This window comes from Magnolia sinica, chromosome 2, assembly GCF_029962835.1.
Source record: "Magnolia sinica isolate HGM2019 chromosome 2, MsV1, whole genome shotgun sequence".
Classification (NCBI taxonomy): Eukaryota; Viridiplantae; Streptophyta; class Magnoliopsida; order Magnoliales; family Magnoliaceae; genus Magnolia; species Magnolia sinica.
This window is the reverse complement of record NC_080574.1, coordinates 95708436-95780524: the sequence shown is the minus strand read 5'-3', so window position 1 is coordinate 95780524 and position 72089 is coordinate 95708436. Positions and strand designations below refer to the sequence as shown.

Sequence of the window (72089 nt, the reverse complement as noted above, 5' to 3'; positions counted from 1 at the left end):
CTGGGAGCTAAGAATGGGGTACTACGGAGGCTGTCAGCACTGGGTTTGGCAATCGAAAATTCTATGAGCCCAGTTTCCGGATTTGGGACGTGACACATTCATATATATTGATTGCGCATGCTGATACCTCTCGTAGTAGTGGAGTACGTGACATATCAGAATCCTCACCTTACCTTATGAATCTCTTGAATTATTGTTAATCTTAAAGGATAACCATCACTATGAATAGGGCGTTGACCTTCTCTAACCATACAGATGATGCAGGTGACATACAAATTGAAGATCCAGAGGACCATCTCCCAATGAAAGATTATGCTGAATGAATAAGAAAATAGTTTTTGATTTAGTTTTATACATATTTCCTTTACAAATTCGATAATGTAATAAGCTCTCATTGTGAGAGCATCAAAGTTTTAAATTTATATTTTACCTTTATGGAATAATGAAACTAGTTAATTTTCATTCTCATGAGTACCCATCTTTATGAATGAGGAATGCCATTTGGTTATAAATCAAACGGTCTAATTAAAGGGTACAAAAGAATTAACACCTGGGATCTCCGTGCCAAGCATAGACTCGGGTCACGAAAATTTCGAGATGTTACAAATTTTGCACCGAATTTGGACTATAAATTTCCACACTTTTGTTACACTTTGGTCGCACCGAAGTCGAATCAGGTCTAGTTGAATATTCATTCGGCTATAGCCGAATTTCTCTAAAATGTTTGAAGTCTCTATCTCCTCTAAGTCGCACCAAACATATCTTTGGTGGCACCAAGTATCACTTTGGTGGCACCCAACATTCGAACTAAATTAAGTTTGAAAATCATTGTTTTTTACTGGACTATTTTTGGCATTTTTGGTTGGACAAAACCAACCTTAGGTGGAATGAAATAGTCTACTATTTCTATTATTAGACTGTGTGATTTTTTAAACTTTTCCTCATCTTTAGTACTTGGTTTTCTTGAATATTTGACACTTGAAATCTTCAACTTTTAATATCCAAATCTCCAATCCTTCATTATCTTTGAGCTTAGTCTCTTTTGAGCTTTAAATCATTCATTTAAGCACATATTCAACTTTAAATCTAAATCACCTCATGTGTAGAAAATATATCGAATTAGATTGATTAATCAATTAAATATAACCGAAACTAGTGCAATTGAGGGGATAAATATGCAATATTTAGGCTTGATCATTCCCCCAACCAACATTTTTCTAGTCCCAAGCAAAACATGTGAAAGATATTTCAAAACTAAATGAATGGATTCCTATAAATTCAAGCAATTCTAAAAATAATCCAGATTATAAAAATCCAAGGTACATTAATGAAGAGCATAACTTTCACCTAAACTCTAGCACTTTGTAAATATCCTAACCAAGTTTAATGTGTTAATACTATAATTTGAAAATTTCTAAACATTGAGTTCTATGGGTGCACAACAAAATCTAGACTTAACACAACCAAAGGTTTAGCTCTCTACTTTCATGATAACATTGATAATCACATGAGTATTCAGGATAACCAAAGCCTAAACCAAAACTTTCCTTACAGTTCAACACTTTACTCTTCCATCTTTTGATTTTTTTTTTTCATCGATAACCTTCACACTATTATCAATATTTTCTTCTTTTTTGTTCATTCGAATAATCTTTTTCTTGTTTCTTGTTTTCTTGATTTCATAGACACTTCAATAGGGTAGACCTTTTCGATTAATAACTTTGAACTCAACTTTGAATTCTATTAAATAACTAGAATCCAGGCTTCAAAAATCCCCATCATTGGTGTCTTATCGTTCTAATCTCTGGATTATCTTCAAAATCACTTAAATTCATGAAAAAAAATAATTTTTTTTTTTTAGCCTAACGTTCAATAATTCAGCATAAATTGAAGAATTTCCAAAGGAAACCATACCCCCAACCTACATGATACATTATCCCCAATGTATAAATATATGCGATAAAAGAAAAAACGAGAGCAACGAAACAAAGAGGAGTAGGTGAAAGGTACTTGAAAGGCGACAAACATATAAGTTCTAGTGCAAACATCTTTTTAGTTAATGTTTCAACAACTAAACTAATCCTTTAAGAAAGTAAAAAAACTTCTAACTCTAAACTGATCAATCCTGAAAAAACAGAATCAACCCAAGGCATGGGTTCCTCCTTCGGAAAGTATCTTGGTAAATTTCTTAATAAACTTTTCAACTATATCATCCATAACCCTACTTTATAGTAGGTTTGGATGTCTTGGAACATCAACGTCCAGAAAAATCTGTGAACCTCATTAAAAAAATTTCTTTTTGTTGTCATAAGGTGTCTAAAGAGTATAAAATTTACCGGTAGCAGATTTTTTTTTTTTGTCAGTACACCATGATGAATAAGACACTACAAATAATTGAAAATTAGTAAACTTATCCTTAATTAATCTCCATGAAATTCAAAGTTTCAGTCTTCGTGTCAAATTTCAGCTCCTCTAACTTTAATGATAACCATTCAGGATCATTGGAAGGAGGCTTTTCAGAATAATTTTCTTCCCAGTCAGTGTCAGGCACCGGGGTACAATCCCACAAGGCATTCCTATATCTCTAACCTTGAGATCATCTGAATTTGCAAAGTGTTCCAAGCATACTTTTAGAGGTTCAGAAAATTCAGTTGGGAGAGGCTCATCTTCTATAGATGTATTAATCAAATTAACCTCTTGGATCACATTCTTATCCTCTTGTGGCTTGTGCAAATTAAACACATTCAACTTTAAAATCATATTCCCAAAAGATATCTTCATAATTCCATTCCAACAATTGATTATAACATTAGCGGTATTTAGGAATGGTTGGCCTAGAATAATAGGGATTCGAGTGCTCGCATTCGTAACTAGGTGCGTATCAAAGACGATTAAATCTACCAGGTAGTAGAACTTATCAACTCGGGCCAACACATCTTCAATCACTCATCTCGGTATTCTAGTCGTGTGGTTAGCCAATTGTAATGTTGTCTTGGTGGGTTTCAACTCTCCAAGGCCCAATTGCTTATATACCGAGTATGGTATCAGGTTAACGCTTGCCCCAAGGTCTAGAAGTGATTTTTTAACCCAGAAGTTTCCTATTATACATGATATCGTAGGACTTCCAGGATCCTTATATTTTGGGAGAGTGTTTTGATTAATAATTGCACTCACCTATTCTGTCAAGAAGGCTTTCTTATGTATGTTTAACTTACACTTTACCGCACATAGATCCTTCAAGAATTTAACATAAGATGAAATTTATTTAATTGCATCCAACAAGGGGATGTTGATCTTAACTTGTTGGAAAACCTCTAAAATGTCATAATTTTCACTTGGTCATTTTAATAAGGTAAGACGTAGGGGAAATGGGGCTAGAGGCTTAGGCCCATCCTCTGGCTCTTTATCAAGTGGAGCATTGCTAGATTCACCATCATCCTTATAATTTTTAGATTCCTTAGGTTTCTTAATCTTCTTAGGAGTTTCCTTGTTAATCACTTTGTCACTTCTCAAGGTGGTGTTGGATTTAATATGTCCATTTATTGGGCTAAAGAACTGGGATCACTTCTCTCAAATTGTCCCTTGGGGTTAGGCTAAGGTTGGGCCAAAAAGGTCCCATTCTCCCCAACACTTAGGTGTGTCTCATATCTTGTAATCGAAGTTTTAATTTTATTTATGGCTTACATAATACTATGATTGCATTGCATTTGCGAATGCATGAATGCATTCAATGTGTCCTCAAGGGTTCTCTTTGGTGGGGTTACTTGTAGTGTACTAGTAGATGGCCCTTGGAAATTATTGTTTGCATTCGCAGTTGGTCTATCCTCCAACTAAGATTTAGATGATTTTACCATTCGGGAGTATACTTGTTAGAATTTGGTGCACTAAAGGAGTGTTGATAAGTGTTCATAGTATTCACTTGAGCATGCAATACCTCTTGAAAAGCCAAGATTGTAGGACAATCCTTAGTTAGGTGAGCATTGCTTTCGTGAATACCACATACGATTTCAACAACCTCAATGGATTGGACCGCATCCTTCCTAAGTTTCATGGCCTCAACCTTGTGAGATCCTCCAACCTTGCACTAACATTGTCCCCCTCTTAAAGCACATGTATTCCCTTCTCTCATGACACTACCTTGGGATTACTAGCTTGGTTGGATGTGTCTCATGATTGGGCATTTTTTGCTAGCACCTCACAGTAATCCCAGGACTCTTTAGGATCCTTGCTCATAAATTTGCCATTATACATTATCTCTACGAATTGGCACATGTTCCAGATTAGTCCATCATTAAAAAAAAAAAGAAAAAAAGAAGCTAATTACACACCAAATCTCGTAGCCATGGTATGAGCAAGCGAGAAGTAAGTCTTTAAACCGTTCCCAATATTGGAAAAAAGTCTTATCTCCCTTTTAGGAGAAGCTCATAATTTCACGCCTGAAAGTGTTGGTTTTATGAATTGGGAAGAACCTTTTAAGGAACTTCCGACTCATCTCGACCCATGTGCTAATACATCTCAGCCTTAAGTAATGGAGCCATGACTTGACTCTCTCCTTTAGAGAGAAAAGAAATAGTTTCAGTTTAATTACATCAGTAGGAACGTCGTTAAAGTGTATGGTGGCGACAATCTTGTCGAACTCTTTCAGGTGCAAGTATGGACTTTTAGAATCAAGTCCATGGAATTTAGGGAGTAATTGGATGACCCTTGATTTAAAATCCATGTTTCCCCCATTGGTTGGGAAAATCATGAAGGAAGGAATACTTGTTCTCGTCGATTGTAAATAATCACGTGCAATTCGAACTGGTGGAACTTGGTGTACTTCATTCTCATCACGCATCTTCCTAACTGGTGGTGTGTTCCACCCAGGATTCTCATTAAAATTTTATTTACTTTCATCCATGATTCTAGATAATTTTCATGAGTATTTAGGTGTTTTCTAACTCGTCAATGGATTGTGAGCCTGTTGACCAAACCTCCTTTACCTTGAAGTCTTAACGTGCGATCATTTACTCAATTGGGCATGAACTACACATACAACAAATAGAGTAAAAACCTAACCTAAAAAATCAGAATTCTACACCATATGGAAAGGAATTAAGAAGAGAGGGGATCAGTGTTACCAAAAGAGGGGAGCTACTTGCAGATCCTACAAAATATAAAAACAAGTAGCTGGTGTTAGTAATGTTAAAAAATATAAAATAAAACAAAGCCTACGAAAAAAAATTGAAATTAAAAAACCTAAAATAAAAAATAAAAAATCTTAGGTTAGAAAAATTCAGATAAATAAAAAAATCTAACCTAAAAGAGAAATCAAACCTTCAAAATCTAAACCTATTTTGTTCAAAGCCATTCCCCAGCAACAATGCCAAAACTTTCAAACTCAAGGGTTGACAACCCCAAGTGTAAAGTTGTGATGCAGTAATAACTCCATGAGACCAAAGTCGATCCATAGGGAATGTGAAACACAACTAGAACTAGTCTAAAGGTAAACAACTTGCATGAGTTTTTAATCCAATGAAGTAGAGAGGGTTTAAAACAAATAATAAAAATGACTAAGGACCCAAGAATCCACTTATAACAATTACACTATCTAATTTATTGATTCAATTATGATAACTCAATTAGAATCAAAATTCTATCCTATCTAATCAGATAATAATTCTACTAAAGTAGTCATAAACACCAATCAAAACATAAATTCAATTAAATGATTCTCTCATAAAGCACTTGGATCTCAATTGTAGGGAATTCTGTCATCTATTGTGCCTGAAGTCTAAAATAGATCAATGAATTGTATAAATTGATTCATTCTCTAATCAAACTAAATAATTTCTAAATCAAAGCATTCATTGTAACCATAGTTTAGAACAAATTAAGAAATAAACAACTCAAAAGATTTAAAGTAAAAACCAAATCAATTCAATCTATTATCATCATTGGAACTGTTATTGTTGAATTAAATAAATTAAATACTATAATTAACTACAAGCTTCATCCCTTAGCCTTAGCTAAGAGATTAGCCTAACATGATTAACATCCTAAAATAAAATATGAAAAATAAACTAGAACTAAAGGATCGAAGAAGAAGGATGACTTTGTGTAAGCTCCACCGCCCCTTGCTCTCTCTCAAGCCCTAATTCGTCCTTAGAATAGTCTAAAGCACCCATTTAAATAGGAAAATTCCACACTTACTTTCGACCGACTTTAAATTTCCACATTTTTGTTACGCTTCGATCGCACCAAAGTGGGCCTTCGATCGCACCAAAGTCGAACTAAGTTCGGCCAAACATTCATTCAGATATAGTTGAATTTCTCCAAAATATATTTGAAGTCTCTGTCTCCTCTAGGTCGCACCGAACATATCTTTAGTGGCATTGAACATCACTTCAGTGACACCTAACATTCAAACTAAATTAAGTCTGAAAATCATTGTTTCTTGCTTGACAATTGGTACTTTCGGTCGGTTCGAACCAACCTTAGGTAGAATCGAATAATTTTTTATTTCTTTTATTAAAGTATGTGATTTTTTAGACTTTTCCTCATCTTCGGTACTTGGTTTTCGTGGATCTTTGACACTTAAAATCTTTAACTTTTGATCTCCAAATCTCCAATCCTTCATTGCCTTTGAGCTTTGTCTATTTTTTAGCTTTAAATAATCAATTTAAGCATGTATCAACTTTAAATCCAAAATCACCTAACTTGTAAGAAGCATATCTAATTAAATAGATTAATTAATTAAATGCAGCTGAAATTAGTGCAATTGAGGAGATAAATATGCAAGTCCTTGTGTACATCTCCGACAGGAGTGTACGTTTGTTAATTCCTTATGAAGGCCTCCGATAGGAGTGTACTTGTATAAGTCTATGTGGGAGGCTCTAGTGGGAATGTATGCTTGTAAAGGGTAGGGGTGAACCTATTGAAAACTTCTAAGATAGTGAAAGCCAGTACACTTGAGGAGAGTGTATCTGCTGAGAGTGGACTAGGCAAGTAGCCGAACCACTATACATTCTTGTGTTTGCGATTGTTTATATGGTTGCAAGTCTATTTATACTCATAGATGATTTAAGTATATGAATGCATGAAATAGATTGTATGCTAGGAACTTAACTTAGAGTTTACACAATTGGTATTTTCACATATCACCATATGGACTAGTTGCTTATAATATTGCATCTCTTGTAGTCTGTATTATTGAACCCAATTGGCTTGGAAGCCTAAGTGTTAATTGATTCTAATTGGAGTTCATGAACCCCAAGTGCATGGATATGAAGTAGTAATAACTCGGTGAGACCGATGTCGTACCCACAGGGACTTGCAATTTGTGTAGTTTTTGAACTACGTTAGAACTAGAACTAGAATTTAAACTACTTAATTCTAATTTTTAAGAAGTAATTGTGGAAGAAACTATCAGAAATAAAATATTAGACCACCAAGGCTCCACTTATGACCATATTTTAACATCAAATTACTTGATTCAATTAGATTACTCAACTGGAATTGAAGTCATATTGTATTCAACCGGATAATAGAGCGGTTAGATCATCATCCATGCATCAAAACAAATTTGAACTTTCATTGAATTGGTTCCCTCATAAATCGCTAAAGTATTGATCGCAGGGAATTCAAAGCATCTATCGTTCCCGTAGTCAATGATGAATCAATGGATTTTACAGATCAATCTATTGCAAAACATGTAAGATACTATTCATAGTCTTCCTAAGCATCCAAAATGCCCAGATTAGACAATGGATCAAAATAAACTAGAAATACTTCTTCATTTAAACCAAATATCAATGAATTATTCAACTTAGAAACCAAATAACTTGAATCAAAGTAAACATTAAGAAAAACTACAAGCTTCACCTCTTAGCTCTAGCTAAGAGATTAGCCAACCATAGACATATTGAACTAAAACTCAAACAGAAAAAAAAAAAAAAAAAAAACTAAAATCGAAGGTTTGGAGAAGAGATGTCACGCCCCAAACTTGAGAATCCGGCTCACAAAATTTTCGATCACTAAATCCAGCGCCGACAACCTCCGTAGTACTCCATTTTCGGCTCCCAACACCCATATACTGGATTCCGATCCTGGGATCCTATAAGGAGGATTTTCAGTGTGAATTTTTTTTAACGGTTAATCTGTTTAGGTAGTTACACATTTTGTACATGGTATTAACGCATATCGAAGAGACAAACCTGTTTGACATGTCACACATAATATTGTGCTCCAGCTCAATAATAATGAAGGAAACAATAGCAAACTCCAACAGCTCTTGTATGCATCCTGAAAAAGTGTAACTCATACGTATGAGCAAACCACAACTCATGAGTCTACTACGTGCTGGGAGTAAAATACGTCTTATCAGGGCGCTCCCGTAAAGACATCCAAAACAACCATAGACATGTTATCAACCAGTCATGTTATCATAGGTGAGTAGGTTATCAATCAATCATATCATACAACTACACAGGTTATCATGAACATGACATCAATAATAGGCATGTCACTAAACAAGCGACCATGAATCATTAAAATAGCCAATCATCATGAACAAGATAATCAAATTCCATTTTCTATTATATGGCATACGATGGAAGGGCAATGGTAGAGTTAGCGTGTGGAGTCGGGATGATAGTACGTGGTTTTGCAAGCTGTGGTGTCCATCACAAGAGACTTCTATCCAAACTAGACCTATGCCTAAATTTAGATAACTAAACTCAATGTGGTAAACTCCTAATCTCAGGTTGGTCGCGTACCCAACCGAAATCATAGCTATAGTGAAGTTTCACATAATGATTTAGTTACTCACCACCAGCCCGAGTGGAGAGTGAATGAATGAATGAATGAGTCAGATACTGAGTACGCAACTCCTACTCAGTAAGTCCACATATAACCACTACAACACTTCCAATATGGGACAAGGTTCTGCCCCACTGTATGCACAGTAGCCTGCCAACCATTGGTAGCTCACCCAAGCCCTTAGGCCCCTCCCACAACAGCGTCCGCCCACGTGTGCCTGCCCACATGTGCAACAGTAACAGGGCGTCACAATGTCAGTACCTTACATGAATACTATCAGTCGTGCTAAGGCTATGTGATGCAAGGCCTACCTAGTTAAATGTCATATACAAGATGCAACTCAAGCATGCAAGTCCTCATCTGAATCCACATATTAGTCCAGTTTCTCTTTGGATAATCACCGGGATCTAATACACTATACATTAGATCGCTGCCCCATCTGGACGCACAACCATGCAAGTGGAAGAGACCTCATTACCTGTTTGGCCAGTAGTCTGCCAATATCTACCCGGTACGTCGGTAGTGAACCCATTTACGAGCTGGTCAAACTCAACCTAGCTTAAAGCCCCCTCACTGGGGCGAATAAGGCCACACCCCCTTCCAACCAACTACGACACAGTGGGAGACTCGGCCTACTAGTATACGGCCCTCATGCACTCATGCATCCACTCGATCTTGACGTTGGAACATCCTCTTGGTACCATAAGTGTTTATGGACTTTTACCCTGGGACATCTATGACGTCCCATGTCTCAAACCAAAACATTTCCAGTGTCCAATTCTGTCATCCATGATATGCCTGTGGAGGTTACAGCCCTAATGTTGCTAGGGCATACAGTGATCATGTCACACAAAATGCGAGATGTATGAGTCATACTATCCAATCATGCATCAAACTTACGCGTACTGAGCGCTCATGTAAGGCAACTCCATCTTTCAGGGAGTCCTATAAACAACCAGCCCAATGGCACATGTTATGATCAATCACTCCTCATAACAAGCATGCAAATGATGTATATGGGCATGTATCATGATGTTATACTAAGAATATTCTCAGTGTGTCCTACTAGACTAGGTACACTAGCATGACTATCAGATATAAATAATAATCGACCCAAACACAAGAATAACCATTGTGACGTTAGGGTCCATATATTTAAGTGTCTTTAATGGCACACTGAGGCCCTATACCTCTTGTGAATACTTAACAAATGGCCACCAGGGCTCGCATAACATGTACATACATAAGGTGCATAGGTTATGGTGGTACACAAGTTCTCGCATGCATCATCGTTATCATAAATATCATTCAACATCAAATTCATCGTCACAACCCACATCATGCAAGAATGTGCATGGAGTACACATCATGTAAGGATTCACATGCATTGTCAATATCATGGCCACAGCCATCACTATCATACATGCCCTAGACATTAGTTGTCTATCATGCATAAAGTTATCCTTACGTTCACCAACATCATATATTTATCATCATTTATACATCAAGGAAAACATAGTTATCTTGTTCACAATATCATCATGACAATCAATACGTGCATTATTATTACTTGGATATCAAGCATGGTGGTCAACTAGCACATTTTGTCATCATGCATATAAATATATAATATCATCATCATTACCATGAGAATCATTTTCACTTCATGATTAACATAAGAAATGTCATAAGTACTATAAATAATTACTCATTCATCATCAATGCATATGTTATAATTCACCATCCATTAAATCAAATCTATCATTTCAACCAACAACTCATAATCATCATAATCATGTTGCCATACATGTATCATCATCTCACCTATCACTAGGTGCATCCTACCTAGTGTGACTTCCACACTAGAATTGAATTACATGCAAGGCATGGGGTCGTCTAGGTCAAGTGTGAGTCCCACTTGGTGAACCAATAGGCCAACCCAAGGGCATAAATGTCCAACCACAACACTTTCAATGGTGTGAATCTAATTCCACAACTAAGTAGGCCCCACACATTCTACTAAGTAAAAACAATGCACAATCTCAAACATAAAGGATAACATGCTAACATCTTTCATGTTATATATCATATTAGGCCCACTAGCCACATACACAACAAACCAAGAAAAGACCAATTATCTAGTTTATGCATTGTAAAATAGGTCTCTCTAAGTGTGGCCCACTTGACTAGAGGTAGTATGAAAGGCACACTGCTCCAGTAGGCAATGGGCCTGCCCAACAGGCTCAAGGAAGGTTACCATTGTGGGTTTCTCATTTCCCCCAACGATTTTTCTTTGTGTTGGGCCCACTTGGGCCTTAGGGTTGCATCATTTAGATGGGCCCAAGATCACCTATGTCTTAAGAGAACATTTGGACAACAAGATCTGTCTACTAAATATTTTACAAGTTATACAACACCCATTTACAAAACATGTCAGGTGGACCTCATTACATGAAAGGAAGGCCCATACAAGATAACCCATACTAGATTGCCCACTTAAGGTTTTTAAGCCTAACAATATTTGGGAGTTATTTTTCAGAATTTAGATGCTGCATTAAATGCTTTGGGAAGGTGGTGGACCCCACTAACGTGGCCCCACATAAATTTTACATCAAACAGATTTTTGGGGCAAAGTTGGTTCTGGGCCATTTTCAATTCATATTTATGATCATATGAAACCCACATTTGGTAAAAGGAAGGATTCATCTGGTAGATCTACGTGTGGGCTTTAAAAGATATAAGGTGGGCCTCATTTGTTGGGTGTTTACAATTTATGGCAATGTCCCAAACATGGGTACTTCGAGGAAATGTGCAGGAAACATAGTGCAGAATTAGTTTTGACCCGATTTTGAGTACGTCCCATGATCACAGGGGACCACCTTTTAATGTCTCATCAGGTGCCTTTGGTTGTACTATATATGTACTTCAAAAACTATAAGTTGGGACCAACTGGCTGTGCACACATAATATTTGGTATAGGGCCAAACATATGTACTTTGATTTTCTGCACAATTCTGCCTGACCACATTTTGGGATTTACTCCCTAATCATGTGGGGTCTGATTCAGCCCAAGTACAATATTATTTATATATTCATTGGTATAGGTTAACGGTTCCAAGTGGTGGCCTACTCATATCTCCAGCGTGTGGCCCACTACATATTCCCAAAGTTGGTACAAAACACAAATAATTAGACAATTTTCAGAAATGGGGTCTGTCACAAATTAGGGCCCAATTTCTAAATACTTAGGGATCATTTCTGACAAAAAGGTGGGACATCCCAGCTCACTTATATAAGGACTAAACATCTCCTAAAGTGGGACCCTTAACTATGAGTGTGGGGCCCACTACAAGGTGTCAAAGAGGCCTACATGCAATACAGGTCAGCAAATAGAAAGTGCAAAGGAAATTAAATAGATCCAATGGCAAGTGGGGCCCACATGCTAGCAAACCATAAATAAGAGACACAAAAATATACATGGGTTTCCAGATTGGATGAACTAATAAAATGCATAAATCACAAGTGATCCCACACCCAAGTGGGTCGATAAGAGGATGAATATTATGTACAACATATATCCAACATACAAATCTAGTGGCACATGAAATATATTGATCAAACCTCTATGATCAGATTCTCTGTTAGAAAATCCGATCCAATGGATGGTTTGGGAATACATCATTCAGGCCGTTTATAGGTTTCCAACCATACAGAGCCTTGGATCCATCAGGACCACACATAAAAATTCAAGATTTGTCTTATGGAAGTATCCTTATGGAAGTATCTGACGGTCCAGAATTTTCTAAATTCTATCATGAAAGAATCTAACCATAGGGACCGTACATATGATCAATAACTATCTTTAGTTAAGAGCAAACATCAAATACATCTGACCGTTGGAATTACGGATATGGCCCACATAAGAATGGTCATAACAAGTTCCCAAATACATCTTTCGTATAAGGCCAAGATCTTAGCCGTCTGAACTTCAATTGAGGCTTATTACATACCATTAGAAAGCTGGTTCGATTTTCTACGAATCTAACGGATCATATATTTTTAATGCATTCATTAAAGGAGTTAAAAATGGGTTTGTTTTAGGCAAATCGGAATCTTGCATGTGCTACTGGACAACAGCCAAGTAAACATGATGTTACGGATGATTGGATCGTTGGATGGCTACGAAATTTGGTCCAGAGTTAGTTCATATTGTGGTTTATATTATTCCCAAGTTTTAACTCTGATCTTAGCATAATTGATTTTATATGATTTTTAGAACTTGTTGTCTAGATACTAAAAAAAAAAAAAGGGGGGGGATTACATGTGAAGGGTGTGGATACGATGTTCATCATGGTGGACCAAACTGACATGGGCCACTTTGCTGACCACCATAGGCATAAATACATGCACACAAGAACTCCACACCGGTGGGGTCCATACATATCAAGAAAATAAAAAAGAGGAAGAAAGAGAAGGACGAGGAGGATGGGAGGAGTGTAGACTCACCTCAATGGATGGATGGGTGGATGATGATGTGTGGTCCACTCCCTCTTGTTCAATGGTGGGCCACACCTTGGCCCCACACTCTCTTAAAATCTCAGAATTTTTTTTAGTATAGGAAAAGAATAAGTGCAAAAGAAATCTTACTCTTATATAGGGAATTGGGGGTTAAGGTGGCAAGATGATGTGGCAAGTTTATGAGATTTTATTGGTCCTAAAAGTGAGGTGGAAGGTGATATATGGTATGGGTAGTGAATGAATGAGGTGGATGGTGATGTATGGTATGGGTAGTGGATGGATGAGGTGGATGGTGCTAAGCATGTAGTGGCCAAGATGAAAGAAATCTAGATATGCATTACCTAATGGATGGATAAGGGTTATGGGTTGTAGATGATGCATGGTGTACGATGAAGCAGAGTGTTGCAATTGGTTGTTTGAAGTGATGCGACACAAATCAAGACATGCATTGGATGCATGTATATGATGAGGTGGACATGAGCCATGATTAGTTTCTAAGGCATGGGGAGAGAGCTAATGATGAGTTTTGGGATAGAATCTAATTTTTTGTTATATGTGCTAGCTTCTTATTTTGTCATGTAGCAATTATCCTATTTATTGGTAATTTTCATGTTCTAAAAGTGGGCTTTAGGCCCACATGAGCTCAAGTCCAATGGGCCTAGCATAATAAAGATTGCTTGTGTTACTAGATACATAATTTGGGCCTTACATTCGATGAATCATATCTCACTAACGGAGTATCAAATTGATGCGTGGTGTTCACCATTGCGATCGCAACGACGACGCGGTCCACGTGATAGAGGTCTTAAGATCATTTGGAACAAATCGCTTGGGTAAGTTTTCTAGGTGCACTAGGGTGCAGTGTATGGTCTATCAATGGTGAGAGTTGGGACACGTGTGCATACGAGCGATGTTGCAAAAGATCGGGATCCCACAAGAGAGGACTCCTTAAAGGCTCCACAACTCATTGCTCTATTCCTTCTACCCTTATAAGATGATTTGAGACTTCCTAGGAACCCCAATTTATAGTTTTGGAACTCCATCTTTCACACCATCTTGGAAAAATTGGAAACTGACCTTGAATTTACAAGAGAGCACTCCTTAAAGGCTCCACAACTCATTGCTCTATTCCTTCTACCCTTAGAAGATGATTTGAGACTTCCTAAGAACCCCAATTTATAGTTTTGGAACTCCATCTTTCACACCATCTCGGAAAAATTGGAAATCGACTTTAAATTTACGCAATTGTGCACACCATCGATGGCATCGAAGAATGTGTCTAGCAATTAACTGAGAAAATTCATGATTTTCTCGATAGGATTGAAGAGGGTTCGATGGGATCGAAGTTACCTTTGATGGCATCGAAGGGCTATTTTTGCAGTTTTTTGTGATTTTGTCTTTCTAATCTAGAAATTTCATAATATGATTTTTCTAGCCTTGAATTTTCAGGATTCCTTTTCTATAGTTTCTTTACTTCAAACCTTTGATTTCCTTTATTCCTCACTTGGTTTTCTTGAATATTTGGTACTTGAATTCTTCAATATTATCATCCATAGATCCAATCCTTCACTTGGTTATTCTTTGGACATTAAATCATCATTTTAAATATCCTTTTCACTTTAACTATCCAAATCACATCGCAAGTAAAAACATAAGTAATTAGATTGATTAAGCGCATCTATGTTTATAAAATCAATACATAACAAGGGAGAAATATACAATATTTCTCACTCAACAATTGGCGTATAATTTTTAAGTGGTTTTTTCATCCCCCTCTAGAACTTAGCCATAATTCTAAGCTCCACTAAGCTTCCACATACAGTGGTAGATAATCCACACAATTTCACACATGAATAGAAAATTTCTAACTCTAAGCATACACATAAAAAATCAAGGCATTACATGGGGGGGAAACCGCAATCCATTTATAAAGGACGCCTTATTAGTCTTTGAATGATATAGTGCGTGGACTAGACTCATTAGGACACCAATGATATATATATATATATATATATATATATATATATATATATATATATATATATATATAGGTGTGTGCGGATGGTTGAAGTTGAGGTGGTTAGGATTCAACCAATGATTGAACCAAAGGATTGACAACCCTAAGTGCAGGGCTGCGATGTATTAATAACTTCATGAGACTGAGGTCAATCCACAAGGAGTTTAGTGAGAACATAATTAAAACTAATCAGGTTGTCTAGATTTTTAATCCAGCTAATTAGAAAGGATTTAAAATAACTAATAAAAATGCCTAAGGATGAATGAATCCCCAATCAATAGAACTTTAACTTAATTTGTCTTTTTGAATTGATAACTCAATTAGAACTAGATTCCAATCTGTTCTACTTTGAAGATAACGCTATAAAATCAATCATAAACATCCAACATAGATTAGAATTACGATAGGTTTGATCTTTGATGAATATCTAAGCAATCAATCACAGGGAGTCAAAAGCATCTAATGTACCTAAAAGCGACAATAGATCAATCAATTTTATAGATTGATTCCTTTTCTAATTTAGGAATTCAATCACATCTAATAACAACTCAACACACTGCTAAAACAACAAAACAATGACGAACCAAGTTCGTCGTAAATGCAATTAGCAACGGACTTCATCCATCATGTGGTCCATTGAATTTTGCTCTTGTAAATCGTAAACGATGGATAAGGTCCATCGAAAGGAAAAAAAATGATGGATCATATCCGCTAAAAGTCCGTGATATTTCAAACCTTATGATCTCATCGACGTATATGATCCACCGTTACTCTTTGGATAGGCGACAAAAATCGAAATCCATTGATATTTCAAACCTTCTGAAATCATCGACAAATTTAGTCCGTCGTTAAAATTTTTGCTAGACAAAAAATGCATATGCATTCATCATTTTTTGAATCTTTACGCTTAATAGCGTATCTATACGTATCAAAATCATAACATGAAAGCATATATGACCATTCAAATGCGTGGATTAAACATTACAACATAAAAGGCTTTTAACCTCGGTTCAAAAATGTAAATAAAATGGATAAAAACCAAGACTAAAGCTTTTAACATCAGTTACCAAAACCGAGGCTACAACCCATGTGGCTAAAGGCTTTAGCCCTAATTTTAGCAATAGAGGCTAAAAAGGCTTTTATAGTCTTAGTTCTTCATCTGAAGCTAAAAAAAAAAAAAAACCTTTTTAGCTTCAGTTGCCTCGAAATGAGGCTAAATCAAGTTTTTAGCCTCCATTGTTTTTAATGGAGACTAAATCCAAATTTTAGCCTCGGTTGCCTCCAAACGAAGCTAAATCTATTTTTAACCTCAGTTCTTTACAACTAAAGCTAAAGCCTCTAGCCACAGGAGTTGCAGTCTCAATTTAGGTAACAGAGGCAAAACCAAAGCTAAAGATGGATTTAGTCTCTTTTGGCATCAATCGAGGCTAAATTGAGTTTTTAACCTCATTTCTCAACAACTGAGGCTAAATCTAATTTTTCACCTTAGTTGACACCAACCGAGACTGAATACATCTTTAGCTCTGGTTTTTATCAACTGAAGCTAACAATATCATAATCAACCAATGATTAAACCTGTGCATGTTTCACCCATTTAACATTCATCAAGACAAAACAATCAACACAATACCAACATAAGAATTAATGGTCTATTTAAAGTTTTCAAAATAAACTACAAATGCACAAGAACCGCCACAGCCTTCCACACAGTCACATTGCCTTCCACACAGCCAACAATTTTGTGTTGGTACAATCGGATTCTTTTTCAATCTTGAATGCATGCATCCCATATTAGATCACAGATATCCTGCACAGTCATTTTCTCAAAGACCCCATCAGTTGCAGCCACCAGGTATCTATCATTGCCAGTTAGAGGCTGTCAATCCGTCACCTTTGGTACAAATATAAAACCATAACTGCCAACAACAAAGACAAAAACAAAAAAAACAAAAAAACAAAAAAACCAAAAACAAAACCAGAGTGGGAATAATATGAGACTGGCTAGTTTCATGAAAAAAAAAAAAAACTTAAAAACTCTAATAGGAATGCTAAAAGTAAAAACTGGTACTGAAACAACAACAATAACCCAATAACTAGCATTCATTTGAAGGGGTTAGGTGCGAGTGCGAGGTATTAATGGGAATATTCTTGGCAAGTTACTAGAAATACATTTTCAAACTGAAGCATGTCCTCCACATCAGATTCCTTAAACAGAAGCAGCCTTTCAATTTTGTGGGCCCATTGTTCCATGAACCAAACTGTCTCAAGCTCCACCTGTGTCTGAAAGATCGTGTTGTGAGGCTAAAGAACCTTTAGATGCACTACCCAACAAAAGGTGTTTCAGCACAGATTGCTTCTTAACAAACTATGGTTGCTTGGTTTACTGAAATGGAGTGACCAGAGAAAAATTCTGATCATTCTTCAGTAATTAAACGTGCATTTGGCGGCACCAAGTATCATGAAATTTTAAGATATTTTGCACTGAATTAGATGATTAATCATGAAATTTCATGATATTTGGAGCAAGCAAAAGCAGCCTGAAATATTCTATTGCCTTGCTTAATTGTTTTTCTACTGAACTTACAGTTGTTGTGCTCCTTTCCATCTTGGGTACAAGTGCAGCATCTATAAAAGAAGGAACATGTAGAACTATAAGCATGGAGGTAGAGATACTATTCAGGAGAATATACATGGAAGAGATAAGATGCTTTAACCTGACAGTGGATGAATCTCCTTCAACCTGCTTCCCTATCTCATTCAACTACAGTCAGAACAAGGTTGACCTGCAAACCACTCATAACCATCTCCAACCATTACACAAATGCTCTTAAGTATTTAGTGACAACTTGGAAAATTTTCTTTCTAGCTACAGGATAAAGTGAGATCCATCGATAATGATTTTCTTTTCTTTTTAATGCAAGGCAAGATATAGCTGTGGTTGCATTTGGATGCACTAATGAATTGAATTGCAATAACTACAATAATGTGAAAGGACCATCTTGCAATTGTCTTTGATAACATTTCAAATTATGCGATTAAGGTCCAAAAGAATGGAACTTTGGTTTGAGGGCTACTTGCACATTATGAATGCAAAGGTGAGCACAACCCGGCTATATCCTCTTTACTTAACTTTATTGCAGTTGAATTCAATTGTGCATCCAAATGCAGCACGCGGAAACAGAAACATATCTGCCATAACAATTAAAGACCAAGACATACTTGGCACAACAGTCAGCCAGCTTTCTCTAAAACAAATAGGTTGGCAAGTATGTCTCAGGTAGGATGAAAGAATATGAAAAAAATGATTGGTAAGATGCTGAGAATCAAATTAGGAATTTTTTAGGACTTGTCAAGTACTTCAGAGGACCACCTTAACCTAAATTACCGGCAAGTATTATAGGACATGACCTGAACCCAATTTGTTGACAACCTGATTAACTCTAGCATGTTAACTTTCAAGTTTTGATCACAGATTGTTAGAATCCGTATTCATTTGGCCTTTTCTACAGACCCTTTTTGATCAGCAATGGGGTCAGGGCACCATGGATGGTTTCCCTTTAAAGCTGGATGCCCCTGAGAAACTAAAATATCACAATATTCACTGAAAAAAAAAAAAAAAACAAAAGAGTAAAAATAAATAAATTTGTGTTACAAGTACATATTAAAAATTTTAATTTATTTATTAATTTACAATAAATATTTTCAAATATTTTTATTTTTGGTGATGCATCCATATAATACCCTGAGAAGAAACTTCAAATTTTGAAAGTCTCCCAAGAAATTGTCTAGAACAAGATTTGTTACTATGCTACCATAGGTAGTAAGGATGCTTCTATCAACTAGCTGGTGTAGATATCAATTTGCTTTTGGGTGTGTTTGGGGACATGAAAAATCCTAGAAATAAAATTAGTTTATGAAGAAAATTCACATTTTTTCTTTGTTTAGAAAAGGAGGTGTTGGTTTGTTTAAGGTGAGGGATTTAGGGATGAGATCGGTGAAATTCATGGATCTCACAAAAATCGTTCAATTTATGAAATACCTCTTTGTTTGAAAATTTGTTGGAGTCCGGTTGCGAGGTCAGTTTTTTCCTCTTTCATGATGGTAAATCTTTCTCAGAACATGGAGTGTAAATCAAACTCATGTTTGAATTGAAACTGAGATACTGATGCAAATCTACCTTATTTGTTTTTTGTGGGGATGGATTTCTTAAATCCACTTCTCTATAAATCCATGGATTTGTGTAAATCCAAATTGCACAAAAAGTAATTCCTTACAATAAATGTTCTACCATAATCAGTATTCTGCAAATCAAAAGATTGGTAGTTTGATTCCAAACAGTGATTTAAAATTTATTAAATCAAAATCCAATACAAAGCATGAATTTGACAAGTTTATGAATTTACCTAATTCACATACTCATTTCCCAAAACTGAAACAAGGCCTTAGAAACCGAAATCCATTTCCTAGTGATACCTCAAAAAGTTTGAACATTCATTTTCTTAAAATAGATGTAAAACAATTCCCTAGTTATTATGAAAAACAAGTTTGATTTGTACTTGTTTATTGGTTTTTCACATTCCCCCAACTGATTAGGAGGAAGAGGTTTCAATGTGTCTATACTGACTATTTTGGATTCAGCTCCTGGAACAAGGGTTTCCTGTAGAACCATAATGGTGAATTCCTCTCTTTAGATTTTCCAAAGAGACAATTCCACAAGATTCCGTCAAACCATATACCTGTCAAGAAGCCAAATGTTAGACAAGGACTTCCTTTTGTGTTTATTGTAAACTCACTGGCCACGAGAGCCAAAACTTCATTCTAGCCATATATTGTGGCAGTAAAATACATTAACAAAAACATTTCCTATGGTGAAATTATGTTTACTATTCAATATCTAATGTAGAATTTGATCTTATAGCCTATGAGATTAAGCTCTCATGTGGTTGGGGTAGTGGTAGCTGCAACCAGAAATGTTTACTCTGTTGAAGCATATGACAAAATACGAACACATTAAATGTCAAAGGATAAGGAAACATGTCAAAGGATCTGAATCAACAATGGATTGTACTTCAAATCTATTTACTAAAGAGCCAAAGAGAGGTGTGAAAATGTCCCTGCATTAATCACTCCCAGTAAGGAGTCTCGAACACGAGACCTCCTGCTCTGATACCACTTTGATGTAGGACAATCAACCACTTGCTCTAAAAGCTCGAACTGTTAAAGCATGGTGAATCAATACCTTTATCTTATAACCCAGGCCCAACATCTCATGGGTTAGGACCTTGGTTGAACCCCCCTCATGGGCCCCAAATCACATGGGTACCGCCTCACACGGGCCACCCATCTCACACGGGCCGCCCACCCTGAGTGTGCCCCTGCATCCCACAGGCAACCTCACTCGAGCCCGGTGTGAAAATGCCCGTACATTAGTTAATCATTGAGTACTGACATTGAATTTGAACTGCTGAAATTGTCTTTTCTTTTTCTTTTTCTTGAACTTCTTCTTTTAACAGCCCATTTGATGGCTAGCAATTGGTTGGTTCTGATATTTTGTCCATCTGCCTTTTTCTTTTTCTTAACTCCATCTTGCACTGATATTTTGTCCTTGCACGATGCATCCCTAGCCTTTTCCTCCAAGAGATGACTCTCAACTCCATCCTGCAGTTTTCCTAAAGAACCCATTGCCTGAGTTGTCTCAATCCTATCTTGCTTAGGCACTTTATCTCTAGAAGAACTGTAGCTTTTTGTGCATAAAGATCCAATTTTCATCAATCACGAAGCTCTATTAGTTTATAAAAATATTATCCATAACTTCAACGCAAAAGCATTTGCATGAGATTAGCCGACCTGATTTTGAAGTCTCAAGAGCAAGTGCTATAAAAGGTCAAGAAATTTCAAGAATGACAAAATGGGACTTACACAAGGCAACAACGTGAGTAGTTTAGAAAGGACAACACATCAATTTTGTATCCTTTACCATCTAAGTTTGAAAGGAAATGTCAGTGATCACGTTACGGAAAAGGGGGTTTGTACATGGATGACTTTTTTTCCTGGTGGGGCCCACCTGATGAATGGGTTGGATGCCATATAAACAACGTGGTGGCATGCATTCCTGTTCCAAGTTCTCCCCATAGTACATCCCACCTAGACGTTTGGCTGATGAGTACCCCAGCAACAGCCAGCTATCTGGTGTCAAAGCTTTGTGGGCCCCACCATGATCTATGTGTTTTATCCACGTCGTCCATCCAATTTTCTGGCTCATTTATGGCATGACCCTACAACTGAGGCAGATCCAAACCTCAGGTGGACCGCATCATAAGAAACAGTGGAGATTGAACACTTACTGTTGAAAACTTATTGGGGGTGACAAAAGTTTTGGAACAAGCTGATATTTCTTCTTTCGTGTAGCATCCTACCAAAATACAACAAGAAAGGAAATCAAACTCAGCGCCATTTCAATGCTCCCAGCTAAAAAATCCCTCTCCTTTCTTTCCTCTTCAACTCATGACAACAAAGTTCAAAAAAATAAAAATAATAATAATAATAATAAATCCAGCAAAACAGATTCAAAGAAATAAAAGAAAAATCAGAGCTCTTTCATAAAACCCTTCGAAGATCCAAAGAAAAGAAGAGAGAAAAGCCCATCACCCATTGACCGATGCCGTAATGTTTTAGACTTTTTAAAGTCTTTTATGTCATTGTCCGTTCATTATTTAGCGCGGGCAAGGAATTTGCAACCAGAACAACCCGCAAAAAAACACTTGTGCTTCCTACAAAAATAGTTAGTTTATGTTACAAAAGGTACACCGTAAATAAGTTTAGATGCTTTTGAAATTGCGCCAGATGGGTTGCAACGCGTTATATGCAGAAGTATGGCGGAGCTATAGAATGTAGGCTGTCCTAGATGGGGGGTGATTAGGACCTATTTAAATACTTAATTGCCTAACTTAAACTAATTATCAATTAGACTAAGTAAGCCAACATAACTCTACGGCTTCCAAGCCAATAGAGGGTCCAATCACATAGACTACAAAGATGTGCAAATAAGCAACTAGTCTATAAATCATAGTGAACATGTGTGTGTGGGATGTGATACCAATCAACTTAAGCATTCATCTAATCATGCATTCATAATTAAGCATTCAACACATTAGCATAATTAAACAAGATGCGCAAATGACAATCCCAAACACAAGCATGTATAGTGGTTCAACTACTTGCCTACTCCACTCCCGGTGGACGCACTCAACCCATGAGTATACCGGATTTCACTTCGAATGTTTTAAATTAAGTTCACCTCTAACCTTTACAGCTCTACACGAGAATTCTAAAGTTTATGCCCTACACGAGCAATGTTCCTACCAAAGCACCCAACTCATTTAGGAGCCAAGGTCCTATACAAGAACTAGATGATTTAGGCCCTATATAAGAGCCAAGATCCTATACGAAAGAACCTAGGTGAGTTTGAACACAATGCTCCCCCGATCATGTTGCTGCTGCTTTGCCAAAGCTTCAGCTCCATGATCAATCACCTTGCTTATGATGCTTCCTCTGAGGTGCCCAAGGTGATGGGAGGTGGTTGAATATCCACAACTAATGAGAAGTTGTTTATCCTAGGGAATTCAATTAGATGGGTCTCATAGAAGATCTGGACAATGATTTACCAAGATTCTTAAGTCCAATCTCTAGGAAATGAAGGAGTTCAAGCGCATCTCAATGTTGAGGTTGGAATTCTCATTAAAGTTGTAATCTCAAAGGAGATGGCTAACAACTCAATGGAATAGAAGCTTAGGATGAGGGATTTGCATATGGGATCACCTTACCTTCTATTGCTCCAAAAAACAATAAAAAAGACCAAGAATAGAATACCCTTTATAAACAGTTGGAGCCCCAACGGTCAAAAAATGGGTAGAAAATGGTCCTGTCGATGCCATCAAAGGCTCCTTAATGCCATCGAGATTTCCAGCCAAAAATCATATTTGCTTGCTAGACAATTCTTAACCCATTTTGATTGCATCAATATGATCTTCGATTGCATTTATTGTTCGATGCCATCGAGAGAGTCAAGGAAAAAATCCCAAAACCCTGCTGGACAATTTTAGATATCAATCGATGCTATCGAGGGGACTTTGATGTCATCGAACTTAATTTTTGATGCCATTGAAGACACCTTGATGCCATCAAGAATTCTAGCCATAAATCTAGTTTGGTTGTTGGACATTCCTGACTTTCCATCGTTGCCGGCCAAGTCTTCGATGCCATCGAACATGGCCTGGAATATGCTGGTTTGGGCTATCTTCTACACAACAGATTCGCACCACTTCTAGCCTTCTTTATCATGTTTTTCTTGGTCTCCTAAGGCTAAGGGATGATTAAATTAATATTCCTAATTGGAATAAGATCATCTAGAGGTTATAGGGTTGTTTTGGTTAAGGTTTGGGTCAACGAGGCATCTCTTTTACCTGTACATACTCCTTGATGCTTTTGCTCCGCTTGTGTCTTCGGTCTTCATTTTCCAAAGGCTTAACCGACTATGGACACAACGGCTCACGTGATTGACAAACCAAGGTGCAAAAATGAGAGCACTAACAATCTCTCCCTTTATCAATTACCTAACCTAAGACAATGTCATGGTCCATACCAATGACATATCAAAACAACTAACAAAATTACATGTCAAATAAAAATTTACAACTCGAAACACCAAGACATGTAATGCAGCAATGCTCCCCCTGAATTGCTTCCCCGATCAAACCTGCAATACGAAAAACAAACCCTACACAAGAGAATGCATTGTTTTGGTGGATTTGATCTTTCTTCCCATTTTTGTTAGTATTTGACAAATGTTTAGTTCAAAGAAAAATATACCAATAAAAATCACACATGAACCAACTCTATAAGTCAAAGATATACCAATTAAAAGACTTATACTAACAAGGGTTAGGGATGCATATTAACATGAAAACCATGGAGCATGCAAATTATACCATTAAAGCACAAAATGAGGCTAGAATCCTTTGATTTACCTATATATTCAAGTATGAGGTTGAAATTCTCAAATTCAATAATAGAGCTCATATTAGGAGGCATGGTCCTCTAATTTACCAATTCAGCTCAAATAGACTATTAACATCACCTCCTTGTGGACTTATGATCTCCCAAATTCCTTGGGAGGGATGGTGAGATATGAGCCGATAATATGGACATGCGGCTCGAGTCTTCCTCACTAGAAGAGTCACTTTGAATAGATTCGAACTCCTCTGTATCATCCCATGTTGCTGCCATTGCCTTGCCTTTGGATTTTGATTTGTTATGGCAATTAGGGGCAAGATGTTCATAATCTCCACAACCGTAACATTGGATCTGTTTAGATAGTTTAGTGGATTTTCTTTTACGCTTATCCACCTTCTTGTCCTTCTTGTCACAACTCTTCCCTTTAGGGCCTGTTTGGTTTTCTGGCTCAAGTCTAATTACCTTGTAAATGAGTAATTATTATTTACCAAGGTAATTACCTGCATCTTTCCTAATGCTGACTTGACCAGTTACTTTTTAAGCACTTAAATCGAGAAATTTGTAAAATAAATATGGGGCCCACCATAATGTGTGTGGCTTATCCACACCGCCCATTCATTATGCCAAATGAATTTTAAGGCATGAGCCCAAAAATTAGGCAAAATCCAAAGGTCAAGTGGACCACACCACACGAAATTATGAGAATTGAATGCCTACCATTAAAAACTTGTTGACGCCCTTAGAAATTTTAGATCAAGCTTATATTTATATTTTTCACTTATCCATGTCCATGTGACCCTATGAATGGGTTAGATGGTGAATAAACCTCAATGTGGGCCTAATAAAAGAATCAACTTTCAACAGTGGACAAATTAAGTCCATTGTTTCCTTTCATGTGAGCCAATTGAACATTAGATTTTCCTAATTTTTTCGGATCACGGCTCAAAATATTCTAATAAAACAGATGGACAACATGAATATATTATATACATTATGGTGGGGCCCACAGATTTAAGTCAACATTTTTGGACCGGTTTTCTAGGTGAAATTACTCACTCATTTCCAAACAAGTGAAAAAATGTAATAATTACTTCTTTACAGTGATTTACAGCGATTTACCTGGATTCTGGAAAACCAAACAAGCCCTTAGTAAATTTGAGGCATTTCTTACATGTATTAGCTAATTCCTCTTCGTCCACATCATCACTATCACTTTCTGATTTAGCTTTTTTATGTTTGTGTGAATGCCTATATGATGATTTTATGATGGCTAATTTCTTACCTTGAGAGAGAGAGAGAGAGAGGGGGGGGTGTTGTTCAAATGTATGTAGGGAACCTATAAGTTCTTCTACTTTCATCTCATCTATATTCATACACTCTTTTATAAAAGTTTTCTTGGAAGCGAACCTATCCGGCAAAGATCTAAAAGTTTTCCTACAAATGCGTCCTTTCAGAATCCTCTCTCATAAACCCCACATGGAATTGCAAATGTCATTCAGTTTAGAATAGAATTTCATGAAAGTTTCAGACTCTTCCATCTTAATGTTTTCAAATTGGGTGACTAAGGGTTGAAGCTTCGATCTTTTTACTTTGCCTATTCCTTCGTGAGTGATTTCCAAGATGTCTCATGCTTCCTTCCCTATTGTACAAGTGCATATGCATTTAAATTCGTTGGGGGAAACTACATAATAAATAACATTGAGAGCTAACATTATAGGTATACCCAGCTCTTTTAGTGGCACTCCATTAAGATTTATGTTTGGGAGCGCTCACGGTTCTACCATCAACCACAACATCTTTCATGGAAATTGTCCATCCTTCATTGACAACATCCCAAACTGAATGGTTTAAGGACATTAGGAATATCCTCATCCTAGCCTTCTAATGGGCATAGTTAGACCCGTCAAAGTACGATGGTCGTGAGACAGCATTACCCTCTTGGTTAGACAACATTCTTAAGCTCCTAGGATCAACTCCAGGCAGTTACGCCTTTCAAGAGATACCCGCTCTGATACCAATTGAAATTGCGCTAGATGGGTCGCAATGCGTTATGTGCGGAAGTATGGCGGAGCTACAAAATGTAGGCTAAGTCCTAGAGAGGGGGTGATTAAGACCTATTTAAATACTTAATTGCCTAACGTAAACTAATTATCAATTAGATTAAGGAAATATAACTCTAAGGCTTCTAAGCCAATAGAGGGTCCAATCACAGGCTACAAAGATATCCAAATAAACAACTAGTCTATAAAATTATAGTGAATATATGTGTGTGGGATGTGATACCTATCAACTTAAGCATTCATCTAATTATGCATTCATAATTAAGCATTCAACACATTAGCATAATTAAACAAGATGCGCAAATGACAATCCCAAACACAAGCATGTATAGTGGTTCGGCTACTTGCCTACTTCAATCTCGGCTGAGTGTACTGGATTTTACTATTGGAGGTTTTAAATCAGGTTCACTTCTAACCTTTATAGCCGTACACAAGGACTCTAAAGTTTATGCCCTACACAAGAGCAAGGGTCCGACCAAAGCACCCAACTCATTTAGGCCCTACACAAGAGCCAAGGTCTTACACAATAACCAAGGTCCTATACGAAAGAACCTAGGTGAATTTGAACACAAACTTTAAAATTCCAACATACAAAAGGAAGTAGTACAAACATGGACTCTTACACATGACACTTACTTGTCGGATTGATTCCCTTTTGATGCTCCTCTTGGGTTACTTGAGTTTCACTCTCCTGTGCTCCATTCAGCTCCCTGATGCTCCCCCGATCATGTTGCAGTTGTTTCGCCAAAGCTTCAACTCCATGATCAATCACCTTGCTTGTGATGCTTCCTCCGAGGTGCCCAATGTGATGGGAGGTGGTCGAATCTCCTACAACTAATAGGAAGTTGTTTATCATGGGGGATTCAACTAGACGGGTCTCGTAGAAGATCTAGATAATGATTTACCAAGATGCTTAAGTCCAATTTCTAGGAAATGGAGGAGTTCAAACACATCTCAATGTTGTGATTGGAATCCTCATTAAAGTTGTAATATCAAAGGAGATGGCTTACAACTCAATGGAATAGAAGCTTAGGATGAGAGATTTGCATATGAGATCACCTTACCTTCTATTGCTCCAAAAACTCATCAAAAAGCCCAAGAACTGAATGCCCTTTATAAACAGTTCGAGCTCCAACGGTTAAAAAACAGGCAAAAAACGGTCATGTCAATGCCATCGAAGGGTCTTCGATGCCATCGAGGATTCCTTCGATGTCATAGAAGGCTCCTTAATGCCATCGAGATTTCAAGCCAAAAATAATGCTTACTTGCTAGACAATTCTAGACCCATTTCGATTGCATCGATACGATCTTCAATAGCATCGAAGTGGCTTTGATGCCATCGAGAGAGTCAGGGGAAAAATCCCAAAACCTTGCTGGACAATTTCATATCTCAATCGATGCCATGGAGGGGACTTCGATGTCATCAAAACTTAAATTTCAATGTCATCGAAGACACCTTGATGCCATCGAGAATTCCAGCCATAAATCTAGTTTAGTTGCTGGACATTCCCGACTGTCAATCGTTGCCATCGGCCAAGTCTTCGATGTGATCGAACATAGCCTAGAATCTGCTGATTTGGGCTATCTTCTACACAACAGATTCACACCTTTTATGGCCTTCTTTATCGTATTTTTCTTGGTCTCCTAAGGTTAAGGGATGATCAAATTAGTATTCCTAATTGGGACAAGATCATCTAGAGGTTACAAGGTTGTTTTGGTCAAGGGTTAGGGTCACCAAGGAATATCTTTTACATGTACATGCTCCTTGATGCTTCTTCTCCACTTGTGTCTTCGATCTTCACTTTCTAAAGGCTCAACCAACTACAAGCACAATGGCTCATATGATTGACAAACCAGGGTACAAAAATGAGTGCACTAACAACTTCCACGTTCATATTGACTCAATGTGCATACTTCTACAAATATGCAAGTATGTTGGATGTGGATTTCCTATATATCTAGTTCAAATGTCTTAACTCTCGTGGCTTATTTATTTGCATATTTTGCCTATGTATACGTGCAAGAATCTTACTCTATCTTTTCTTTTTGCCTGTAGTTGGAGGCAACTATCATGAAACTGTGAATGGAAAAAATAATAATAAAAATAAAAATAAAATTTTTTTTTTAAAAAAAGAAAGAAGTCAAACCACTTTTAGATGTGTGCTTTTATGGGTTTGATAAAAGAATACCCACCCATTTAGAAGAGTCTTCTCATGAATAATGCGAACACCTGGAAGAAGGTTACCGCCATAGAAGTTGCTTTTCTGAGGTAGCCTTTCCTAAAAAATGGCTACAGAGGTGCTTTTTTTTTTCCCCCCTTTCAGTTATAGGCTCAATTCTTTTTCCAAAATTTCAAATATAAGATTTATAATGTTATACAAATCTCTTATTGAACAAGAAAATGCCACTCAAATTTGAAAGTTAAAAGCTTTGATGTTGAACATGAGAAAATGCCACTCTTCATCTTCTAAATTTGAAAGTTAAAAGCTTTGCTGTTGAAGTGTGGCAGCATTGCCATCTTACCATGAAGATGGTCTTCCAATGAGAACCTCCACCATGAATGAATGCATTGTACTTCCTACAAGTCACATACCATAGAATGTAAATAACCTTTTTTTTTTCTTTACATTAAGCCATCTATGAAAGAATATAAATGAACAATTCCATATTCAATCGCAATAAACATGCATAATCACAAAATCTCATTTTAAAAAAGTGAAAAAGGAAAAAAGAAAATCACAATTTCATCAATTCTGATTGACCAGATGAATGCAGCAAACACAGAAAAACTACAATTCTTGGATGCAAATATTATAAAATTAGAAATAAGAATCTGTGAGGGAAAAAAATGAACCAGTGAAACTTCAATTACATGAAAGGAACCTTGTACCTCTGCAATTGAAGGCCGAACAATAAGTGTTTTCCTATAAATGACAGATGATACAATCTGACTTATCCATTAACGTTTAAAAGGAAAAAATAAATAAAAATAAAAATCTGCCTTGTGCACTCCATTGCTCTAATTCACCTAACCCAGATTGCACATATTCTCCATTGCTAAAGGTGCAACTAATGCACAAGCTCTAGATAATGTGGTAAAGCCTCAGACATGCTCATTGTCCACTGAAGCCTTGCCCACAAACATGCAACCACAAATGCCAAAATGGCACAGATGTGACCACCTCAATTGGTCGTAGGTATGCACGTCATTCGCCAATGAGTTTAAGGTGAAAAACTCATTAAGTCAATGTATGGCATGCTTGCAATTTCCTAGCACCGGAATATCAACCATCATACCATGCCAGGGTATATCCTTCTAAGGTGATCATTCCAAATCTCAGTCCTAAGACAAATCCTGCCTTCTCTAAGGAAATTCAACAAATAGCTAATGTACAAACCCTACCCCCAATTTTCAACTGAACTAGAAGAGAAGATGGACGGATTTACCTGCAAGAACCTGACCCTCGAGATGATGGAGGGGTTGTGCAAAAACCGTATCGCCTGATTCTCCCGAAATCAGCAAATCTACCCCGTATCCACTACCAGATCGACAATGGAGATGAGTGCAGCGGCAACGGTTGCAGCGAGTTCCTGCCGGCGACAATGGGGCAGAAACGGTAGGGTTTGGACGACGCTGAAATGTTTTGATTGGAGATGGGTTACGGCCGGCACTGCTCAGAGAGGTGGAGAGGTGGAGAGAGAGAGAGAGAGAGAGAGAGGTTTCAGAAATGCCTCTTTCAAAATGAGTTTTTTGGGTTAATAAGATGTGAGTTTAACACCAAATTATACAATAAACTAATTTTTCGGATATATATATATATATATATATATATATATATATATATATAAGGGCCCATTGCCCAGATGGTTAAGATTGTATAATATGGATATAAGGTAAATATTAACCATCTACAAGAGGACCCACTGTTTGGCTGGTCTGGATAACTTTACATCATTGCAACTAGTGAATGCACAAATCACCACCATTTTACATTGGACCTAAAACTAACACCATATCGCGCACAGCGGGAGCTTTTACACGCTGTAAGTGTGTTTGTTTTTATCGTTATAGGTAGAGCCCATGGTTCCAAAATCTAGGCCGTTGATTACTTTATTCCACATATGTGTTGGTCATGTATAAAGAATTCCATCAGTAGAATGATCTTGACATTTACATTTGTGACCTGTAATAGACAACTAAAAGCCAAATAGAGCAAAATATCCTAAGATTGGAAGGTAGAATCTTCATAAATTCAGGACCATGGTTCGGTGATCCAAACCGTTGATCTGATGAGAGGCACGGTTGATGATGGCTGCCTCCAAAATATTTCATATTTGAAAGAACTTACCTTTGGATAAATGGGCCTGAATAGATGATGAAAAAGATTGTCTATATATGAAGGAGAATGATGGCCTACTGATTGAAGGGTTGAAATATTTCATTCTGATATTTTGGTAGTCCCTCATCCATGGCGAGCACATCATTGAAACGGCTTGGATTGTTAAAATGTCTCAAATGTAAGGTATTCAATCACGCACGTGTTACTTATTTGCAAATATGACCTAGGAAGTTTTTAACGGTGGGCATTCAATCACCACTGTTTCCTGTTGTGTGATCCACCTGATAATTGGATCTACTTCATTTCTTAGATCGTGCCATAAAATGATATTGCAAAACATATGGATGGCATGGATATACAATTCATACATCAAGGTGGGCTCTACTGTCATTTTTTCCAGATTCTTAATTTTAAAAAAAATTATAAATTTTTTAAATTCTCAATTTTCTTTTTCAAAATGTGTAACTTTTTGTCAAATTTTAAACTTTTTTTTTTCAAAACTTCGACCTTTTCAAACTTCCCCATTTTTTTTTCAAAATGTCAACCTTTTTCTAGTGGACCCCACCACCACATAAAATAGTCGGACAATGACACCCATGGTTGAAACCTTTTTAGGGCCACCATAATGTTTGTTCTATATCTCATCTTTTCGTAAGTTAACAAAGATATGGATGATGGGAAAACAATAATATTAGTTTGATCAAAGCTCTCTTGTGGCTATGCAGGCTGTAAGAAAATTTTAATGGGAGGTGTTTAATTTTTATGAGGTAGCAAGTTGCAATTTTTCTTGATCAAAGTTTGATCCCCACTTGATTTTTCTTGATTTTTATGAGGTAGCAAGTTGCAATTTTTCTTGGTTTTCATGAGATTAGCAAGTTGTGGTACAATTTTGACCTAAAAATTTGTTCTAATTTGAAAATATGATCTAGTCACTCTATTGTACTCGTTAAGAGCTTGGATTTGACTAGTCTTGGTTTCAAATGAGAAAGATATTGGACAGATAAGATTGATCAACAATATGATAGGCCATGTCTTATGATCCAACAGTCAAATCTAATGAAATTTAATATAAAGATCTAAAGTCATTTACTCTTCAATCTGGACCGATTAGATTATCCAACATCTGTCTCGATCTAGACAAACTGATTGTGTCCATTTAAAAAGTGTTTTGGATGAATCCGAGGTTATGTTAGGTTGAATTTATTCTCTGTCCTAATTAGCATGTTCCAAACATATCTACCGTTCAGATCAACTTTAGGATGGCTTGACCATAGAATTTGATTAATCTCATCATTATAAATTATTCTTGCAATTACAATTCATTATACTTGGGCATCATTTTTTGTACAAGTGAACTTGTGTGCATGCATAAATGGTTGGACGTTCAATTAGTGGATGCCCCTAGTAATTTAAACCTTCCAATAAATGTCCACCAATGAATTTGGTCCACTCATTTCAAATTTCTCAATTTTTTTCAATCTCACGATTTTATTTTTAAATCTCATTTTTTATTAAACTTTTCCATTTTTTTTAAATCTCAATTTTTATTTAAAATGTCATTTTTTAAAATCAAACTTCTCATTTCTTTCAAACTTATCAACTTTTGTCCAAAATAAAAAATCTAAAAAACATGAAATTTAAATTTATTTTTCCAAATCTCCATTTCTTTTTTCAATATCTCAATTTTTTTTCAAAATCTATTTTATTCAAACTTCTCCATTTTTTCTGGATGCCGCATTTTTTTGTTCAAAATAACAAATTTTTTCATCTTCTTAATTTTCTTTTTTAAAATGTCAATATTTTGTCAACATCTCAATTTTTTTTAATATTAATTTATTTTTCAAAATCTCAATTTTTCTTAACATTGTCATTTTTTTTTTTCAAAATCACCTTCTTTTTTTTTTTAACTTTTTAATTTTCTTTTTAAATTTTCATTTTTTTTGTCAAAATCGAGATTATTTTAATCTCATTTTTTTAAAATTCTATATTTTTTCAAACTTCCTCATTTTTTTTTTCCAAAATGTCATTTTTTAGTTCTCTTATTTTTTTTTTTTTGAAAAATCACAAATTTTTTAACAATTTCATTTTTATGAAACATTTCAATTTTTTTTTTAAAATACAAAATCTCAATTTCTTTTTAAAAATCTCAGACTTTTTCAATATCTAATTATTTTCAAACTTATCATTTTTTTTCAAAGTGCCAAATTTTTTGTTTAAAATGTCAATTTTTTGAAATATTAGTTTTTTCTGAAATCTCAATTTTCACATTGTTATTATTATTATTATTTTACTTTTGAACTTTTTATTTTTAAATCACAACCTTTTTTAAACTTCTCAATTTTATTTCATTTTTTCTTCGAATTTCTCCATTTTCTTTTTCAAAATGTTTTTCTCCAAGCTTCTCAATTTGTTTTTTCTTTTCAAATTCTTTTTTTTTTTTTTTCAAAATCTAATTTTTATTATCGAACTTTTGAATGTTTTTTTTCAAAATATAGAATCTATCTCTCAATTTTCAAAATCTATTTTCTTTTTCATACATGTCAATCTATTCAAACATCTCATTTTTTTTTCAACTTATAATATTTTTAAAGTGATAATTTTTTATTTTTTTTTACAAATGTCAATTTTTTTCAACATTTCAGTTACTTTTTAATATCAATTCTTTTCAATTTTTTTGTTCTCTAACATTGTTATTTATTTATTTATTTATTTTTGAAACTTTGAAACTTTGTTTTTTATAATTATAAAAAATTTAAACTTTTTAAAATTTGTCAATTTTTACCAAAATCTTTTTTTTTTTTTCAAAATTATCAACTTTATTTAAAATGCGCTTTTTTTTGAAAATGTCATTTTTTTTTTCAAAATTCAATTTGTATTAAATTAAAATTATTTTCAAAATCTCAATTTTTCTCAAACATTGTAATTTTTTTCTTAAACTTCTCAATATTTTGTTTCAAAATACTTTAGTTTTTTTAACTTCTAAAATTTCTTTTTCAAGATGATAATTTTTTGTCAAAATTTTAATTTATTTTTAATCTCAATTTTTTTTTTTTCAAATTTACTTCCTTTTTTAAAATATTCATTTAAAAAAAATTAGTTTTTAGTTTTTTACAAAACCAACAACTTAATGGATTTTTCATGTGATATTACCAAGCATTGAAAACCAATTTTCATGCAAAAATAAACATAAATTCTACTCAATTGAGAAAAGCAAGAAAAATATATTATTGATGCATTCAATCAATTCATTTAAAAAAATTATATCGAAGTTAGGACAAACGTTGCTAATTATATTAAAAATACTTTCTTTGATTATAATAAAGTGCAAATTTCATTAAATTCTACACCAAAAAAGAATAACTAAGTTTGGGCAAACCTTTGAAATTTGGAAAGATTTGAGATAGACTGCGATCTATCGCATATGATGAAAAGTGTCGAAAACGTGGAAGAGGCAATTTTTCAAATGGAAATTATCTGATGAAAAACATATTTTGCGACGGACCCAATCTGTCACAAAATAATAAATTGCGATGCATTCTACATAGTCGAAAAGTTCCTGACCAAAATTTTACACAGGACTTCCATGAATTAGCGATGGACTTTTCCTTTTAGGAAGGACATAATCAGTCGTAAAATTTGTCGACGGACAAGATCCGTTGTTAAACCAAAATAAAACAAGCATTTGTCTTGTTTATATATATATATATATATATATACACCTAGAACTTTCATTGAGAATGAATTAAATATAAAAAATTCATCAAAAGGTTCATCCCTTAGCCTTAGCTAAGAGATTAGCCAAACATGACTAACATCTTAAATAAAAACAAAAGAAAAACATGAAAAATAAACTAGAATCAAAGGATTTAAGGACTCTCTAGAAGCTCTACTGCCTCTTGGTCTCTCTCCTAAGCCCTAATTTGCACTTAAAATATCCTAAAACACCCCTTTAAATAAGAAAATTCTGCACTGACTTTGGACTGACTTTAAATTTACGCACTTTTGTTATGTTTTGATTGCACAGATAATCATCTTCAATAGCACTAAAGTCACACCGAATCTAGCTGAAACTTCTTCCGGTTGCAACCGAATTTCTTCAAAACATGTCTCAACTCTCCGTCTCCTTTGTCTCACCGAACCTACCTTTGGTGTCATTGAGGATCACTCCACATCTAACAGTTGAACTTTTACTCTGAAAACCACTGTTTATTGTTGTACTGTCTTAGACACTTTTGGTCAGACCAAACATATCTCAAGTGGGACCAAACTATCTGTTATTTCTGTTAATTGACTGTGTGATTTTTCATCTTCAATATTTAGTTTCGGCTGCGTTCACCACCTCACTACTTGATTTCTTTATGTCTTTAGCACTTCAAATCTTCATTCAATTCATCTAAGTCCTCCGTTCTTCATCATAACCTCCTTTGAGATTTAATTAATCATTCTTAAACATGATTTCATCTTTGATTTTTAACTTTAATGCAATTGAGAGGATAAATATGCAATATTTAGGCTTGATTGACCAACTTTGATTATGTGTAGTTCGTGCCAAGGCATGATTACACACCGTGTCACGCGTCTCATGATGGAATTCGGTCGTCTTCACGAAGGTCCAAAATGGAGATTTTAACACCGTCTCCCTTTACATTCAGGGCATGCACAAGCCTTGTTAGGTGCCAGTGCCTAAGAATTTTGATAGCATCTCCCTTGTATAGGAGACATGCACGAGCCTCATCGAGCATTAGCACCCAAACACGACATTCGATCATCGGTAGAACATGCATAGCGTTGGAGATGGTGAAATCGCAAAAAACTAATGCGAACCAAGCAAAGATCGGGCCTGGAACTTAAACTTGGGGTGCACAATGTGTGCATGAGGGGCAAACCAGGGTGGGCATTGACACTTAGGGCTGGGTGCTTGTCATGCCCTAGATCGGAAACCGGGCTCACAGAATTCCCGATCGCTGAATTCGGTAGCGACAGTCTCCGTAGTACCTCATTCTCAGCCCCTGGCACCCATTCACCAGGTTCCAATCCTGGGATCATAGAAAGAAGATTTCTATAACATAAGTCTGATTCATAATGAGCATATCTAAGATCATAACATCATAACTACAGATAATAACTACAGGAACACCATTACAAAATCCACTAAGAATTTAAAACTTTTTACAAGTACAAGGCTTAAGGAGAAATACAAAGTCTATATAAAGGAAACTCCAAAAGGATCAACGGCATGCTCCAGCTCCTGCTCCGATCTCTGGCCTAGAATCACCTGTACACATCAATCGTGCATAAGCTTATAGAAAGCTTAGAGAGCGGTGTAAGTGTGTACAGGACAAGTACCATGAATGCGATATTAGCGTATGCGAAAAAATGCAGTAAGACTATGAATACCACTAGCCGTCATAAGGCTAAACAATGCAAGGCAGGAATACTATCTGCCAATCAAAGGCTATACAATGTGGGGCTATACAGCCAAGTGGCATATGCAATATGCAATGCTATCATGCTCATCCTCATATCAAGTCCACAAATCAGTACAGTTCCTTTCTAGGAATTATCACCGGGGTCAAATACACTACATGCTGACTGCAACTCTCCAAGCCGCACAACCCAACGAGCATAAGGGACTTCACTACCCACCTGTGGACATCTAATCACCAATAAGGCTCGACAGTAGTAGACCCATTTACGAGCTGGTCAAACTCAGCCTAACTATTGCCCCCTCACTCAGGTGGGTAAGGCGACACCCCCTCCTAATCGACCACGATACAGTGGGAGACACGACCTAATGGTAAAGGCACCGACGCTCATGTTTTTCACTCGGTCTCAGCGTTGGAGCATCTCCTGGTACTATGAAGGTTCTGGGACTTTCACCCAAGGACATCCTACGTGCCTTAAGTGCTCAAACAAACATTTTCGGTGTCTAAATTTGACCATCCATAATATACCTGTGTAGGCTACAACCATGATGAAGCAAGGGCGAATATCAACGTGTTATGCAATGTCAGATGCATGAGTCACACCAATCAACCATGCATCCAATCCTGCACATCCAGCACGCTCAAGTGGGACAACTCCATCACCCTGGGAGTCCCATAACAGCCTGCCTAACGGCATAATACCATGACCAATCAACCATCTATCAAGCACACAAATGATGCCCATGAGTCATGAAAATGACTAAGTGTGCCATGAAATGATGTACTCACCCCGGGTCTAGATACTTAGACAAATTTTCCCATGGATAGGAAGGAACACAACCACTAGTGGGGGCCCAATAGCTTGGGGTAGCCCACGAGACTAAGTAGACAATGCCATGGGCCTAAATGATGAGATTGGGCCCAACAAGAGTCTATGGTGGACATTTAACCACCTATAGACAAGAAAGGCCTATCAAATGGGCCTAAAGGGGTCCGTAATGGAGACATTTAACTACCATTATCCCCCAAAGGTAGCCCAACCATAATCTATCTAGAAGCAAGGCCCAGGGCCCAAATCCACTATAAGAATAAAAGGGTTGGCCATATACAGATATTCCACATAATAGGCTTTAAGCAAATGGCCCAACCTACATACAACAACATGGGCCAAAAGAGGCGAATCATGGCCCAAGTCTCAATGGCAACCGAATCCATGCATTATGTTGGTCTTAGTGGGCAACCCATAAGCCCAAATACATAGACAAAAATCATGTCAAAGTTGGGTCAAACGGGCTTTGCAACATCAGCCCAAAAACTGGTAATTTTGTTGGGCAATCAAGGACCCAATCATATTTATAATTCAGCCCACAAGTCCAGCATAATGGTGGAAACAGCCCATACATACAACTGGGCCAAGCTTAGACGTCCCGGCCCAATCTGGGCTTGCTGGATGTCCTAAAAATCTGGTTCATCTAAGGTCCTCATAATTCAACTAAAGTAGGCCTCTAAGAGCACTAAATAAGCCCAAAAATTTAAGAATAAAAGCATGAAACATAAACACAAGTCTCTCAATATGGTGGGCCCCACACCTTTTAAAATTTCAGCCACATACAATGTATTTTTAAGGCCCCTTGTTGGACTTTCAGCCCACCTAACTTCCTGGGCCTGTTGAGGTCCGAAAATTGGTAAAATTAAATGAATGTTAATTCCATGGTGGCCAGCAATATACACAGGGGGCCCCACCAGATGGAGAGTGGATATGCATCACATAAATCAAATGGGCCTACCGCTGGACTGCAAGTCCAACAGCAGTCCAAGGCAATGGGCGTCCCACATAGGGGTGGAGGGTCCAAGGCTTGGACGGCCATCCAAAAACACATCAAGGTGGGCTCCACAGGGGGACGTCCCACCAAGGGAAGGTCCATACTTTAGTGGACCACACAAGGGAGGAAGATGAGGGAAGAACACATACATTAAGGTGGTCCACAAAAGGGGTGGATGGCCAGCCCATGGCTGGACGTCCAACATGGGGCTGCCATCCCAGCCCAAAAATCCCCAAAATCTATGATTTAGGTGGCCCACATGCACTTGAAGTGGGTCCCCTCAAGTGGGCCACAAAATGGGGGAAAAAGTAGGGCCATAAACACTCCCAAACAATTTTAATCCAAATGGGCAGCAATGTTGCAAAAATTCTGCTGCAGAAAATAATGTTGCTGGCCCCATCTTATGCACCCAATGGGGTGGGCCTAGGCCTGCCAAAACAAAGGAGAAATAGGTGGATTGTATGCACTCATAAATGGACAACATGTGGGGTCCACTAGAGTGGCTCATCATCTCCAAAACTAGGCCAATACAGGGACATTTTCAACATACAGGATTGCTGGATAGTCCAGAAAAATGTGGACCGTCCAACCCTCTTGGGCCCACTCCATGGGTCTCAAATCAAGGTTGGAAGGTGTGGGCTTCATCCTACATCAAGGTAGGGTCCACACCTCAGAGAATGCTAAAAAAAATCAGGAAGAAAAGCCTTGTAAACAGGCATTGAAACAATGTCCAAAACCATACATCAATTAGGCCTGAAATCTGGACAACAACATATGTTGTCCATTTTCAGCCCATAGAAAAATAATTAGAGGGATTAAAGCTCAGATTAAACAAGTGGGGTCCACCTAGATGGGCCACAAATATTCCAGACCCACTCCCCTTACAAAAACATCTAAGAAACCTGGCCATAATGGCCATCCAACCCCAACAATCAACATGGGCCTGGACGTTCAGCATAGTGGGCCTGAACGTCCTAGAAATCTGATGGGTCTGGGATGTTTTGGTCACATCAGGTGGGCCACCATCATCAGGGACAAAGAGGGAAAGAGATAAAGAGTGAGAATCGCGGCCATGGGAGGACTCTGCCACTATGAGTCCTCCAACAATCCAAACCGTACATCATGGGTCCATGCATACATGGATCTCTACATCCAAAGAAAATCTAAGGTGGGGATATCATCCCCACCATGCAATCTCAGGTCTAAATGACCCAACGACCATTGATCAAAAGGATATCATCATGATGGGTCCATGGAGAATGGCCCATCATGGCAACATGCATGCATGAAGTGGGCTACTAGCCACACATATAGAGTCATGTAGGATCTCCACCATTGATTGGTGGGTTCTACGAGCTCCCAAAAATAAAAATCCAGATTACAAGAAGAAGAAAATCAGAAAAACTACTCCTAGATATACGCTCACCTCAAGATCTCCCTTCTTCTTCAAGCTTTAGGCTCCATAACTCCAAATGGTAGGGAGCTTCTCCCATGGACATCCAAGGTAGAGAAGAGGAGAGAATGAGAGAAAGAGAGAGAAAGAGAAAAAAAAAAAAGGGAGGGAAATGGTTGCTAGAGATGGGAATGATGAGAAATGATGGGTTTTGAGGAGAGAGAGAGCATGCTTGTCATCATGAAGCAAAGCATGCTCTAGGGGACATCATGCTAGAGTTCTAGGCATGACATCATGCCTAGGGTGTAGCTGGCATGGGAAATGACACACTAAAGTGGGCCCACATGGAAAAACGTGTACATGGGGTAAAGTGGGTCCCACAACATGATTAAGGGCCCAAAAATGGTGCGGGCCACAACTTTAGATCTACTCGGATTGACGCACGAGACGTGGCGTTGGAACCGCGGCATTGATGCGGTCACAACGGTATAGGTTTTGGGTCAATCCTAGTCGGGTTTACATGACGGGTTTTAAGAATGATCGCAAATGAAGTCCACAGGTCACGGGTCACCGGAATTCGACCGGTAGGACCGCGGGACCTAACGGAATAAAACAGTTACAAAGGTTAGGGGTCTTACAGTGCTGACGTACTGGCAGCCAAGTTAGAGTTGTGTCAACTTAGGTTTGAATTGGATCCAACACTTAGGTAACAATGTGCAACTTCATAAATTTGTCATATATCCCTTGTTACAGCTCAGATTTGGCTGATTTCAGATGTGTTGGAAAGATAACTCAAAGGGCTATCAAACCATCCCAAAATGAGGGCCTTTGGACCCCACATGCTGTGAACCTCTTCATCTCTTCAATTGAGTTTGTATGCTTGTGAAGAGGAAGCCATAACTTCTTAGTTTCGAGTTGGATTGAGCTGATCTTATGCTTTTCCAAAAAAGTATTTGGATGACCTTCAAACCCTCGGAATAACATCTTTGGTTCTAGACCTGTATCTCAAAGCCCTGGGCTTATCTTCCTTGAGTATATGACAAGGTTCCTAGGCAACCTAGGAAATTGTACAATTCCAAAGATTCTATCCGCATTTGGTTTATCTGAACTTAGAATGAAGTAATCCTAGGGTCGTTGGAAGGTAATCTTAACAACTTTTCCAATGGATCCAACCTTTTGATTGCATTCGACTTTCTGTTTGTTAGTTTAAAGTCAGGTTTAATTCGAAGAAGGCTTTTGTGTTAACAACGTTGGCTAGCAATGGAGTAAGACAAAACTAAACTAAGTGTATCCATGAGAGATGAGGGATAAGCAAAATCGTACTATATAGAGGAGTTGTCTTGGATAGTTGTGGGCCCAGAGTTTTTCGCTCTTAACTTTATTTATAAACATGTAAGGTAGTTGCTAGAGACTTGTATTTGGAATCAATTTCCATAATCTCTTTTTAATAAATTGGCTAATTAACAGATGTGGCCCATTATGCTGGTATCTTAAGGATGGCTCCCCATGATCTTTATGCTCCCAGTCATTTATTAAAAGCATAGTCAATCGCATTTCACCATTTCTCATGTATCTTGGAGCATGTAACTGCCAACTAGTCATTTGATTGTGTACACTCTCTTAAGCCATTATGTAAACTATTGCCTCTCTTAAGCCAATCGTTTGATTGTTGTGTGGGCATGGTGTCCTTTATTGTTCGACATGTATCCTCTAGCGACGACCATCTTGCTATCCCAGGCCTTCATTCTATCAATCGTACTGGCTACATGGATATTATCTTGATCTTCCATATGGCAATGTTGCTAGGTATTGGCATTCTTGCCATAGGGTCTGACCATGTTTGGTAGGGTATAAATAATTATATTTATATATTAATATTTTCCACGGGCCAAGTTTGCAAAAATGAAATTTATTTGATTTTAAAACTAAATAAGTGTACACCATGATTGAAAATTAGGATTTGTGTGTATACATATATGGAATCAAACTTACTTGATTGAATTTGATCAGATCAACTGTCTAGGACAATCGATTTGAAATTGGGACGAGTTTCTGGTCCACTCGTGAACTTGGGATTGACATCCGGGATTTCACATAGCTGGAATTCGTTATGATCGGATGTTCCTAATCGTTCGGTGATTAGGTTTTCTGGTTCTATAATTTGGAAAGCTGTGCACCATCCATTTTCAGCGGATTCTTAATCCAACGGTTAGCATCCTCCTACTGTACAGTTACGTTTTTGTCATGTGGAAACCCAACTTGAGGAATATCTGATCGACAACCCAAATCAATCAAGGTGGGGCCGACTGCTTAGATGCTGTATTTTTATATTTAAATGGGTCGAGCGAAGTATTCAAAGGGTGACGTCTTTGGTGGGCCCCATCTTCTCCTACGCCCGCTACTCAACAAATACAAAGGTTTGGGTTTTGTTCTAACGGTTCACTTTCATGGCCGACGTTTCCTATGTCGTTTCTCGTTTGTCTAATGCTTCCAACTTATTCTAAAATTTCATTTAAGTCAATGGAACTTTGAATTCCTTCACTCTTACCGCTAAAACAACAGGACCGATATCCTATACAGCACCTGTATATGAAAACACCTAAGCCTGTGGAGCTCACCATGTTCTATATGTAAGATCTACTCTGTCCATCAGGTTCTTTTCTCGATTCTAAGGCCAGGAGGAAAAAATCATTGAGATCCATGACTCAAGTGGTCCACACTACAGGGGATAATGGGGATGGGATGCTAGACATAGGCTTGTGTGGGAGGTCACCATGGTGTGTATCTTTAGTCAAACCCATTAATCAGGTGCAACTCACAAGGTTGAAGTAAAATTACCAAAAATCGGCCTAACATATCAGATGGGCCAGGCTATGTGAACTTAGCGGTTTTAGTAGCAAATTTACATTATTGCCATTGGTATGGCCCATAAGAATTCTTTTTTGGTTGATCTTTTGTATGTACGGTTCAGATAGGAATTATTAGCTGGTGGACAGTGGATTTAAATATAAAGTAAGGTGGACTCACCAGAGCTTGGCGGCATAAAATGGGTGCTATATACGATTTAGTCCACAACAACAACGTAACATATATATAAATTTTTAATTCTAGATTGCTAGTCCTACTAGTTTCGTTACCGCTGAAGTAAATATCAGATGAAAGGAACTTCTCGAGGGATGATTGTCATGGTTTGAAATTGGCGTTATTGGTGTACTGATTTGCGTGACTGTTAGCGACTGTCGACGGTCAATTTGATCCATCCAATAGTTAAAATATTGTATATGTGCAACCTAAATGTTGGCTCAGGGTTTGTTTTTGGCCATGTGTGGTGTGTGCGGGTAGAGCTGTACACAAACTGAGTCAACTCGATTAACTCGCTTAACTTGATCCAATAAAGCTCAACTTGACTTGGCTCGAAATTGGGTACTAGCTGAGTCAAGCTAATTTTTGGGAGCTTGAAAGAATTCGAGCTGAGTTTGAGCTGGACTGCGCTCGACCTGGCTCGGCCCGGCCCTTGGCTTGAACCCGAATCGGTTAGACTCAAATCAGGTTTGACTCGTTTGACTGGGTTATAAATACTAGGTCAGTAGTCCACAACCCAAATTTCCCTCAGCCCTTTCTCCTCTCTGTCCAATACCTGTCCAAAACCCGCCACCCTTTCTCCTCTCTCTCCAGCACCTGGTCAGACCCTATAACCCACCATCCCACCCATTTCTCCCTTCCTCTCTTTGTTCGAAGCTTTGGCCAATCCATCCGATTCGGCGAGCACCAAGCCCAAGCCCTCCTCCGGTACTCTCTCTCTCTCTCTCTCTCTCTCTCTCTCTCTCTCTTTCTCTCTATTTGCCCCTACCTCTTGATCAAACCCAAACTTGACTCGAAAGCACAAACTCGAACTCAACCTGAAAGCTAGAGCTCGAACTCGGCTCGGGCTAGCCTGAGCTGCTGACTAAACCGGGCTGAGCTAGATAGTTAGGCTCGAGGACCGAGCCAATCCGAGTTCGAGCTGGGGTTGGTTGCTATTCGAGCCGAGCCAAGCTATGGTAAGCTTGACTCGGTTTGACTCGTGTACAACTCTATATGCGGGTATACCATAACCGATTGTGTGGCTTGATTCAAACCAAATAACTTTGACCTCAAGTTTCAAGATAGATAGTTACGTCGAATGCGATCATATATGATCAAGACTTGAGAAAATCGGTCACCTAGTCAACCACTCGCACAAGATTGTTATGAGACGATTAAGATACTATTAGAGGGTGGGGTTTTTCCTTTGAAGATGGTTTGCACACTGCCTTCCGTATGAAATGATTTTTGGTATACCGGTCAATTAGAAACAATCACAAAAAAAAAAAAGAAAAAAAAATATTCACAATTGATTGCGGGGCGGGACTGCAAGGAGCCTTCTTGAATTAAGAATAGTTTGTAGTAAAATGGAAATAGTCTAGCGTATGAGTGCAGACTTAGATTACAGCTAGAGATTATTATTAAATATTATTGCTACTCCTAACATAGAGCTAAAACTATGATAAGAAAAGATAATTCGATTAGATTTTTTTTTTTTTTGGTATGAGACGATTTATTCTGTTAATTTCTCCTTTTATTTATAAGTTTATCTTATTATGCAGATACTCTACATCTGTTTCCATCCTTTACTTCAACAGTTACAATAGTTGAATCGTTGCCACATTAATTTCTCAGATCCTTCTGCCTCTTTGTATTCTTCTAACCGTTACTCTTCTCTCAACCACTTTCTGTCCCTTGAGCTTCTCAGTTGTGCCCTGTCATCAGATGACGTGTACAATCTAGCTCAACACTAGTCGTACTTCCATAAAAAAGTACTCCAAGTATCTTCAACTATCTTTTTGCATGCAATATCCTTTTTGTTCAACAACACGTATCATTCCCTGATTAGCTTTTAATAGGGTACAACATTGCCTCCCACATTGCTTTGCCTTTGGGTAAAACGGTGAAAGTGACGTTCGCTCGTTATCCTATGCAATAAATGTGCTCAACCGCTCATTCTATGCGGCAACTCCTTATTGATTTTGCCTGACCGATATGAAAATTGAATGGCGATTTTACATCTGCCTTACGGATCTTATCATGACATGCAACACATAATCGTATTGTACAAAGAGTTATGATTATCCTCATTAGTGCACACGTCTTTGACCAATATATATGCTATTGCAAACTAATTTTTGCTTTTTTACATGACTCTTACTCTTCTTCTTCCTAAGCTCTTTCCGACCGAGATTGCTAGTGCCATAGTTACTTCCTCTTCATCTGGCCCTGCAACCTTCCATCAAGAAGCTCTTTCGTCTGAAATATAGGATGGTATTATATTCTCCATCCCTATCGATGTAGATAGAACATTCCTTATGCTCGACCTAGATTTCATTATGAAATCTCCCTCGGTTGACTATAATTGTTGGATGAATTATTCCCCTGCTATTTGGATAAACAACTCCTTATTCAATCTGACTCTCTTCTAAACCCTATAAATACCTTCAAGACCTCGAGATCCTGGTTGAGAGTATTAAAAGGATGGCTAGAATGGTTTGCCCATCTATCCCAACAATATGGGGATACATGGAGACAGATTGGCATGTATGAATATATCAACCTTTCACCGCATGAATATGTAGCAGACACATCTCTTCTTACTACGACTTCATCCTTCTACAACTAATCGACCAACACTTTTCATTTTGGATGTATTCTCATGAGTTCCACAATCATGGATATTTGTGCCCTCACCCACCTTCTTCCTATTGGCGACCCAATCTACCCCATCTTTGTTCTGGGTAAGTAACATTACTTCTCCCTTCTAGACAAGAGTGGTAAGACTTATTATAATTTCATGTCCTCCATTGCAAAACACATGCCATTGTTGATAATCAAGAACATACGTCATTTCTATTGATGTGAATATGCTATTATCTACTCTTCGTGAGTGTTGTGTAAATTACAAAAGAGTATGTTCATCTAGCCGAGGCACTCGCCCAGGGTCGACAGCTAGCCCTTGCCCTATTCGTACTTGGCCACCTCTAGCGCAGTATGTTCAAGGAACTGCCAAAGGTTTTTACCATAGCAGAGGGCCTTTGTGGCTCCTTTAAATGTGACTTTTTGAATATTTTATATTTGACTTTGTAAATCTTATCCCTTCTCTAAATTCTTTCACTTCTTTTAGCCATTAAAATATCTTTTTCCCTAGATCTACCCATTCTTTTGCTAAAAACATGAGTTACTTTCTCTCTCTCTCAACCTAGAAAAATCCAATCGTTCTTACTGCCCTTTTAACAATAAAGAGTTTGATCCAGCCTAGTTCATAAAAGACTATGATACAAGCAATGTCGAGATGACCAAGCTTAGAGACAAAGCTTAGGAGAGTTATCTCATCTGCAGAGATCTCTCTTATGGCGGCACCTTAGAGACATGTATGAATGCTAAAGCTAGGGTCAAGTATTACTGTCCCAATCTCGTTGTTTACCAATTTAGATGAACCCAATGCATTTCATGCCCCTTCATTCACAAAACATGTAATCAACCTCCGAACAATGCTCGATTTTAAATTTGGTTGGCACCTTCCATATCCTCCACAATAATTTTGAAGAAATATGTGCTACTTACAATGCCCCCTTCTTCTCCAGCTGTCTTGCTAGATGCGTTCTTTTTGCAACTGGTGGAAGAAGTATTTTACGAGATTAGTTACTGGGTTCACTGATCTTACCATCGCTCGAATCTTCCCTTCAACTTCCAAGACAGAGAAACCTAAGGTTGAGAAGAAGAAATCGACTTAAGACAATAAAAAACCATTAGCATCAAAATCAACCTCATCTCCAAGTCATAGAAAGACTTGGTCTCAAAGAATGTCCTCGATTGCTTTGACCGTCCCTCTAGCAATAATAAAGACAGTCTATCCAGCTTCCCCCGTAACCAAAGTACCGAAAGGTCACAACTGTTGGCCCTATTAGGTCAGGCACAACTCCTCAATCAGCCCAAGCACTAGTAGCACCACTTGTTTTTAAGAAGATTGCCGATCTTGGACTTCTTACAGGTCCTCCTCCTATAGTACCTGCAATTCCTGCTATCATGGTCGTGCCAATAAGCGTTGTTCTAGTAGCATAGACTGATCGAGCTACAAGAAAAATCATAAGCATTTCTCCTACAACTGAGGTTGTTTCTACTTTTGAAACATACTACAAAAGCAATTTTTAGCTGGGACTCTCTCTTAGATTATTCATGGGAGATGAAAGAGGCTAATAAGAGAAATGACGAAGCTCATTTCAATAAATGGAAAAAAGAAATGGAGAGGTTGAACGATCTCAACCTTCATTTCGATCGGTACTTACACCTTATCGGCCTAATCCTCCACCTTTTCCTTCCGTTGCTTGTCCCTTCGCAATAGCTATTGGTGATACCACTAAAATCCAATTAATGATTGACCAATACTCCATTGTTGCTGTTCACTCTGATTTAGGTTGATGTTTTTCCTTTTTCTTTTTAATTACTTGATTGCTTGATAATTCCTTATTTAATCTAATATATTTCATCCATGCAGGGACTAAGGAGCTCTCGGTCGCAAAAAAACACTCTACATAGCCTGAGTCAATCCCTATTGTTGTTGCAGTCTTCAAGACTCGAACTTCTATAGAAAACCTCAATGACTCAAATTTTGAAGAAACCATGAGCGATATCCCTCGGCTAGAAGACTAAACTCGAGAGAAGATGAAAATTGTACAACAAGTAGAACCTCTCCTTGTCACTGTTCATTTTGAGACCTCGACCATCGATCTTGATGAAGATGAGCCTCTTTTTGTGACCCCATAGAATTCCTACAAGGCCATGTCTTCTCACTCTACACCATCATTGGTAAGCCAACTTGCATCTCCCATGGATCAAACTGAATAAAAAGTTCTTGGTTCGTCCAACAGGGATAGAGCACTTATTTTGGAAGATGATGAAGAAGAAGAAATTCCTCAGCTAGCTACAGTTTCTCTTGGCTGAGTAACAGTTATTGAGGTTTTATCAACTAATGACACTGGTGATGTTGTTGCACCTGTCGAGATGTCAACCGCTCCCCCATTAAATGCTCAAGGAAACACTCTTTGTTGAAGGCATACTTTCCTCCCTTGTCCAAGTGTAACGCCCCGAATTTCAAGGGTTGAGCAAAGGCTCAACTCCCGAGATCCATCGCATCACTTATGCAACATAGAAAATGATGATTACATGTTGTCCGCATTAGTGCATTAAACATGAATGAGATTATACTAAATCAGCATATCATACTCCAGATATGATTAAATTTAGCAAGCAGAAGACTGTGATAAATATATAAGGTGTATAAATGGATATGAACCCCAGAGTATGATTATATCACCAGGTTAAATAATTACATGTATAATTTCAAAATTTACAAATGATATGGTGTAATGTTCAACTAGTGCAATCCCTACGACGCAACTCAAGGTCTACATAGACCCGCTAGAGAGTTACATGAAGGAGAACTCGTCGTCGTCGTAGAAGGCCGACTCCAACTCGTAGGTTGCAACATCATCTGCAACTACAACAGAGTTTGGTTGGTGTTTTAAAACACCGTCCCAGGGTGGGAGTGAGTGATCAACTTAGTGGAGCTATTAGGTAAAGGTTAAAATGTTATCAATTCAGTCAAGCAGTAATGATAAAGCAGTATAACAATCATATCCTAACTATTCTGATTAATGTAAGAATGATATGCAATAATGACGCATGCCCTCGCTTGCACTCCTTCCGCGACATCATTTCACGGTCGTGCATGCTAAACTCCCACTGTGCTTAACTCCCACGCCAAAGGCATATACAATACGGTGCATGGTTGTGTTAGCCAAGTTCTTAATTAGACCTATTCATATAGTAGATTTGGAAAGCTAAGGTACCTCTCTTTATATCATTTTCTCAAACAATGATCCATCTAGGGTCGTCAATCCTAGTTAATCACATACAATAGGCAAGTTATAGGGCAACATCACCCCTGATTTGAAAGTAGTGGATAGGTAAGTTTAGGTCACTATGAAGAGGCTCATCACCTCAACTTAGGCCGTAGTTTATACTCAAGGTCACTATGGAAAGGCTCGTCACCTTAGCATAGGCCGATAGCTTGAATACGGTGTCCCATACACCACCATATTCGGCTCACGAGTTTGTATTGCTCACTAGTTACTACGAGGTGGCTTGTCACCCCAGCATAGGCCAACAACTCGACCACGATGTCCCATACACCACCATGCTCAGCTTATGAGTCTTAGCGGATCGTGGTACCAAGGTTAAACGGACCTTGCATTGGTAAGTGGTACCTTAGATTCAAGCAGTAGCGTCCATCCATGGTAAACACACATTAGGCCAATCGGGTTACTTGACAGGCTTCATTGGTATGAGCACACGCTAACTTAATCGACATGGAGTGTATACGCACTCCTTGTGGCCTAACCACTGTCGATAATCACCGTACGACTCAGATTCATCAAACGTGTCCATGGTGGCAAAACTAATTCTGCCACTCGATCAGAAATTGTTACCGATTACCTAGACTATGCGATAGTCCCAATCATACTTAGTCACAATAGGCATTCATATGTGACAGTCAAACAACATTTAACAACCAAATCATATATAAATCTCATTCAAGCATTTTAACAAACACATAGTGCACATGTTATCACACATAGGCATTTCATACATGAATCACGTAGTCGAATGTAAATTACATGAAGGAATCTATTCATATAGCTAAGGTAGTTGAGAATCTCATCTCAACACCTTTAATAAATGCATTTCATCAAAAAATCACCCATTCAGACATTTTATCAAACACTTAGACTACACATTTCAAACATACATGTAATTAATTAATTATAGCATATATTATGTCAAATCCTTTCACAAAGGAGTTGTCACGCATACAACGATCATGTATTCTCTAATAATAATCATGGCAAGCACAAATCAAAATTCTATATTCATTCAAACATTTCAACAAACACATGGAATACATAGTTAATAAGCATAGTTCATACACATGTAATATATGGAAAACATCGTATCTAAGGGTATATGGTGGCAATCAAGTCAGTCACAAACCATTATTGACATTGAAAGCCTTGAAAACCATAACCTAAATGTTTATAGTTCGCACCTTCCATTGGTAAACTTGTATCGAAGTCAGTTCGAACACTACGCCTTTGTCTACGGCACAACGACTACCTAAATCACGGAATAGGTTAGCTATTTCGTCGATTCATCTATTTGGACTTCCAAAATGAGATTAGGGTTAGGATTCCTTACCCAAATCACAGTCAAAACAAATTGAGTAGCGTAGCCAAGAGGCGATCTAGTGCTTGTAGTCGCACGAGAGAAACACCGCCTCGATCTCCTTGACTTTCACTCTTCTCCTCACACTTTTCTCTTCTTTTCTCTCTTCTCTCTCCTAGGATTTTAGGAAATTCGTATGTAATAAGAGAGGGGTGGGTTTAGGGCTTTATATAGGCCCGAAAGTGAAGTCAATGACCCCAGGGCCATGGTATACTTAGGTTATAGCCAAAAAGCGGCTGTTTCAAGCCAACGGAGTTCATCTGGAGGTCCATTTTCTGCACACGGTCCATGAAAAGTTTCCTGACAATGGATCTATCTCAGGTTAAGATTTTGGTTTGATTGGATTTGTGTATTGACCGCGGAGGACCAGTTTCAGTTCAACGGCTATCGTCACTCGATCAGGGCCACAAATACGCTGACTTGTGTAAGGAGATTTTCCTGATCCAAGGGTGTAGTTGGGTCAGAATCTGACTGTCTGAAACCTTAAATTTGGCCTACAAGCAAACGGCCCAAATCACTTAAGTTTGAATTCATTTTCTAAGGATATTCGCGTTTTTCACACACTTCGCTCCAGGCTCAAGTTATGTGTTTTTGGATATTATCTGGACTCGATTCCCGCGATGGTTGTCAAGCCTAGTAAGGCGGTCATAACCATATAGTTTCGTGTTCATCGGACTTTCGACGTGCAGTCCAGGTCTGATACGGAGTTTCAGTGTGCTCCCGAGAGTAACTGGGTTTTGAGATTAATCCTAGGTTTTTAGGTGATGTAGAGTTAGCGATTCTCATCGAGTCAGGCTTGGCGTTGCCTGGGGCCAATTCCCATATCAATTTATTCAGTTTAGTACTGTAACGCCCCGTACCTTTCAGTACTCGGGTGTTACCAGGTAACCTAACTTAGCATAAATACAAACCCATCTTAGTCAACACCTATGTTCATTCTAATCTGAGTCCAACCGTTGGAAGCAATTAACTCCCACATGGCTATATTTTTAGGATTCCAATTCCACTCGTGGACGAGCTAACCAACTAGCTTGGGTATAGCACCCTGAATCATGAGGTCCACTATTCAACAACCACTAGGTTCTATAGAGCGACCAATCACTTGACGCACTAATCAGATAATTTAGGGATTAAATCAGGCAATTTAAAAGTCCACTTATATAGAACTTAGGACTGCTAGGACTCCTAATAAAGGATTTTAAATTAATCCAACCGTGGATTTATGATGTAAACATTGTAGTTGAGCATATAACTACAAAGATGCACGTTCGCTCAAAGGATAACTTAATCGGATGATTGGATGGAAATATACACTATATTTGTGAATTAGATTACTTGAGAATCATGTGGAATCACTCATATTAACACCTGGAGCCAATCCGACCATTAGGTTGGTGGGAATCATTAGCTGGCCATGAGATTACTAAATATGGCCACTTATGATTTAAATGATTTAATCTTTCTGACAAAAGCCCCCTAGGGGATGAGTGAGTAAATAGATGGTGCTGATTAGGATGGGACCCATGTAAATAACTTAGAGGAAGATAATAGTAATAATGATAAGAATAATAATAATGATAATGGAAAAAATGATATTAATATTAGCATATGGTTGGTATTATGTAAAAAGGGTCCTACCAATGATCCACCAGGATCTTTTGGACCATTGACGCTCTGGTTAAGGTTGATTCGACCATTGAACCTATGTAGGCGCCCTTAAAGAACGTAAATGAATTCATATGGCCCACCTAAGCCGTGGATCCACCCGATCTTTGACCAAATTCCTTTATATAGGGCCTTCCAAGATGACTAGACGGGATGGATTAGTCACAAAACATCACAGTGGGCCCCACAACCATTTTGTGTGCACCATAGGTGGTACACTTGAGGTGCACCAGACCACCAAGCCCGGTCAACACGGGTCTGACCCGCTGTTTCCATAAACAGAGAGATGCCGCTCTCCCGCTGCAACTTCATTTGAAACGGACGTCGTCCGTGTGATTTGCAAATGGCCCACCATCATGGATCCCACGAAGGATCCAAACCGTCCATCGTGTGCACGACGTGGACCTGACCAGAACCAAGTCACTCGTGTAGGTCCTTGCACACGTGCGTTGCACAACAACCAACACAAACAAGCCCCACAAAACCATTGTTTCCAAAAATGGAAACCTGCTGCTTTGTCGACTCAGCAATCTGTGTGCGTCGAGAATCCGTCGATCTCGGCCGTTCATACGAGGAAGATCCTAGCCGCCCACGTAGTTGCGTGGTTTAGGGCTTTCAAACAGCTGGTTTTAGTCGCGCCAACAGTTTGCAATACCTCCCACCAGCAGGATGTATCCGGATCGTTAAATCCTCATCCAACGGCCTAAACGAGTTGTTTTTGGTGTTAAGAGGGGAGTGAAAATAACTCCTCCTCAGCTCTTACGAAAGCCCGACGAGAAACAGCCGCATCTTTCAAACCCCGAACCCACTGAGAAAACCTTCATGGAGCTTCGATTTGAGGCATCCATAAGCTTCAAAGGAATGATTCAGACCCTCCAGCACATTCGTTTCCAAGGAACGTGCTCAGTAGTGGAATCCGCCATTAATGGCCAGTCATCTTCCTCGCCAAAACTCCATGCACGACTACCGTTTTGGCTCACTGAGTTGCCGTGATTCCAAGCCGGTTCAACCTCAGATTGGAGGTGGGTGGAAGGAGAAGAAAGAAATGGAAGCGGAGAGAGAAGTGAGCTCGACTCAAGCTGTAATGCACCACACCAGTCCGCTGGTGCCGATCCGACTCACTGCACCCACTGGCCCAAGTTCGGTCCGAGTCTAAGCCGAGTCTGGGCCGTGTTGGACCATTAGACTGGCTTAAGGAAGAGAAAGAAAAAGAGTGGAGGAGAGGGTGGTGACAGTTCCTGACTGTAACTACACTGAGGCAAATGGGGTTGAGCATAGATTCCTTGTTGATGACAAATCACGTTGTTGAATGAACTCAACATGGAACTGGTTTCATCAAGCTATGAAAGAATCATGGCTGGAAGTTCATGAAAGACCAGGAGACTTTATCTGCTAGGTGGTGTTTGATTCCTGGCAAGAACAAAGCAGGTTTCCTTTATGTATTGGATTGGCCAAATGAAATCAACGGATCTGGTGGTTTGCAATTGCCAACGTGGTCCGTGTATGTGAGATTAAGCTGCTCATCAGGAGGGGGGCTCGACTTTGTAAATCCAACTGTTTGTAAACCAGGCCAATCTAGTTATCTAGTGGGCCCTACATAGAGTTGAATGCGAGCCATTGTGCAGTTTCTTGTGGGTGTTGGTCCAGCAACCCTGCTAGGGGCCTGGTTCGAGTATTGCTGGATGTCGCAGCATGGTTGGGGAAGAAGAGAGAGGGAGCCATTCCGAGTCAACTCGACTCGGTTGAAACTCGCTGAGTCGAGTTGGGTGAGTCAGACCAGTTCCTGTTAGTCCAGTGACTTGTTGATGTAGGGGCTTGGGTGAGGAGAAAAGAAGAAAAGGGAGAGAAGGAAGAAAGGGAGATGGAGAGAGAGAGAGTAGATGGGCGGTGGTGTTGAGCCGAGTCAACTCGACTCGAACCGAGTCGACCAAGGTGAGCCCCATTTTCTTTTCAGATTGAAACCATTTCAATTATCATTGTGATTATTAGCATCATTTTAAAGATTAATAAATTTAGTTAAAATTAACCCTTGGTAAATCATCCATACTAATATTGGTTAATACATCATCCATACTAATATTGGTTAATACATATAAAAATTATCGTTATTAAAATATTAGTATTTTATTTTGTCGTTCTTAAAAGATTAATATTGAAGATAGAACATACTACATATTTTCGCCTTAACGATTGTTAGTGTCACGTTAGCTAATACTAGTACATTGTTAATAGTAATAATTGTTTTGGAATTATTAGCACTATTATTCATCGTGGGTTGATGCTAGGTAACCTAATATAATAATAGCCATCAAGACGTTGTTGTGCTAATATTAGTTATTGTAAATAAAATTGCCATTACTGATATTAGTGTAATATCCATCACTCGAAAATATTATCATTAATAGTAGATTACACCTATTTTATTTCCATCGTAATACTTAGTATTACCATGGTCACTAGTATTAGTTGTATCATTAACGTTAAACTGCAACTAACCTATTGTTACATCGAGTAAGCTACACATGTATTACAGTTCAACTCCTAGAACTAAAACCCCAGGATAAAGCCCTAATTCTATATTAAAACCCTAAAAGAAATCTAAACCTTAGGTAGTGATTAGAACTTGGACCTAATTGTACAAGTTCATGATTTATGGTAGGATATAATTCTAAGGGCGAAGCACTTAGCGACATTAGAAGGCGATTCAACGTATAAGGTGATGATTCTTCCCCTTGAGCTTTCCATCTTCTCATTAGCTTAAGTTATAGTTTTTATTAAAAAATTATAATTGATATCTCTCTCTTATAATCACATGTATTAGCTGGTGGAAATTGAATTGCTATATTGCCTGCTTAATGTTCATCCTGTATATTTGTTCATGCTTGTGAATTATTTGTGTATTGCTTATGGACTTTAAACTGGTACATTAGTGGGAAACCTCCACCTATAAATGTACACCCATACTTGGGATGTAACCCGACTGGTTGTGATTAAAATGGACCTTCGACTTAGTGGTTATTGAGTAGTGGTCTAAATGGATCATTGATGTGGGCCTACCATCCAGGGTTATTGTGTCCAAATGGTTTTTAAGGATGGTCTTTTATCGCATGGTTTTGACACTCGCCCTATGAGGCCTATTTTGATAATTGCCCTATGTGGCTTGTTTGATATCGCCCTATGTGGTTTTGTTTTGATATTTTTCCTATATGGGTTCGATGTTTTATACTGTGTAACCATACGATGGTAAGCGCCATATATTGTAACATGATTGGCCACTAGTCGACAGGTTTCCATTAAACATCCTAAGATGGTAGCCTCATGAGCCGGGGATGGTGGTAATGGGACACTATGCCCGAGCTGTTGGGCCATGTGCTCCCCGTAGTGACCTTTGAGCTTATCTAAATTGGCTGGTTGTAAATGGACTAATAATGACTTGGCTAATCATGCATGGCATACTACGACGGCTTGGATCATTATGCCCATGCGATTACGCTGCGAGTTGCGCTAATGACCAGCCGATCGATTTATGATGATGACTTGGATCACTCATGCCCATACGATTACGCTGCGTGTTGCGCTGATGACCACTCACATCTTTGGGTGACGACCCCATTGCCTGTCTGGATGTTTTTCCTGGGGCTCCGACCGTCCGGATGATTTACCCGGGTCGATGATTGCATTCATGCATCCATGCACCTAATAAGACTGCATTTACTCTGTTTTGGTTGTCTGGATGTTTTATACTATCTCTTACCTAATGCGGCGGTGTGTAATCTTGAGGGGAATTCACACTGAGTTGGCCACTCATCCATCAAATATACAACCGTACAGGTAATACAGGTGGCTTTAGTGATATGTATGTTCAGACTTGATGAGGAGCAGGGTACGATCGCCAGGGATGCATGGCTGTATTTACCTGGAGGAGCTGCGTGATCTTGCTGTTGACATTTATATGCTTTCCGTCATTCTTCATGTATTAAATTCTTGTAAATCTTGTACTTGTTAAATTTAGAGACATTAGTTTGTATAAGTCATTATGGGCAGCTTCTTGTAAATTTGAATGATAATGAAATTTTCCTTTATGTCGATTTGTCCATACTACGCTCATTTGCTTACTCTGATGAAGAAAAAAAAATGTACACTCGAATTCGACCATCCTTTAAAGTTAACACTCGGGTTTTTGGGACACGGGTCATATACTCGGGTCCTGAAAATCGGAGCGTTACAAGTACTTAATTAATTTTCATCTAATCTCCAAAGAATTCGACCATAAATGATTTCTGCCTGAGGTGGTACTCGGTTCTTTGTATGGATTTTTCTGAGACGTTACACCAAGTTCTCACTAGTAACATTTCAGTGGCCGAGTCTTCAGCACCTTCGTCCATGCTTCAACGGCTTCAAGAGAAATTACACCTTCGTCCATGCTTCAACGACTTCATCTCTTTAGGGTTTGTCGAGAAATTTGTCATTATCATCCACTGTACCAAATGTTTTCTCGCTCGGAAGAAACCTTGTCGACCAGGATGCTTATGCTCTATGAGTTCTTATACTTAGTGCAAGAGTATCAAGACATTCATGCAATGGTCGATAGGATCCGGGATGGGCACTCAGCTACAACTCTTAAGGTGAACGAAGTCATAATTGCTGGAGAACAATTATCTTCTGCATATACTAAACTGAAGGAATCAGAGATGAAGATAACCAATCTAGCTATTCAGATTGCAATGATGGAGGAACAACTGAAGGTGCTAAAGGCTCACCATGAGGAACTAGTAGTGATCAGGGCTCAATAGAAAACTAAGGTCAACACATTGGTTGTCTTTATCCGAGACAACACCTCCTCTATCGACGTGCATGGTATTAAAGACCTAAACAATCCTCGATCGACATGAAGCCAGACGAATGAAGATATCGGAGAGAATGGATGCATTTTCCTCCTTTGATTTTTGATTTTTTTTTGGTTTGTACTACAATTCCAAATTAATAAAATTGGCCAGAGTGCCCCTTTTTCTATGTCTCGACCATTTGGTTCTTAGTTTTTTTTTCCTTTCTCTTGTATACTTAAAATAATCATTAACCTGATGACATGCCATAGAAATGAAGAGCACTATTCGAGTAATGACTACCATTGTGACTGCTTGTTTCCTCTTCTAAAGAGATGTTTTGCATACCATTAATGGGCATTCGAATCGACATGATGCGTTAGAAGTGGACGCGATTAATACCTCTTGTGGCTATATAAACAGCACTTTGGATTTCCATTTTCTCCACACTTCCAGCCCTTTCTGCCCTCAAAAATTTTGAATTCCTTTTCCCTTCAACAACCATGTCTTCTATTGGGATTTCTACTCCTCTTTCTTGGGCTAGGGGCTTCTTGGAAGAAATTTTGGCCATGGACCTTGAGGGGTTTGCTCATTCTCACATCTTATTCAACATCTACCCCTTCATCCATGAATATTCAGTAGTTTCTTCTACTGATGAATCTTAAAAAAACTGCTATATGTTCTGACTCGACTTCAGAATCTCAGGAACACCTTTTTCATTGTAGAATTTGAGATTAAGAAATTCACTGACTTAGCTTAACAAAAGGAAGCCATGCACATGGAATCTTTCACCTTGTCGAGTCTCTAGGACACCGCTTGGGAGCAACATCTCCATTGGAATCAATAGCACCATTTTAACAAAATGGTGTTGCGAGCACTTCAAGTTTAGTTAAAAGAACTAGAATTGGAAATTAAAGAGACCGAGCATATCTATGCTGGAGGAAATTGCCCCAATTCTCCAGATCTTGGGGAGTTCATTCACTCCCTGATTGAGTTGTATTATGGACGGTCGAAAGAGAGCAGTGCTTGTAAGAAGGATGGAGAAGATAAAGCCGTCTCCTTTGGTCACCACATTAATATTGTTCTATGCTTTCTTGATCGCTCACTGACAAAAGGAGTATCCTGGAAGAAACAAAGACAAGAGGCCAAAGTAATGAAAGAGCGCACCCTCATCGAATTCACAGAATTGAATGCAACATATGTTGAATCCCCATGTGGCCAAGCCTCCCTTTTTTCTTTATTTTTCCTTTTTTGTATGATTGGCTAGGGCTTGATCTATGTTTTGTCTTGCTTATTGTTCACAACCCCAAGTGTAGGGTCGCAATGTAGTAATAATCTCAGTGAGACTGAGGTCGAATCTATAGGGACTAATCTTGTACGTTTTTGAAAGTAACTAGAACTAGAACTAGAACTAGAAGAAGATCTAAATTTGAATTTGGAATATAAAGGAGTAATTGTGAATAATGTAATTGAAACTTGTGAATTTAAAGGTGGGAACTAGGGTACCAAGGATCCACTTGTAGCCATTAAGATGTTACCTTACTTGATTCAAGAGATCCAACTGGAATTAAAGTCTTATCTTATCCAGTTGGAGAAAGAGATGGTTAAATCTTTAAACTTCTCATTGATCCAGCCTCAATGGAGGAGAATTGTGAAGATTTGGAAGGGATTCTGTCACCAAACCATGACCAGGAGACAATGGAAAATAACAAGATTTACCAATCCCACAATCTCAAATAAGAAAAGAAGATACTTAAATCTATTGTAGTGCCTATTGTAATTTGAGTCAAAATAAACCATTGAAAACTAAAAATATTCCTTAAAATCAACTAGAAATCAATGAAGTTCAATATAAACATGAATCAAAGCAAAGCAAACATCTCAATCATGCTACAAGCTTTACCTCTTAGCCCTAGTTAAGAGATTTAGCTAACCATAGACATGATTGAACTAAGAACTCTTGAAGAAAGCATAAAAATAACTAAGGAAGAAGAAGAAAAACTCTTGGTAGCCGCTCCCACCCTTTTGATCTACTCCTTAAAACCTTAGAAGATACCTAAGAATGTCCTAAGGACTCTTATTTATAATTGTGAAGCCCCATCTTACGTAGCTCCTTGGAATTTCTTGAAACTGTCTTGAATTTACGCACTCCGCATAAGTCCTATGTTACGTTTTGGTCGAACTGAAGTTGGGTTTGGTCGAATCGAATTAAGATTAAAAATTGCACTTTCTCACTGGACAATTCTGCACAATTTCGGTTGGATCAAAGTTGATGTTGAAAAATCTTATACAGAAAATCTGTTAAATTTAGGTTGGACCGACTCCAACCGAAGTACTTCGGTCGAACCGAAGTTGACTCAGGTCGGACCGAATTATCCTGATTTCTTGCTAGACAGTTTTTTACGATTTCGGTCGGATTGAAGTTGGCTCAGGTCGGATCGAAATGTCCTGTTTTCTGCTGTGGATTCTGCATTCTTTCTTCATCCTTTGTACTTGGCTTCCTTGGATCTTTGGCATGTGAATTATTCACTCTTGGTCTCTTAAGATCTATCGTTTGCCTTGGTGATTCTTGTGCATTAAATCCATGCTTTTAGCATTCTTTTCAATCCAAGCTCTCAGATTCACCTTGCAATACAAACATGTATAGAATATACCATTAAGCCTGATCATGTTCATAAAACCAAGCTATAAATAGGGAAAAATATGTAATATTTAACACTCAACACTTATCGATGTTTTTTTTTTTCTTTTTATCTGTCTCAAGCTTGACAACTTGACCATTTTTGGTCAGTTTTCTTTAGTAAAAATTATGGAAAAAACTAGTACTCGGCCTGATCTTGCACCATCTCCCACATGTGAAAATGGTAGCCATTTTAAAACTAACCGTTGATAGGATTCTTTGCAATATTTTCTTGCATATTACGAAGAATGTACACCTTAAAGAACTTTCTCGTCCGTAAATGGTCCCTCCCAAGTGGGTAACCATTTTTTCATAAGGCATTTTCTTTTACTCCCAAAGGCAACACAACTTTTCAGACTTTATCTCCATCTCCAAAAGCTTTGCCTTTTACCCTTTTGTTATATGCACGTGCGAATTTAGCCTTGTTAGCTATCAAGGAATCTAAAGCTTTTAATTGCATTTCATCTAGTCCTAACTTGATCAACATTACTTCTGTGAACTCGGTCGAAGTTAAGGCACTTTGGTACGTAACTCTTAATGATGACATAGTAACCTTTAAAGGTAATATTGCATCATGGCCATAAGTTAGTGTAAAAGGACTCATTCCAGTACTAGTTCGAGGTGAATTCCTATAATCTCAAAGGGCTTCAGACAGTTTGGTATGTCATTCTCGAGGATTGATGTCGATCAACTTTCTTAAAATATTTATAATAACCTTATTACTAGTCTCGGCCTGGCCGTTAGCCTGTGTGTAGTAAGGTATTGAATGCAACAACCTAGTTTTGTATTCTTCAACCATGACTTTTACTTTTTTAGACAAGAATGCTACACCTTAGTCCAATGTAATCGATTCAGGAATTCCAAACTGATGAATAATATATGTTTTAATAAATTCAATTATTTCATTGTGGTTAGTTCCCCTCGTGGGTTTCGTTTCTACCCACTTAGTGAGTTGGTAGCCACAATGATGAAACTATCCATTTTTAAAAAAAAGGTGGGTGAATTTGTCCTATTATATTAATGGCCCATTCTTAAAACGGCTAGGGTTTCATAATAGGATGTAACTCGGTCGCAAGTACGTGTTATATTGGCTGATGGTTTTTATATGCTTCACATCCCTTGGAGTATTGGACACAATTAGTTGTCATCTTTGGCCAAAAATATCCATAGCACTGCAATGTGAGCATCATTTTTCTTCCAGCTTGGTGTGCTCCATATATTCCTTCATGTACTTCGCCTATAGCTAACATTCTCTCTTTATTGCCTAGCCATCATAATAATACACCATCGACCCCTTTCCAATATAATTCACTGTTGACCATGAAATAATTTAAGACTGATCTTTTAATATCCCGACTAGTCTTAGCTCGAGGACATTGAAGATAATTAATGATTGGAATCCTCCAGTCATCCTCATCTATCTCAGCCCGATGGATCTCCAAAGTTAGTTTTCTTAGAAAGGCCGAAGGCAAGGACCTTTTATTATAACACCTTAAACTTTTCAATACCCGAGTATTAAAAGTTCTTGAGTGTTACCATGAAATTTAATTTAGTATATACATATATATGTCAACAATTTAACCTATCCTAACCTTACATCTATTCTTTAACCCGAATTTGACAATTGAGAATAATCTTCATTCATAAAACAAGTCACCTGACCATTGATTTTTAGGACAAGATCATCATATATCTAACTATTCTCACTTGTTTATTATAACCAACCGTACAATCAACTATTCACCATTAGGTAAAGATATCTGACCATCTACTTTGAGTTTGGACTACCCGATCATGGTAAACTAACTACTTGATCTCTACATCCGCTCGTACACTTATAAAATCGAGATGCTGATCTGTTCATCTTATTCACCACCTATGAATATGCTTAACCCACCATCAGAACTACAATTTGAGGAACTTACACATGTGAACAAGTCACTTGAATCTAATGGTACACATGTTCTACCTCTTGATCACTCCAAAAACCTATTTATATTCATCTGTTTACAAAACTAACCATACAACCACCCACATACATGATCAGAATACTAACCATCAAGTTTGCATATTTTTAATATATCATTTGACCATCCATCATATTTGGATCCATCAAATGGGCCGCCAAAAATCAGAATGAATTGCTCAGTTCAAAGATCGTAAGGTATATGCCACAACTATTGGCTGACTTCTTTATTAGATATATGAAAGCGTTGTTTTAGACCTCAGGGCAGTATAGCCCATTAAAAAGGCATCTTGGTCATCTGTAAACGATCAAGTCCCAAAATGGAGCGATGGAAAGAGAATGAAAAATAAAGAATGGTTGTCAAATTTTAATGTATTTAGATGGTTTAGTCTGATGTTACAGACGATGGAACTTGGAAATAAAAGATGACAAAATCGTAAATACTTAATGCCATTAACCTATACCCTTGAATTTTAGATCACATAGTTTTCATGATCCATTTCATTTAAAATTTTATACCATGCCTACTTATCATAAATTAACTATGCACGTCAAATTTTAGCCCTTAGATCATTGTAAAAGTGGCCCAATTAACAAATCAGTCCCTTAATAATTAATTTTGATGTCCATCGAGTGAGAAAAGCTCGTGATTAGTTGTAGTAGGATATTTCCTTCCATATGAACGACTTGGATTGGTCATCATATGGACCCAGTGTAAAATATGAGGACCCCACCTTGGTAGGCTTTTCCTTAGGTGTGAAGTAAGCCGTTTTAGGCTTACCAACTCTTCTTAAATCTATAGCTTTCGATTGACCTATATTACACTGTCGATCGCAACTTAAATTTGGACCACACTATGACTTTGTATAATATGATATCATACAAAATTTAGACCTTGATCTGTGATCCTATATCATTGAATGATAACCGCTTTGACTTCAATTCCTTCCTTTTGGTGCAAAAGGTAAAATTTCTTCTAAGGCTTTTCCACCATTGATCAACCACTAACTTTTGTCCAACTGTTTGTCTATCCTGACTACACATTTCTCTCAAAATTAGGCCCTGATAATTAAGTGTGGACCGTTAATTGAGATCAAGTTTGTTTTGACACCCGTTAGGAGAATTTTTAAGATAGGCCAGTCTAGATTTTGGATCACTAAGAAAATCATAAACCCCGGCTCCATTCGACAACCCCGACGCACTGAATGAATTATATTTAAAGAAAGATTGTCAAAAAAGGTCAAATTGGAGAAACTTAATTAAAGTAAGATGTGAAACACACCCCCTCACACCCACCCACTCCTTTATAAAGAGGGTGTGCATCCCTTTACACTCACACACTACCTCCCAATGTCCAAGGAGGAGAGAGAGAAAGAGAAAGAGAAAGAGAAGCCTAAATGCCTACCATCCTCTTCCTTCTCTACATGTGTGGTATCTCCCTCTTACTTAAGTAATGTCGTGATTCATGTAAAAGCTTTCCTACATCAAGATCTATCTAAGGTTTAGATCTAAGGCTAAGGTGAGGGATTCATTTAAGCTTACACTAATTTGAGTTCATATGATTTATCTTATTTTTGCATACTTCCATATTACTATAATTTTTCATGCAATTGATTGATGGATCGTTATGAATTATTTATCATTTTGGTAATTATGGTTAAGATATGATTTTAATTATGCGTGATTTTTATAAATTTATGTGGGGTGATGGATACAAGCCTTGCCCTTTGTCAATTTTGAGAGCGACACGTGTTTCCATTCTATATTGAGTTGGCCTTTTGCTTGTCTCCCTATATTTTTGTTGAGTTAGTCTATTTTTTACTCTTCTCTCTTATTGAGTTAGCTTATTACTACTCTTCTCCTTTATTAGGTCAACCTTGTGCTACCTTCCTTTAAGGCTTGGGCATGTGTCTTAGAATTTCAAAACTCTCATGGTTCGACTTATTTCTTTATTGATACAAGTGATGTGTTATAGGCCTTGTATATAGTGGTTCATATATATTATCAAGAATGTAATGCATTTTGGGTAGCGGCCCTCTTGATCAGCACGTAATCCTATGGGTTCGGCAGTGGTGCACAATTGATGTAAGTAAACCACCATGCATGTTACATCACTTCTCAGGATTGGATGTCGTAAATAGTTGCTCCATGAACAAATCGTGTCATGTATATCTTTGAATCGCGTTGTTGTGTCGCCTTAAATGTTCGCGTAAATCCACGTAACCTTTGGACACACCGACGAATCTCTGTAGTATGGAATGCAGGGTAAGCCAGGTTTTCTGTGAACTATATTCCACATTATGATGATCGTTATGTATGATGGACGAGACACACTATGCTAGGCATGCATTCATGTAGATTGGTTGCGCCTACTAATGCCACTCGTAGTGGTGGAGTACGAGACGTATCAAAACCCTCATATTATTCTTATGAATCTCTTGAATGGTTGTTAATCTTAAAGGATAACCAGCACTATGAGTAGGGCATTCACCCTCTCCAACCATACAGATATTACAGGTGAATTACAGGTTGATGATATGGCTGATAATCATTCTATGGAAGATTCTTTCAAAAATAAAAGATGAAGGATAACACCACGAATTGTTTTATTTATTTTTCGCTACAAAATTTGATAATGTAATAAGCTCCTATTGAGAGGGTATTAAAGAATTATTTGTATGCTTTTTACTCTGATGGAATAATAAATATAGTCGATTATATTCTCGTGAATGGTTACCTTTATGAATATAACTGGATGTGATTTATCTTAAAAAAGGTGTGATTTTGAAGCATCCAATTTTTATATTATTAACACCTGGAATTCTTGGGCATGAGTATGTACTCAGGCCGTGAAAATTCGAGATGTTACATTTATAAATGGCTTGATCCCTAAATGATCTGAAGTCTTGTTGCCAGTTGTGCCATCTCGTTGGCATCAACGTTATTCTCTCTGGTTACATGCCTTAGTTCGATCGCGTCGAAATTGTATAATAACTAGTTTGTTAAGGCATAGTATGTTAGTAATGCAATACTAGTGCATTTGAACAAACTTGCTACTTAGTTTATCACTAGTTGCCAATCACTGATCATGGATATATTTCTAGCACCTAATTCCATTAACATTTCCAGATAGATTATTAAAGCCTCGTAATCGGTCTGATTGTTAGTGCATTAAAATTCTAACTAGAATGCAAATTCCTGCCATTTCCCATCTGGGGCAATTAAGATGATGTCTGCTCCTGATGATTTGTTAGTCTTGAACCATCAAATATCAATTTCCATGATGACAGATGTGCTGTATATAAATCTAAGATTTTTAGAGGAAGTTACATTTCAATGTCAGATGGATGATCAACTAGGAAATTAGCTATGTCCTGGCCTTTTATTGATCGTTGAGACACATACTTAAGATCAAACTCAAATAGTGTTAATACCCATTTTCCAATTTGGCCATTCAAAATGGGCCAAGTCAACATATATTTGATTCAATTAATGATACTAATTACATTAATTGATTTTACTAATAAATATGACATAATTTAGTGGCCACGAAGTATAATGATAAACATAATTTTCTATCACTGAATACCATCTTTCAGTATCTAACAATGTACGATTGAGATAATAGATAACATGGTTTTTTCGATCATCATCGTCTCGTGCTAGTAGGGTACCGATCGACTTTATAATAACCACAACATATAGCTTGAGCAGTCGACCTTTAACTGCCGATATTAACACTGGTGGCTTCATCAAGTAATCCTTAATCATATTGAAAGCCAACTGGTATTTTGCTTCCCATTTGAATTTATCTCCTTGTTTCAGCTTCACCGATGGATAAAAATGTTAGTTGTTCCTGCATAGTTGGAAACTCACCTACGTAGAAAATTAATTTGGTCGAGAAAATGTTGTAATTATATTTTGTTTCTCTATGGCTGAGCATCAATTAATGCTTGAACATTTTTTTAGTCTATTTCAATTCCTCACTAATATACCAGGAATGCTAAAAAATTTCTAGCCGAAACTCCAAATGCACATTTGAGTGGGTTCATCCTCAACTGATGGACCATCATTCACTCAAATGATTTACATAAGTGATCAAAATTCTCGTCCACCTCGGTCAACTTGACCACTACATCGATGTAGAATTCCATGAAGTGGCTGAACATATAATGGAAAATTGCATTCATGACTATCTAATAAGTAGCCTTTGCATTTTAAAGTCCAAATGGCATCACTACCTAACAGAAAGTCTTGAACGGTCCTGGACATTTGAACGCTATTTTTTCCATGTTCTCAGGCACAATACTTTTTTGGTTATATCTTAAATGACCATCCATGAAAGAAACCATTTTATAGCCTACTGCTCGGTTGACCAATTGGTCAGCTCTGGGCATTAGGTATTCATCTTTAGGCGTAGCTCAGTTTAAGTTCCTAAAATCAATACAAACTCGGAGCTTACCATTTTTCTTAATGACCAACATTATATTAGAAATCCACTTGGCGTATTTGATGGGTATAATAAATCATGCATTTAATAGCCATTCAATTTCTTCTTTTATTTTTGTAGACACCCCACCTAGGCTAGTATCTTGAGAAAGCTAAGACAATCTGGGAACCATGATCATATCCTAATCCCAGCTCATATCCCAATCTGAACCAAACCCTAATCCAAACAAAACCCTATTCCCAGCGTAACCCTAGCCCAAGCCTCAGCCTAAACCTAGGACCTGGCCTAACCCTAAACCAGCCTAACCCTAGCTTAATATGAACCATCACAAAGGTCAAAGGGTACAAATCAATACAAAAACACACCCATTTGAGCCCAAAAGCCTGAAAGAAGATTACCGGATGAAGCAGAGCATCAAATAAGGCCCACCTACCAAAGCCCGACATGAACCAAGCCCGGGTGGTAGTCAGACTACCACGGGCGATAGTCGGATTACTTCGGGCGGTAATCCGACTACCGCCCCAGTACAAGACAACTGTCTCCTTCGAGCAACAGTTGTCCCTCATCCCAAAGTCAACTTTCACATGGATTTACCCCCCAGCCTATCTTATTTATCATTTTTCCAACCCTCAAGAGCTAATGAGAGCACACCACATGGCATTCCTCTCTCCTCAACCAATCCGAAGCTGCCATGTCAGCTTTCACCCCTCTCAAACTCAGCAATTATAGCAATGCTATTGGGAAAGGCTATAAATAACCCTCTCTTCTTCACATTTCACACAACAATTCCAAGAGAGAAACAACAACTTCTCATTTTTAAAATCCAAGTGAGAGAGAGAGAGAGAGAGGAAGAGAGTGAGGGTGAGAAGGAGCTCCCAAGCCTCTAAGATCAGATTTTTCAACTATCTCCTTAGCCTCCTCCCAACCATCTCAACCCCCCAAGTCTAGCACAGATTGATCATGGCGCAATCCATGTCCTAGCCTACTCAAGATCAAGCCAAAAATCTTTTCATTTTACATATAAACATTCATCATCATAACATCTATTCCCTTCTCAACCCCCCTGCTTCTCTAGATCTCTAGTGAATGTATGCTCTATGACTTGTCGTTCCTCGGATCTTGTCACATCAGAAATTCCTAGTGATCTAGTCCATTTTTCTTTGCCTTTTTGCATAAGCATCATCACATCAGTCTTCTAGACACATCGTTAGACGTATGCTTTGTGGCTTGTCAAAATCTTGGATCTTGTTATATCAGAAATTCATGTGTGCCTAGTCTTACTTCGACCATATCATTCATCCCTTGAGATTTTCTTACCACACCAAGTAGAGATCGTTCATTCGTACGGGCAGAGAGGGTGCCTAACACCTTCCCTCTTTCTAACCGAGGTCCTTTACTCGAAATCCCGGATCGCAGACCAGGAGTCAATCTAAGGTGGGAGAATCTTTGGATTTCTCTGACCTTACATATTTCCTGGATTCTAGCCGATTGTGAGATTTTGAGATTAAGTGGTTAGTGGTGACTCTAAATCGACAATCAAAGCTACATAACCCATAACATACACACAAGAGAAAGAACAAAATTCAAGATCGCCTAAGAGCGTGGGCGCCGATCTTCCAATAGAGTCACCATTCTATGAACGCTGGGAGATCGGCGCCCATGCTCTTAGGAGATCTTAACTTTTGTTCTTCCTTTAATGTGTTTGTTGTGGGGTATGTAGCCTTGATTGTCAGTTTGGAGTCGCCACTAGCCACTTAATCTCAAAATCCCACAGTTGGCCTGAACTCGTGGAATATGTAAGGTGGGAGAAATTCGAAGATTCTCCCACCTTAGATTCACTCCTAGTTTGAGATTCAGGATTCTAAGTAAGGGACCTCGGTTACAAAGAAGGAAGGTGTTAGGCACCCTCTCTACCCGTATGAATGTACGGTCTCTACTTGGTGTGGTAAGAAAATCTCAAGGGATGAATGATGTGGCTAAAGTAGGACTAGGCACACGTGGATTTTTGATGCAGGAAGATCCGAGATTTTTGCAAGCCACAGAGCATACATCTAATGATGTGTTTAGAAGGCGGATGTGATGATGCTTATGTGAAAAGGTAAAGAAAAGTAGATTAGATCACTAGAAATTTCTAATGTGACAGGATCTAAGGTATGACAAGTCACAGAGCATACGTTCCCTAGAGATTTAAAGAAGCAGGGGGGTTGAAAATGGAATAGATTTTATGATGATGAATGCTTGTATGTAAAATGAAAAGATCTTTGGATTAATCTTGAGTAGGCTAGGACATGGATTGCGCCATGATCAATCTAGGCTAGACTTGGGGGGTTGAGATGGGTGGGAGGAGGCTAAGGGGGTAGCTGAAAAATCTGATTTTGGAGGCTTGAGAGCTCCTTCTCACCCTCACTCTCTTCCTTTCTCTCTCTCTCTCTCTCTCTCTCTCTCTCTCTCTCTCTCCTTCTCACTTGGATTTTGAAAATGAGAAGTTGTTGTTTCTCTCTTGGAATTGTTGTGTGAAATGTGAAGAGGAGAGGGCTATTTATAATCTTTCCTAATGACATTGCTGTAATTGCTGAGTTTAAGAGGGGTGAAAGTTGATATGGCAGCTTGGGATTGTGTAACGCCCCAGATTTCAAGGGTCGAGCAAAGCTCTACTCCAGAGATCCAGCACATCACTTATGTAACATAGATAATGATGTTTAGATGTTGTTCATATCAATGCATTAAACACGAGAGAGATTATACTTAAACAACATATTATACTCCAGATATAATTAAATTTAGCAAGTGGAAGACTGAAATACATATATATTTGAACGGTAAACATTTTAAAAATTCAAAGTATGATGATGTAACAGGGTTTAATATACAAGGTTTGTTTCAAAATATACAAAATGTAAAAATGTAAATGTCCAACTAATCCATGTAACCCTGTAATCCCGTCAAATCAGTATAAGGTCTACGAAGACCCGCCTGATGGCTGAACATAGGAGAATTCCTCCTCCTTATCTATGAAGTCAAACTCAACCGCATAGACTTCGTCCTTACCTGTATCTACAACAGAGTCTGGTTGGTGTTTTAAAACACCGTCCCAGAATAGGAGTGAGTGATCAAATCAGTGGTACTATAAGGCAAAGGTTAACATGTTATCAAGTTAATTAAGCAGTAATGATAAAGCAATATAACAATCACTTCCTATTTACTCTTGTTAATGTAGGGATGTGTGCAGTATGATGCATGCCCTCACATAAAGCTCCCTCAAAAGTGACTCCAACAACCAAGTTCCCACATGACAAACTCCTTAAAGGTGTAACTTCCTCACTAAAGCACATGCAATGGGGTGCATGGTCGTGTTAGCCGAGTACTTAATTAGGCTTATTCATACAGCAGATTTGGAAAGTTAAGGTACCTCCCTTTATATCATTAACCCAAATCGAAGATCCATCTAGGGTCGTCAATCCTAGTTATTCACATATGATAGGCAAGTTGTAGGGCATCACCCCTACTGAAAAGCAGTGGATAGGAAAATTCAAGAGTTTATATTCACGGTCACTACGAGAGGCTCGTCACCTCAACGTAGGTCGACAGCTCGAATACTATGTCCCATACCACCATATTCGGCTCACGAGTGTTGGGTTGCTCACTGGTCACTACGGGGAGGCTTGTCACCCCAGCGTAGGCCGACAGCTCGACCACGGTGTCCTATACCACCATGCCCAGCTCATGAGTCTTAGCGGATAATGGTACCATGGTTGAAATAGGCTTTTACATTGATAAGTGGTACCTTAGATTCAAACAGTAATGTCCATACATGGTAAACACACAATAGACCAATTGGTTTGTTTGAAAAGTTCGATTAGTACGAGAACATGCAGACTTGATCGACATGGAGCACATAAGCACCCCTTGTGGCCTAACCACTATCAACAATCATCGTGCAACTCAGATTCGTTGAGTTACTTAATGTGGTGAGACTAATTTAGCCACCCAGACCGGAAGTGTTACTGATTTCCTAGACTACGTTGTAGTCCCAACCTTACTTAGATGCAATATATAGACACATGTGATAATCATATCAGCATTTAACAAACATTCCAAATAGATCTCTCATATGGGCATTTCATCAAACACATTGAACATGTTACCAAGCACTTGCATTTTATCCATAAATTGCGTAACGACAAATATGATTACATGAAGGAAACTATACATATGATTAAGGAAATTGAGAATCCTATCTTAATACACCTAATAAATACAAATCATCAACAATTTCTCATTCAGACATTTTATCAAACACTTAGGCTACACATTCTAAGTACATAGACTAGATTAGTTACGACATGATCCATAGCAATTCGTTATACAAAGAGGTTGTGATACATACGACAAGCATGAATCCTAGATTTGTAGTCATGACAAGCACAAATCATAATTTTATATTTATTCAAACATTTCAACAAACATATGGAATGCATCTTATATTCAACATAGTTCACACACGTATAATTTATTGAAAACATCGTAACTAAGATCATATGGCAGCAATCAAGTCAGACATAAATCATTAGCTGACATTGAAAGCCTTAAAAATCATAACCTAAATGTTTATAGTCCTCACCTTCCATCGGAATACTTCATTCAAACTCAGTTCGAATTCTACGTTCCCAAAAACGGAACGACGGGTACCTAAATAATGAAATAGGTTAGCTAGTTTACCGATTACTCAATCTGAGTTTCTAAATTAAGATTAGGGTTAGGATTTCTTACCCAAATCGTAGTTGGAACGGATCGGTTAGGTAGATGTAAAGGCAATTCAGTGCGTGGAGTCATGGGAAAGAATCACAGCAGCAAACTCCAAAGATTTCCCCTCACTCCCAACTCTTTTCTCTTCTTTTCTATCTTCTCTCTCCTAGGGTTAGAGAAAATTCGTATGGGATAGGAATGGGGTGGTTTAAGGGCTTTATATAGGCCCAATACTGATGCAAATGGCCCAAGGGCCATGGTATACTTAAATTATAACCAAAGGGCGTCTGTTTCGGGCAGGCGGGGTTCATCTGGAGGTCCACTACTCACTTATGGTGTAGGATAAGTTTCCTGACGATAGATTTATGCTAGGATGTGGTTTCAACGTGATTGGATAGACCGATCGACCGTGAAGGACCTCTTTCAGATCAACTGTTGTTGTCACTCGATCAGGGCTACAAGTATAGAGATATGTGTAAGAAAATTTCCCTGATCCATGGATGAAGTTTGGTCAGAAACTGACGGTCCAAAATCTTCAATTTTGCGCGTAAGCGAATGACCCAATTTACTTAAGTTTCGTTATGTTTTCTAAAGATATTTGCGTTTCTCACACACTTTGCTCAGGGCTCAAGTTGTGCATTTCTCGATACTATCGGGGCTCGATTCCCATGTTGGTTGTTAAGCCCAATAAGATGAATATAACCCTATAGTTTCGTGGTCTTCAGACTTTCGATGCACAGTCCAGGTCCGATATGGAGTTTCAATGTACTCCTGAGAGCAACAGGCGTTTAAGATTTCTCCTAAGTTTATAAGTAGTGTTGAGTTAGCTATTTTGATGGTTTTGGATCTTGTCATTTGTATAAATAGTAGTTTGAGCTAAATACACTAATTATTTAGTTTAATATTTAACTAAATTTCGCCTAAATTTTATAAAATACGGTCCTTAGGGATTTCTACCTGAGGTGGTACTTGGGTCTTCGTAGAGATTTTTCTGAGATGTTACAAATTGGTTGAGGAGAGAGGAATACCATATGGTGTGCTCTCATTGGCTCTTGGGGTTGGTAAAATGGTAAATAAGATATGCTGGGGGGGGGGGGGGGGGTTTAAATCCATATGAAAGTTGACTTGGGGATGAGGGACAGCTGTTGCTCGGAGGAGACAGTTATCTCGTATTGGGGCAGTAATCGGATTACTACTCGAGGTAGTCTGATTACCGTCTGTGGTAGTCTGACTACCGCCCGGGCCTGGTTCGGGCTAGGCTTTGGTAGGTGGGCTTTGTTTGATGCTCTACTTCGTCCGATAATCTTTTTTCGGGCTTTTGGGCTCAAATGGGTGTGTTTTTGTACTGATTTCTATGCTTTGGCCTGGGTGATGGTTCAGATTAGGGTTTAGGCTAGGGTTAGGCTAGGTCCTAGGTTTAGGCTGAGACTTGGGCTAGGGTTAGCTGAGATTAGGGTTTGGTTTGGATTAGGGTTTGGTTCAGATTAGGATATGAGATGGGATTAGGATATGATTATGGTTCCCGGATTGTCTTATCTTTCTCAAGATACTAGCCTGGGTGGAGTGTTTATAGATGTCCCTCTTTATCCGAGGTTGCGAGCAACCGAGTACCAAAGCGAGTGGACACCCCACCCTGGTCAGAAAAGGTAGTGGTTCGAATCTGTTATATATCATTGTATTATTGTCAGCTGACTATTTGGAAAAAAGATGACTTGCACATATTATGAGGGTTTGAGGAAAATATTGTGATTGTCCTTGCGCATTGATGCGGCATTATGGGTCACCAACCACAACCCTTTCACGTCAGATTGTTAATAGCAATGGAGGGTAAGTCTAAGAAGTAGGGCCTCTACGCTTCGATGCGGCTTTACGAGGATTCCCGTACTGTTTGGATCTGTTGTGTCCTTTACTACTTAATCACCCTAGGAGTATTCGTTCCGTTTGGTCATGAAAGTGGTTAGCTGCCCTGCGCGTGGATGTGGCCTTATGGGGAACTCACTATGCCGACTTGGACTTGATCA

General features: G+C 38.1%; 1 protein-coding gene across 1 annotated transcript; it reads right to left on the bottom strand.

The window, feature by feature from the left end:
* Positions 1-17315: 17315 nt before the first annotated feature.
* LOC131226416 (uncharacterized) lies at positions 17316-56797 on the bottom strand. The gene is made up of 7 exons (XM_058222147.1): positions 56629-56797; positions 29854-30138; positions 29297-29330; positions 28930-28984; positions 18049-18117; positions 17919-17959; positions 17316-17614 (listed from the first exon to the last, which is right to left on the bottom strand). Exons 1-5 carry the CDS (start codon positions 56795-56797, stop codon positions 18088-18090), a joined length of 573 nt encoding a protein of 190 aa, XP_058078130.1. The 3' UTR covers positions 17316-17614; positions 17919-17959; positions 18049-18087.
* Between the last annotated feature and the right edge of the window lie 15292 nt (positions 56798-72089).

Coding starts and splice junctions, on each gene's coding strand:
- LOC131226416 (XM_058222147.1), bottom strand. CDS start 56,797: ATGGCCAAAATTTCTTCCAAGAAGCCCCTAGCCCAAGAAAGAGGAGTA. Junction 30,139..56,628: donor TGTTTATATAGCCACAAGAG/GTATTAATCGCG, acceptor ATTTTGAAAGAG/GCATTTCTGAAACCTCTCTC. Junction 29,331..29,853: donor CGAGGGTCAGGTTCTTGCAG/GTAAATCCGTCC, acceptor TGTCATTTATAG/GAAAACACTTATTGTTCGGC.